Source organism: Nicotiana attenuata, chromosome 6 (assembly GCF_001879085.1).
Source record: "Nicotiana attenuata strain UT chromosome 6, NIATTr2, whole genome shotgun sequence".
In the NCBI taxonomy this organism is placed as follows: domain Eukaryota; kingdom Viridiplantae; phylum Streptophyta; class Magnoliopsida; order Solanales; family Solanaceae; genus Nicotiana; species Nicotiana attenuata.
The window spans coordinates 67936702-68008790 of NC_031994.1; the positions used below are offsets into that span (position 1 = coordinate 67936702).

Here is a 72089-nt window from a genome sequence, read left to right on the forward strand (position 1 = left end):
TATATCAATTATTTGAAAAATGGAAAACTCCTATCGGACCACAAAGAACCGAGGGCACTATGAACCAATGATGCTAGGTTCACATTAGATGAAGATGGAACGTTGTACATGAGAACGTTCGATGGACCATTAGCGGTATGTTTAGGGTCGGGGGACACCGATTATGTTCTACGAGAAATCCACAAAGTTACTTGTGGGAATCACTCCGGCGCCGAGTCTTTGATTCGCAAAATTATCAGAGCAGGGTATTACTGGGATAGCATGAAAAAGGATACTAAGGAGTTTTTTAAAAAATATGATAAGTGCCAATGGTTTGCACCGATGATCCATCAGCTGTCGCGCCACCTTTTTCCTCCCTTTTCGCATCGGGAGATTGGGTTTATGACATTTTGGGTATAGGACAACTCGTTCCTTTTGGGAATTGGGTTTTGCATTTGAAGAGTCGCCACCTAATGATTTAAGGTGCATTAGGACCCCTACAAGGTTCACTTATGAGTTTGTTTGATAACAAGAGATAGGGTAAGGGCTTGAAATTATCCCAAGGGGAAGGTGTTAGTCACCCTGCAGGATCCACTAGTGTGGTTCCCGGCCAGATAGTTCTTTGTGAATTTGGTGCAATTAACATATAAACAAATAAGGCTCAATAAGAGGGGGTTTTAATACACAAATGTTTGAAAGTAAAACAAAGTAACATAGAACAATCATTAAAAGGCTGATTTCGAAAAGAAGTTGTAATTCTGTAAAATATTTAGAGAAAAGGAAAGAGGAGGGGGGGGTCCTAGGTTTATTTGTAATATGGATCACATCAATTCAATACCTGGTAATTACTCCTCAAAAGAGGGGCTACTCGTGGTATTAGCGCACCGGTCATCATATCCATATCTACCCTTCCCACCCCGTTAAGGTACTAAAGCGCGAATTGGCTCGACCACTATTGCATGCTATTACCCATCCCATTCCTATCAGTCCCGGAGGCACTCAGGACTACTATTCCTAAAGGGGAGGGATATTAGGCTGACTTGAAGTTTCAAAGGTGAAAAAAGCTAAGGAGACACACAAAACACATAGGACTGCACATTAAAGGGGGAAGCACACAAAACACTGAAGGCCCATGTATACCTCCTCAAGCAAAGCAACCAAATAGCATGACTCAAACAACAATCAAGGTATGAATCTAAAAGTACTAAAGCAAAGGGGAGTTTAAGTTGTTGAAGCAGACCAATTTATTACGTAACTCAGATAAAAAGTCCGAATCAGGCCTGCCTGCTGGTTGTAGCAATTACTAGTTAAAAGAAGCGGGCTCAGTTTTATTTGTTGTTATTACCTAAGGTTTGCCTAAGTGTTTGGGTAAGATCCTACAAACATGGTATCTATTACTGATTCAGAGTGTGGCAGAGCAGTAACAACTTAAAAAAATGAACGGTTTGAGATCCTATAGGCATGCTTGCTAAACCGCGTTAAATAAGGAGAATAGGCTACTTAACAACTGATTCAGAATAAAACTGATTTTAAATTAGACTAGTTTCAGATTTTGCAGATGATGGTATCCACTATTGCTGATTTTAATCCCTATAGACATGTTATCTAATTGAATGATTTTAATCCCTATAGACATGATATCTAATTGAATGATTTTAACCCCTATAGGCATGATATCTAAATGCTGATTTTAACCCCTATAAACATGATATCTAAATGTTGATTTTAACCCCTGTAAACATAATATCTATTTGAACGTGGAGTGGAAACAGGCAGGATTTTACTTGGAAATTCCTATAGGCATGATTTCTATACATTATGAACATGATATCTGCTTATAGCCGTTTAGATTCTAGAGCATGGTGTCTAAGTGGTAACAAACGTGCAGAATTTTAAACAAGTCCTATAGGCAGGGTATCTAAATGTAGAGTCAAACATGCAAAATTTATAATAAATCCTATAGACTTGGTGTCTAAATGCAGAATTGAACATGCAGGATTTAAAACTAGTCCTATAGGCATGTTTTCTAAAATACAGAATTGAATCATTCAGAACACAAATCCTATAAAGCATGTTTTCTACCCTTGAGCATGCATAATTACCCATCCCTTTCCCTCTAGCCAACCCCGAGTGTTTATTACAAATTATTACAAATCATAAATAATGAATTACATCAAAATATAAAACAAAAGAAGTTACAACCAGAGGAAGCCTGATTCTTGACTTCCTCTCTGAGTTAGGGAATAAACCACCTCAAAATGCCATGTTTCAAAGCCTTTCTCAGACCTGGGTGTGTCAGAGTTCCCCAATGGTCTCAAAGGACCCCGGGCAGTGCATACACCCAAGTTTACAGAACCAGGTAGAGATGAGTGCAGTGTGGAAGGGCCAGCCCTTATGTGTCCAAGTTCAGAGGGAACTCATGGATCCCAAGGCAAGGCTCACACAAGAGGGGCAGAACCTAAGTCTATGAATATGGTGGAAGTGCAGGAATAGAGATTTAAAAAACTGAGTGGAGAATAGAGAGGGGCAAAAAGGGTGATGGGAAAACAGTAGTAGTAAAGCACAAAATTAATATTTTCATAAAAAGGGGGTCAGGGGTTTCATACAAAGGGAGTTCACAAAAGAAAAGTTTTGAAATCAATCCCAAGATTGAAGATCAATCAAAGAAGGAACCTCAGCATATAAATAGAGTGAACAACACTAGACATGCGAGGCCAAACCTATTGGCAATAGAAACAACATGCAATAGTAGCACAAAGTTCAGTAGATAGCAAACACTCGAAGCACAATAATCAAGTAGGTCAAGTCACTTTGAATCGATAGTGAAGAGAAACAGAGTATGAAAGGCATGCAAAGGGTCTCACAGTAGCAGATGAGAAAACCCTTTTGAAAAATTAGGATTTCAAGCAAAGTTGAGTTTTAAAGATAGTAAAAACCCAGAATTAGAGGACTCACATAAAGAAAAGAGGTTCTGAAACAAGGAACTTCAAATTGAGTCAGGTATTCACACGAACAGTTTCAAACCCAAAGACATAAGTTTTCTTCAACAATAGTCAAGCTTAAAAGATGATAAACAAATAAATCGAACAAATACTAGCAGACAATTTAAGAAATTGAATGATCCACAAAAGAAATTAGGGTTTTAACAACAATCGAGTTAAAAGATGATAAACAGACAAATCAAACAGCTACTAGCAAACAGTCTCAGAAACTCGAATGAACCCAAAAGAGGTTAGGGTCTTCAACATGCTACACTCAGATAGGAGAACAACATGAGCAAAACATAGCAAAATCAGAAACACGTTAAAATCAGAGAAGAGTTTTCAAATAATTTAAAAGAAGAACCCTAATCGGAAAAGATGAAGAATCATTTTGAAAGCAAAATTAAAGAAGCTTCGAGAAGATGCTTAGAAGTTCATGGCAATCATAGATCTAAGGTAGATCTGAAAGAAATCGAAAAGTCTCAAAGATTAGGGTTTCAGAAGAACCCAAAAGCAACGAGAAAGGCCTTGAAAGTTACCGATCTAACCAGGAGAGTCAAAGGTCTGACTTGAATGGCCATGGCTGGCCGGAAAAAGTTCAGGGATGACCGGAGAAAGGTCATCGAGCAAAGACTGGACGAAATCCCTTCAAAGTCTGGTCATGAGACCATAGAACCAAACACATAGAAGCCATGGAAGGCCGGTACAGGTCTCAGATGACCCTGGAAAGCCATGGATTATGGTAGATTAGGGTGGCGGCGGCTAGGTTTGGGGGTGTTGCAGAGAGTGTTTGAGAGGGAAGGGGTTCTAAGGCGGCGGATTGTGAGAAATGATAGGGTTTAGGGGGTCATTTGGGATTAATAAGGCAAGGGTGATTATTGGCCGTTGATCTGAATGATCAACGGCCTGTATTAAAACGGGCAAGTGGACGGGTTATGAAACTGGGTTTGGGTTGGTCTAATTGAAATTGGGTGGGGTCAAAATTGGGCTATAATTGAAATAAAATTGGGCTAACATTTAAATAGCCAATTTTCCCTATTTAATTTATAAAAAATAATAAATTAATTTATGGAAATAAATTAAGGGTACTAAAATGGTTTATTACACACAATTGACTATTTAAAAATACAGGACTTAACTTTTAAGAATATAAACGTAATTAATCCTAAAAGAGGCTAATGTTGCAATTATACAATTTTAGCCTTTAAAAATACTAAATAATTTTGTAAAAATATGCAAAAAATCCCTTAGCTATATTTTGGTATAAACATAAAAGTTCAACAAATGGATCACCAAAAATGATAATTTAGAAATAATTATTGGGTTTTTATGGATAAATATAGGGGAATAAATTGATTTAAAAATCTTTTAAAATTAAGAAAAAATAAGGAAACACTTGGATATACTTATATATGCATGCATATGCCATTTTGAAGGTATTTTGCATAAAAATATATATAGAAAAAAATTGGGTATCAAGATCAGCCCGGAGAACAACTCCACTCGGTCCTATCCCCGTGGCCTTTCATGAAATGGGGAATAGACATAGTCGGCCCTCTACCAACGGCCCTAGGTAAAGCTAAATTTATTTTGTTTATGACTGATTATTTTTCCAAGTGGGTGGAAGCACAAGCCTTTGAGAAGGTCAGAGAAAAGGAAGTTATTGACTTCATCAGGGACCACATCATATGTCGGTTCGGGATGGCTGCCGAGATTGTATGTGACAATGGAAAGCAATTCGTCAGCAACAAGGTGAAAGAGTTCCTCGAAGCACATAAAATAAAGAGGATCTTATCAACACTGTACCACCCAACTAGAAATGGACAGGCCGAGTCCACAAACAAAACTATCATTAAAACCCTAAAAAAAAGTTTGGACGATGCGAAGGGAAAATGGAGAGAAGTTCTACCCGAGGTCCTTTGGGCATATCGAACAACATCAAAGTCTAGCACGGGGGCTACTCCGTTTTCTTTAGTGTATTGCTCCAAGGCCCTTATCCCTGTCGAGGTCGGAGAACCCAGCGCCAGGTTTCGACATGCATTGGAGGAGTCAAATTACGAGGCTATGAATATTAGCCTCGAGCTATTAGATGAATAATGAGAGGCAACACTTGTTCGGATGGCCGCGCAGAAGCAAAGAACCGAGAGATACTACAATAGAAGGACAAACCTTCGGCACTTTGGAATGGGGGACTTGGTTCTACGGAAAGTGACCCTCAATACTCGAGTCCCAAATAAAGGGAAGCTAGGCCCAAATTGGGAAGGACCGTACCGAGTCCTCGGAGTTGTCAGTAAAGGATCTTACAAACTTAGCACAATGGAAGGTGAACAGCTGCCTAACAATTGGAACATCATTACTCAAACGATATTATTGCTAAGGTATGACTTTCTCCTTTTGTTTATTTGAATTTGAAACTAATCCATTGCAGGTGATCGATCGAAGATATCGAAGACACCTTTCTACATGAAGGCCTTAGGTTTTAAAGCACGTGTTGCACTCTTTTTCCCTCAGATCGAATTTTGTCCCAAATGGGTTTTACCTGCGAGGTTTTTAACAAGGCAGCAACTATGTGCTACCTAAGCAGAACTCGACTGTATCCAAGGCTTCTTTTCAATCAACCTCGAATACTGGGGGGCATCACCCTCGGAGGTTATATTTTCGAGGAAAATACTTCACGCCAAAGAGGGCCTCGATAGGAGAACTTAGTAATGGGCCAAACGGTCAGATGAACCATGTCCATATAGAATAGGCGAGCCCCGACGGCAGAACATGTACGCATGTATCAATTATTCAAAGCAGCTTTCTTTCTATATCAAAACACTTTGTGTCTCAAAGAAGTCTACTATTATACGTGCTTCGTACTTATAATCCTATAGGAAATGGCTCAAGAGCCAGAACACAAATGCACCCCTGAATACTCGAGGACTGTCATCGACAGTCAACACATCCGAATCATCGAGAACTCGAACTCATAAGACCTCTAAAAGTCATCCCTAGATATAAAGTCCAAGACCATCATACTCGGGGACTAACCTTTCGAACAATTTCGAAAGGTTATCGAGAAACAAGTCCAAGAGACATACCCGAAGGCTACGGCCATAATAAAGGCTACGGCCATAATAAAGGCTACGACCATATTAAAGACTACGGTCGTATAAAAAAGCTACGTCCGAAATAATGCGGCTCGGAGACATCCGACTTCCGCCATAAAATTAATGGTCTTCAAACACTTTGAAAAATCGGTTAAATAAGGCTACACTCGGCAAAAGAAAATGACAAAGGGCTTCGATAAAATCAGCCCTCGAATAATTTAAAGGCTTCGATAACATTAGCCTTCAAAAAAACCTCAAGAGGTATTCGATCATCGTTATACAAACGAGGTTCCAATCGATCGAACCTTCGAAAAACCCAACGGGTACAAAAAAACACACGCTAAGGCATAGAAAAACTTTCACCAAGTCTTTTAGCCGAAAAGAGGGAAAAATTATAGCCACTTTAGAGGCCGAATTGGCCCAACCTAAAAGAGCCTAAGGGCCAACCTAAAAGAGCCTAAGGACCAACATAAAAGAGCCTAAGGGCCGAAGCATGCGGAGTTCGAGACCTTACTCTCACTCAACTCGGGCTCAAAAGTCCCATCTTCCCGAGCTCGCGTCAAATCGACTTAAGCTTAGCTCGAGGATTAACCAAAACCTTAAGAGGTATTATATGATAAAGATTGCCCATTGATCAATAAGAAACCTAAGGGTTTATTTGTCACGACCCCAACCGCAGTCGTGATGGCGCCCAACACACTGCTAGGCAAGCCCGACCAATTTAATAACCTTAACCATTTTTATACAGTTCATGAATTAATCAACACGTATAAATTACTAAGTCATAATAATGAAATTCTAAAATAGAGTTAAAACATGCGGAATCCCAAATATAAAACAACTCACAGCCCGAAGAATCCGGTGTCACAAGTCTGAGCCTCTAATACATTAGTATCAACCTACTACATATCGTTCTCTAGAAATGCGGAAATAAAATAAATAGGTTAGATGGGAAGATCAGGACTGCGGACGTCATGCAGCTACCTTGATGCTCCCAGATATGATGCTCGGCAGAGAAATCCTCACTGAGCCTCAGTGGGTGCACCTAGATCTGCACACAAGGTGCAGGGAGTAATGTGAGTACTTCCAACCCAGAGAGTAATAAAAATAAATAAAGGTTGAGAGTACGAAATCCTGGATAGGCACAATATAAGCTATTATTACAGCAGTTTAAACCAGATAATATCAAATCAGTAAACCAATGAAGGACAATAATGCTACAACAGGTAAGTAAATGAATACCAATCAAATAAGAAATGCAACCCGTAATACGGTACTCTCTAGTACCCGTTGCGGCGTGCAACCCGCTCCATTTATTTATCGTCGACGGCGCTCACTGGGGGTGTGCAAACTCCGGGAGGGGCCCCTTACGGTCCAAGCGCAATATCAAGCCATCTCGTGGCATCCATTAGGCTCTAAGCCTATATCAATATCACTATAATACTGCTGCGGCGCGCAGACCGATCCCACACTCAGTCCCGAATCACATAAGCCCCTCGGGCACAATAGCATATAAAATATTCAGCCCAAACTTCATTAGAAATATTATTTAAGTTCCAAGTTTTGAGAAAAAGCGGTTGAGTTTGCAAAACAGTATTAACTACTAGGACTGAGTTCAATTATCTGTAAATATGGTAAGAAACCAGTAAAAACAATCCCTGAAGGATACAAGCAGTTGGCACGAAGCCCAATTATGATAATTAATCCATTTTTATAAGGATATCTACTAAGCTTCAACCAATTAGGTAGTAATTTTATTAAGCGGGACGGACCAAGTCACGATCCCCGATGGTGCTCTACCCCACGCCCGTTATTCGACGTGCAAGTCACCTCAACATAGCACTACAATGTGCAAATTCGGGGTTTCAAACCCTCAACACAGCATTTACATCTATTACTAACCTCAAGCCGGCCAAAATCCTAGCTCACTATGCCCTTGCCTCTCAAATCGACCTCCTCGCGCGTCGAATCTGACAAAAACCACAACGAATACGTCACAATATGACAATGGAACAATACCCAAGCGAAATAATCGAAAAATAGCTGAAATCTTGAAATTAGCAAAACCCGAGCCCCGGGCCCATTTCTCGAAAATCAGAAAAGTTAACATCAACGGATTCCTTACCTCGCCACGAGTCTATACATATAAAGCTTACCAAAATCGGAGTCCAAATGACCCCTCAAATCCCCATTTTAACTCTCTTAAGTTTCAAGCCCTAACCTCCATTCTAACTCCTTATTTCCTTGGTTTTTCGGTCTAAATTCACAATAAAAGCGTGTTTTTAGTTCATAGGACTTACCTCCAATCAATCCCCGTTGAAATCCTCTTCAATTCCCGTCCAAAGCTCTCAAGGTTGCTCAAAAATGGTGGAAATAAGACTTGGTTCGCGGATGAAATATTTAATAAAACCCTTCTGTCCAGCTGACCTTCCTTCTACGCGATCGCATAAACATCCCTGCGATCGCAATGACGAAACACTTTACCTTTACGCGATCGCAGACGCACCCACACGATCGCGATGAACAAAAATCCAAACTCACAAGATTCCTCTATGCGATCGCAATAGCACTCCTGCGATCGCACTGCATGAACTCATGACCCTACGCGATCGCGAACATTACCCTGCGATCGCATAGAGCAACTGACCAGCCCCCAAATCGCAATCGCATAGAGCAAAACTCTGTAGCACTGACCTGCAATTTTTTGCAGCATCCAAAGTCCCAAAAACCTTCCGTTAGCCATCCGAAATCACCCCGAGGCCCCCGGGACCTCAACCAAAAGCATCAACGCATCCTAAAACATCATTCAAACTTTCTCCAATCATCAAAACACCTCAAACAACACCAAAACCACCAAATTACATCGGATCCAAGCCTAAGTTCTTCTAAAAGTTCCGAAACACGCATTTGATCAAAAACCCAACCGAAACACCTCCGAATGACCTGAAACTTTGCACACACATCCCAAATCACCTAACGAAGCTACTGCAACTCTCGGAATTTCATTCCGACCCTCGGATCAAAATCTCACCTATCAACCGGAATTCGCCAAAATACTAACTTCGCCAATTCAAGCCTAATTCTACACCGGACCTCCAAAATTACTTCCGATCACACTCCTAAGTCACAAATCATCCCCCTAAGCTAACCGAATCATCGGAATCCATATCAGAGCCTCCTAACACATAAGTCAACATCCGGTTGACTTTTCCAAAACAAGTCTTCCTTAAAGAGACTAAGTGTCTCATTTCCTTCTAAAACCAATCCAAATCAACTCGTTCACACAAAAATCTTATAATGAAGCATAAAGAAGCAGAAAATGGGGGAAACAGGGCGGTAACTCACGAGACGACGGGTCGGGTCGTCACATCCTCCCCAACTTAAACAAACGCTCGCCCTCGAGCGTACCCAGAGTTGTCCTAGAAGCCAACCAATAGCTGAATGGCTTTACCAAGCATATACCCGGGGGTGATCCCACGTCATCCTATCTCGCATAGGTCCGATAACACAACATAGCTGAAATTTCACAATCCATCTAGTCCATAAACCATAGAACCACATTGCACTTTCCGAAATCATACACAAGATCAGAACCTCACATCTATACTCAGAATAAGCCCAAACCAGCTGTAATAACTCATACCTGCAACCTCAGGTGCAATCATATGATATACTACATAACCCAAACACTCGAAACGATAACTTCTATTCACAGCAGTTGCCCATAACACCCGAATACCGGTAGAAAATCTCTTATCAACTAAGGTCTTATTCCAACACTTTCATATACTGCCAACGATAAACGAAACACGCAATAGACCGTAACCATTTCTCAGATCAACCATTCATGAAGCCACTTCCCTTTTGACTAATACCACAGCAGATTCCGAGTCGAACCTCGATATTATCCTTCCAACAGGCTGAAATCAAATCCGTTGGTATTCATTAGTGACTCCAACGATCACCTCGAATCCAACACACCACTCTGGTGATATGACACCTCAATACAGGCCTAAGCCACAACTTGCATAATACGCGCACCAATAAGAAACGGTATGAACATACTCAAATCATGAAAAATGACTCAAACGAAAGAGCTATACCTCAAGCTCATCAGTACCATCACAACACAAGGCTGAGACTCCGTCTCACAAAATAGAAATAGAACACCTGAATCTACCCCGAAAGGTCATATCTCCACGTGGCCTCGCTACAATGCGCGATCCTATCCAAACACTGTTACACATGAAACACCTCAAGTCACTATGCTCAAAATCGACAGCCACGCACAATTTGATGTTTGGAACCAAAGCAATTCATTACACCCACGGTGAAACAAATAAAATACGCCACGCAACCCGATAGGTCATAACCAATACTCCATTTACCGAGCAACACCCAATTACTCTTCCCGCTCGACTCTCACTATAAATCCCCAATAGAACCGCACCACATGTGCCCATAACTAACAAATCATAACGTCTCACAACACCGAAAAGCAACTCATAGCTCTCCTCAGATCACTAACAAGCTCAATAACGATCGAATCAACCTATCCCTCAACAATACAATTCGGGGCCAACCAAGCCAACTCAAGCTAAACACGTATCCACATCGGCCTACCAACGAACTCATTACCAAGAAAGCCTGAAGTTGCTCCTTCCGCTACTATAACTCCTGTCGGAGCCGTACGATACGGTGCCCGGCACCAAATCAATATCGAAATCCACAACCTCGCCCGGTGACATGCCCGGCCACAAGAAACGCATCTGAAAAGTCCCTTAACACCGGAACGGAACCAATGGTAGGAACCTCTGCACTAACATCATCACGAAGGCCCAATTAAGAAAAGCAATCCTTCCCAGTTGTCCGCTGGGTCTTTGAAATATAAACCACTCTGCAAGAACATAATCCAATGCACCTCGCCACTCAACCCTTGGCATTTCCGGCATAGCCCATAGCGCAATAGTTCAGCATCACCTAACACTAAGACAACCAGTCTGAATTTCAACATCACATCCAAAATCTAACATACCAGCAAATAAAGATCCACTCGAGCCTCCAAATCCCGATTGCCGCTGAACAGTGCCGAATACACACGATCCACAACCACGACATAGCCTGTACATGAGAACTCCCAGTCTCCAACTCCATATAGCACACGAATCATCATACCTGATCCCAATTTTGCCGTCTGAACGCACACCACACCTTAAATACCCCATCACTCCACGATAGATACTTTAAAATTTTCCTGTGCCACCAAGCAAACCCGAATACCACCAGTTGATCCAACAAGAAAGTGCCGCAATACTACCGAAGTATCATCAGTTTAATCACATTACCCTTTTTCTGAGACATATACTCTTGTCAATTCGCTTCCAACTAGCAACACCATTTCCTTGATTATCTGAGGCTACCCGTTGCCTAAGAGTTTTATGAACTTCTTTTCAGAACTAAGCTGAAACCTCGTACACGCAAATCTCGATCCTCCATAACATACCGCATATATCATACCATCCAAGGATAGCAGGAAAATTTTTTCTCCCTTCCGAGCCACAGACATCTACGCACTCAACTAGTCAAGAACTTCCATTGATCCCATCTAGAAGAAAAATCATTACACATTCCATGTCTCTCATATTCGTAGAAAATGCACCTCTTCAACCACGGTAGAAATTAACAAGAACTCTCTCAATTCCGTTTGCATAAATTAAACTGCCAGGACGGAATCCTTCTAACTCGACCAAGCTAAGCAAGCCATCAAAACCCAAGAGCATTGCTGCAAAATACTTGTAAGGGCTCATTACCTCGAACACATACAAAGATTTAATTATATCCTTACCATACCGATTCGGTCTACTATCAAGCTATTCCATCTATCTAATTTCCCTTCTGATTCATCATCAACTTGATATTCCCCCTTGCTGTAGCACCATAGTTCCTCAACCCAGGCTGACTACACGAGACCCCAAGCACAAGACCACACTGTCTAAGACCTATAAGCCACTGAATCCTCTCTCAAATATTCCCAAAAACACCACATTCCCAAAATACTTTACTCTGAAGAACTTCCTGCGAATCTAAATCCGTTACCTTTACTTTCAAGATACTGATACATAGAATCCCACAATTAACATAAAAATACCACAAGTCTTGACCTTTTCCAATGAAAACACAGTCTCTAACCACATACACAACCTTAAGACACCTGATTGTTACATGTAGAATCTTGAACACATTAAAATCATTCTCGAGAGTCATTTACTTCTTATTCAAACTGCAATTCACCTGATCAAACAAACATAACCACCCGTGCCTCAATAGCACTCTGACACCGCAGGATATGACCTCATCCCAATACAAACAAACATCTTCCTGCTCCATGCACCGAGCATTCTTTACCAACAACAGCTTAAGACATCCTGTGATTCTCACATATCTACGAAGCACCATATAACCTTTGTCAAAATTTTGCTTCACTCGTGCCATCCTCGGCTCAATTTCCGCAACCAGAACTGATTCGCCAGCATGCCTCAAATCGGAACCAACATAGCACATAACCGTACAATTAGCTAATCAATAGCAAACTCCCCAACTTGGCTCGAAGCCATAGATCAAAACACTCCCAACAACTCATAACGCACATACTCCATTGCTGCCTTAATACCATAGTGAGATTAAACTCAATCCTTCATAACCTTGTGGAAACACAAATCATCTAGAATTTTTTTTAACTCTTCTGCAAATCTCGCATTCACTCACACAACAGTTAAGCCCACTCTCTAGGCGATCCAATTTAGATGTCAACACATTCTTCACTTGTAAATGAGATCTTCTAATAGATAACATAAGGATCACACAACTTTAGAACACTCCGCAGGAGATGACTCACCTGCTTTGCCTCCAACTACCATTTCTGTATACCTTCCACCGTCCTAAACTGTACGCAATCGCTTAGTCTTCCTGAGTCTGAACTCATACCGCAACATAAAATTTTTTTACTTCACTCTCAACTGGAAACATGAAAAGATTCTTCACACGCCCATAACTCGGGCTATACCTCGAATCGCAATGGAATTCAAACACCTAATAGTTCTTCTATCATCCAGTAGGCCTTCCTCATCACCTCCAAGTCACATAGATGCACCTTGCAGCACTAACATACTCACCACGTAGCTAACCAGCCGTCACTCCCACTCATAGGGGCAATGCCGAACATATAAGTTCGAAACACTTGCTCACACAATCAGCACCTCAGTGCTCAAGCCATAGGAAAAGATCCGGCCTCAAGTCCTCCAGACTGGCCCAACATAAACTCACAGAGATTACATCTCGCCCCTCGATCGGGGAATCACAAGCCATCAAGGCACATCTGATACTGAGCGCTCATGCGCGCGTACGAACATGTGGAAGGAATTTCAAGAGTTTCTTTTCAAGTTGAATCAAGGACGCACGATAAGAATTTAAGAATGTGATGTTTTCCTAAAGGTTCTGCAGCCTCTCGAGGATAAGTACAGACATCTCTGTACCGATCCACGAGACTCTACTAAACCGGCTTATGACTCGCGAGACCAAGTAACCTAGGCTCTGATACCAACTTGTCACGACCCCAACCCCAGTCGTGATGCCGCCCAACACACTGCTAGGCAAGCCCTACCAATTTAATAACCTTAACCATTTTTATACAGTTCATGAATTAATCAACACAGATAAATTACTAAGTCATAATAATGAAATTCTGAAATAGAGTTAAAACATGCTGAATCCCAAATATAAAACAACTCACAGCCCGAAGAATCCAGTGTCACAAGTCTGAGCCTCTAATACATGAGTATCAACCTACTACATATCGTTCTCTAGAAATGCGGAAATAAAATAAATAGGTTAGATGGGAAGATCAGGACTGCGGACGTCATGCAGCTACCTTGATGCTCCCAAATATGATGCTCGGTAGAGAAATCCTCACTCAGCCTCTTTGGGTGCACCTAGATCTGCACACAAGGTGCAGGGAGTAATGTGAGTACTTCCAACCCAGAGAGTAATAAACATAAATAAAGGCTAAGATTAAGAAATCCTGGATAGGCACAATATAAGCTATTATTACAGCAGTTTAAACCAGATAATATAAAATCAGTAAACCAATGAAAGACAATAATGCTACAACAGGTAAGTAAATGAATGCCAATCAAATAAGAAATGCAACCCGTAATACGGTACTCTCTAGTACCCGCTGCGGCGTGCAGCCCGCTCCATTTATTTGTCATCGACGGCGCTCACAGGGGGTGTGCAGACTCCGGGAGGGGCCCCTTACGGTCCAAGCGCAATATCAAGCCATCTCGTGGCATCCATTAGGCTCTAAGCCTATATCAATATCACAATATACTGCTTCGGCGCGCAGCCCGATCCCGCACTCAGTCCAGAATCACATAAGCCCCTCGGGCATAATAGCATATAAAATATTCAGCCCAAACTTCATTAGAAATATTATTTAAGTTCCAAGTTTTGAGAAAAAGTGGATGAGTTTGCAAAACAGTATTAACTACTAGGATTGAGTTCAATTATCAGTAAATATGGTAAAAAACAAGTAAAAACAATCCCTGAAGGATTCAAGCAGTTGGCACGAAGCCCAATTATGATAATTAATCCATTTTTATAAAGATATCTACTAAGCTTCAATCAATTAGGTAGTAATTTTATTAAGCGGGACGGACCAAGTCACGATCCCCGACGGTGCTCTACCCCACGCCCGTTATCCGGCGTGCAAGTCACCTCAACATAGCACTACAATGTGCAAATTCGGGGTTTCAAACCCTCACCACAGCATTTACATCTATTACTAACCTCAAGCCGGCCAAAATCCTAGCTCGCTATGCCCTTGCCTCTCAAATCGACCTCCTCGCACGTCGAATCTGACCAAAACCACAACGAATACGTCACAATATGCCAATGGAACAATACCCAAGCAAAAACAATCGAAAAATAGCTGAAATCTTGAAATTAGCAAAACTCAAGCCCCGGGCCCACTTCTCGAAAATTATAAAATTTAACATCAACGGACTCCTTACCTCGCCACGAGTCTATACATATAAAGATTACCAAAATCGGAGTCCAAATGACCCCTCAAATCCCCATTTTAACTCTCTTAAGTTTCAAGCCCTAACCTCCATTCTAACTCCTTATTTCCTTGGTTTTTCAGTCTAAATTCACAATAAAAACGTGTTTTTAGTTCATAGGACTTACCTTCAATCAATCTCCGTCGAAATCCTCTTCAATTCCCGTCCAAAGCTCTCAAGGTTGCTCAAAAATGGTGGAAATAAGACTTGGTTCGCGGATGAAATATTTAATAAAACCCTTCTGTCCAGCTGACCTTCCTTCTACGCAATCGCATAAACATCCCTGCGATCACAATGACCAAACACTTTACCTTACGTGATCGCAGACACACCCACGCGATCGCGATGAACAAAAATCCAAACTCACAAGATTCCTCTATGCGATCGCAATAGCATTCCTGCGATCGCACTGCATGAACTCTTGACCCTACGCGATCGCGAACACTACCCTCCGATCGCATAGAGCAACTGAACAGCCCCCAAAAATCTTTCTATGCAATCGCGAAGCCTCTCCTGCGATCGCATAGAGCAAAACTCTGCAGCACTGACCTGCAATTTTCTGCAGCATCCAAAGTCCCAAAAACCTTCCGTTGGCCATCCGAAATCACCGCGAGGCCCCCGGGACCTCAACCAACAGCATCAACGCATCCTAAAACATTATTCAAACTTGCTCCAATCATCAAAACACCTCAAACAACACCAAAACCACCAAATTACATCGGATTCAAGCCTAAGTTCTTGTAAAAGTTGCGAAATACGCATTTGATCAAAAACCCAACCGAAACACCTCCGAATGACCTGAAATTTTGCGCACACATCCCAAATCACCTAACAAAGCTATTGCAACTCTCGGAATTCCATTCCAACCCTCGGATCAAAATCTCACCTATCAACCGGAATTCGCCAAAATACTAACTTCGCCAATTCAAGCCTAATTCTACACCGGACCTCCAAAATTACTTCCGATCACACTCCTAGGTCACAAATCATCCCCTGCAGCTAACCGAATCATCAGAATCCATATTCGAGCCTCCTAAAGCATAAGTCAACGTTCGGTTGACTTTTCCAAAATAAGCCTTCCTTAAAGAGACTAAGTGTCGCATTTCCTTCTAAAACCAATCCAAATCAACTCGTTCACACAAGACTCTTATAATGAAGCATAAAGAAGCATAAAATGGGGGAAACGGGGCGGTAACTCACGAGACGACGGGTCGGGTCGTCACATTATTATATTCTGAGTCCAAGCCAATATTCGGACTGATCAATAGAGTTATAACATCGAATTTTTTCGAATAAAGACGAAACGAAATTCAACTCAAATCGATGATGAAGAAAAGAGGTTCTTTATATTTATAAGAAATATTTACAATACCCACGAGGGGCCCTTATACAAAAAAGAAACAAAAACAAAGAGGCTAAGAACCTAATCTACTTTGGGGGCCACATCCCCGGGAACCACATCTTCTAGAGCTACATCCTCAGGAGCAGCGACTTCAGGAACCTCCTCCTCGGGGACCTCATCTTCATCTCCTCCACTTTCGGAGCCACTAGTAGAATCCTCATCATCAGAGAGCAAAGTGGCAGCCTCTTCCTCCAAAGTCTTTGCTTCTTCAATATCGGCTGAGAGGTCGAAGCCACGAGCATGCACCTCCTCGAGGGTTTCTCTCCGGGACTGCCGCCTGGCATGATCGAGAGCACATGATAACTTAACTTCGGCCGTAGTAGAGATCTCCTGTGCCCGAATGTTAGCGGCTTCAGCGTCAGCTTGATACGAAGACACAAATGCCTCTGCATCAGATTTGGCCTTTACAAGCTCAGCAGCGGATTTAGCTTTGAGCTCCTCGATTTTGCGATTTCGGTCCAAGCTTTCCTCCTTTACACTTGGAAGCTAGCGTTTAATTGAAGTCAGCTGCTCCCGAAGAGTATCTTTCTCGGAGGCAAGACGGTCCATGCATTGCCTCCATCCTAGAGTTTCGGCATCTCATCTTGAGCTCCTCTCAAAGCTGTTCCACCAACTCGCCCTTCTGATAGGCCTGCAAAGTTAAAGTGTTAGCCACCTAATTGGATAAATGCATAACAAATCCTCAAAAGGTATTTTAATTTTTCGATAAGCTCGGTCTGTTCTCGATGAGCCTTCGCCAACTCAACTCGGAGATCCCTGATCTCCTCCTCTTTCTTAACATAAAGGCACTTAAGGACATCCCTCTCTTCCGCAAGCTTCTTGAGCTCGGCCTCACATCGAGCAAGCTCGGTTCAAGACTTGGAAAACACTTCACGATGGAGCGTCACAGCCTTCACAAAAGGGAAAGGTTAGACTCAAAACAACGAGGAGAAAGCGCAGGCGTAATTTTAAGGGCAGAAACCTACTTGTTTGAAGAGCCGCTGGGCCTCTTCAAAAATAAATGAAGCATCTGGGTCGGGACCATCTTCAACCCCTGCAAGGCATTCTCGAAAGATATCATTCCCTTCGTGGCTCGTTCCAACATCGGGAGTTCTCATGTTCTGGGCATCTCGGAATTGCCCCTCGGAGAACTCAAGACCAGGAGGCGATTCATCTACGTCGATTATCCCAAGTGATCCACTAGGGACATTCCCTTCTCTTTGGAGGGCCTCGGAACCAGGCTCCTCGGTCTCTCCCTCCAAATAACCTCCAAGACGGGTGTTTTTTTGTTGCCCGATGGCTCGGGGACTTTGCTCGAATTCCCCTCCGAGATTTCTTCAGTTAGAGAATGAACTGCATTAGCCACCATCGTTTCAGCGGTCTTCTAAGCGTCAGTGCTTCCTCTTTTTCGAACCACCAACAGGCAGTCGTCATCCTCCCCCCTCTTCATCCTCATCCCGAAGTCGTTGGGCAGTTTCTGGAGAGAGGACCACGGTATCGGTCGTAGGCTTCCGAGCTTTGCTTTTCTTTGGCTTCGGGGAATCTACAGGTGACCCCCTCTTTCTTTTCCTTTCCTTGGAGGGCTTCGAAATTTCTTCTTCACCGGGAGGGGGCAACCGCATAGCAACGGCGTCTCCGAGGCCTACATAAAGATGAAGTGAGTATTTCACTAAGAAACATAAGTAGACAAACAAGAGAACTCACCATGGTTTTTAGCCTCCCATCGACCCTTGGCCAGGTCACGCCAGCAGCCTTCTGCGTATGAAGAAGTAGAGGCCAGTTGCCGAACCCAACCTTCAAGTTCTGGGACCGCACCAGGAAACCAAGGAACAACTACACCATCAGGAAGGGATTAGATCGAGAAAAGGATAAGGTCAAGAAAGAGTAAGCAAAGCAAAATACAAAGCCACTTTCGATAAACCTATACTTACGTTTCATCTTCCATTCCTCGGGGAATGGCATCCTCTCAACTGGAATCAGGTCGGAGGTCCTGATTCGGACAAACCGGCTCATCCATCCTCGGTCCTTGTCCTCATCAATGTTGGAGAAAAAAGATTTCGTGGATCAGCGTTGCAGCTTTATCAGGCCACCTCGATAAAAGCGAGGGCTGTATAGCCTGATCAGGTGGTCGAGGGTGAAAGGCATCCCCTCGACCAAGCTCGAGAAATACCTAATTGGGTTGAGGATGTGCGGGAATGAAGGGTAGATCTGGCCAAGCGTCACCTGGTATCGTTGGAAAAAGTCAAGAATCACTGGGTCTATGGGACCCAGAGCTGGATATACAGGACCCAACGTGAATGGGTAGGTATACACGCTTAAGTACCCTACCTTATGAGTAGTGATATCCTCTTCAGGGGAAGGGATCACTACATCTTTGTTCTTCCACCTGTAGTCCTCTTTCACCTGCTCGAGCTCATCTTCGGTTATCAAGAAGATGTATCGGGACATGGGCTCGTATCGGCCCGGTGTCGAGGCAGGTTTATCAATTTTAAAATCGGAATTTAGTTCACACGGCGGGGGGATACACTCCTCGAGACGAGGTGGCACCACCGCTCTACCTCTGGGCGACCACGATGATGAAGAAGCTTTTTCTTGCTGAGGGACCATTTTATATGTTTTAGCCATTGCGGTTTGTAAGTTCAAGAGAGAAGAATGAGTAGATAATGTGCTAAGAGCAAATTGAGAGAAGAGTGAACTCAAAAAAGTTGAAGGAGTTAAAAGGATTTTAAGAGTGATTGGAGAAGTAAAGTTTTCAAAAACCATTAAGTTGGCCTATTTATAGAAGCCACTCAAGCGTGTTGGGGAAGCCAAACAGCCGACCATCAGCCGCCTCCAATTAATGACCTTGGGAACTATGCGGAAACAACTTCTCCATCACTTCAGCCACTGACATCACGAGATTGACATCATGATCGAGTCATCGGAACATCGAAGATCAAACAGTTTCTTATCATCTTACTCTAAGAAATGCGGGGACTATCTATATACTTGTCGAAATCAGGTATGATCGATTTTCCGGGCTCGAGGGGTCGTCTTAAACCCGAGTTCAGGCAAGGTCGAGTTCGAGCTCGACGGACCAGGCTCGAGCTTGAAGACAGAGCGTAATGCCCGAGGATCGAAGTACGATGAGTATCGAAGCCGAGTGTGCTAAACCCCAAAATAATGCCGTTATGGATTTGTAACAGAATGAGCAAGATTCTTGCCACGTCCCTAAGATCATGGCGAAAATCCCGAAGCAGATTAGTACAAATACGTATTAGACGGTTAGACAGCTGTCCCAATAAGACTCTTTACTGTGAAAGAAAATGTACCTTATTTAGGGTTCCCCTAGTATATAAAGTGGACCCCAATAATTTGTAAAGATCATCTAATCATTGGCAAAGAATATAATATCCTATGTTTCTCGCTCATTGTTCATCAGAGTTGTCCTTTAGCTTTATTGTTCTTGCTTTATTGTTCTTGCCTTATTGTTCTTAACCTATCTCGAGGTCGATACTGCTTAAGTAACGCTTGTTTGATTCATTCATATCTCTCATTTATACTTTACACTTCTTGATTATTAATTGGTATTGAACTAAATCACATATCTTCAAAACCACAAATCAAATTTAATTGTTACTCGTATTTTCGAGGTAAACAAATATATAGGGGAGTATAGTTCAGGGGGGTATTGGGGACATTAGATAGTTTAAGTAGGTAACTGACAAAAAAATAATAGTTTAGGCGGGTTTTAGAATGAGTTAAATAGCCACACGTAGTTTTACACGACACGTTTTTTAGATAATTAGGAGTGTGTACTAGACGCACCTCTAAGAATGCAATGAGGGGGTTTTAATATGAAGGACAATATATCTCAGGAGGTTTTGCGGACATCAAATAGTTTAAGTAGGAAACTGAGAAAAACATAATAACTTTAGGGGATCTTAGGGTATTGACTCATAAATAAAGCACAAATTTTTTTGTAGAATCATTTCTTCCTTAAATTATAACGGGTCAAAGAAAATCACTTCCTGTACCTTCTTAGAGATGAAAGCCAGCCAATTGAGATGACTCTTTAAATTTTTCTTTTCCAAAAAATGACTTCTCCCTAGTAAATGTGGACCATAGAAGATGTAGCGCTAAAATGAGCCAGTCTACCAGCTGAAACGGAACCTAGTTTCCAATTATCTCTCCTCCAAATTCGACCGAAAAACTTTCTCTCTGTTTTCTCCCTTTTTTTTTCCACTCTGTACTTGACAAACATTCTGATTTTCTTTTCTTTTCTTTTCTTTTCCTTTCTTCTTTGATGGAGTCTAATTTTCAGACAAAAAATTCAAGATAGCAATTAAATGCTGAACTTTCTAAATATCCAACGAACGTAGCACGTAGCCATGCATGTTCATGATGGTTGATGGTTTACGACCTAAGACATTATAATTTTGGGGATCTTTAGCTTAAGGAAAACATTATATTGGAGAGGCAAAATGGCAGGTGAGGTAGTAACAGTTGGAAACAAAACGGAGGAGAACATAGTATGCTATGCTCCAACAATGATAACGACCAATGGAATATGGCAGGGTGAAAATCCACTTGATTATTCATTGCCACTCTTCATCATGCAATTGACGTTAGTTGTTGTCATGACTCGCATTCTCGTTTTTATTTTGAAACCTTTTCGTCAACCTCGCGTTATTGCTGAGATCCTCGTAAGTTTCATTGTGTTTTCTAACATATATTGTTACCTTTTCTGTTCTCATTTGTCATGATAATTTCATATGAAAAAATCGCATGCATATTTACGTATAAGGGCTAATTAACATAGCATAAACGGAGGAGTCAAGTTAGTCTCCGTGTTACCTATAGGTCACGAGTTCGAGCTGTGAAATCAGCCACTAATTCTTGCATCAGGGTAGGCTACCTGCATCACACCCTTGGTGTACGGCCCTTCCCCGGACCCTGCGTGAACGCGGAGTACTTTGTGTACCGGGCTGCGCTATAAATGTAGGAGTCAAGATGTAGGTTAATTAAAATTTTACATGTAAGATCAAGGAAGGGATCAAATTTCTTAGATGATTAAAGATGCTTATGAAAAAAAATATAATGTTGGTTTAGGCGAAAGTTAAAGATTGTTCTTTATCATTTTTGTGTCATTTTCATTAAAAAAAATTGATGGATGTTCGTGAATGTGTAAATCTGCTTCTATGGATGGTAACAGGTTGTTGTTACATTTGTTTGATTAACTAGACTAATGTTGTTTTAAATGTTGACAGGGTGGTGTAATTTTGGGGCCATCAGTATTAGGAAGAAATAAAAAATTTGCTGAAACAATATTTCCTCTAAGAAGTGTGATGGTTCTTGAGACAATGGCAAATATAGGCCTTCTTTACTTTCTTTTTCTGGTTGGAGTAGAAATGGACATTGCTGTTATTCGTCGAACAGGCAAAAAAGCCATACCTATAGCTCTAGCAGGAATGGTAGTGCCATTTCTTATAGGAGTTTCATTCTCCTTTATGTTGCATAAGAATTCACAAGATACAAAACAAGGGACTTTCATACTCTTCCTTGGAGTTGCACTTTCTGTTACTGCATTCCCTGTTCTTGCGCGAATCCTAGCTGAGCTGAAACTTATCAACACTGAAATTGGTAGGATAGCCATGTCTGCTGCTCTTATTAATGACATTTTCGCGTGGATTCTCTTGGCTTTTGCCATTGCCTTTTCTGAGAATCATAATATGGCTTTGGCTTCTATTTGGGTGATTCTGTCAAGTGCAGCCTTTGTTGTTTTCTGCATTATCATCGTTAGGCCTTTAGTTGGATGGATGATAAGACGAACTCCAGAAGGCGAATCCATCAGCGAGTTCTCTATATGTCTCATTCTCACAGGAGTTATGATATGTGGATTTATAACAGATGCAATTGGAACACATTCTATTTTTGGGGCTTTCATATTTGGCTTGGTTATTCCTAATGGTCCACTTGGTGTAACACTTATTGAAAGGCTAGAGGATTTTGTTTCAGGGCTTTTGTTGCCTCTCTTCTTTGCCATTAGCGGCCTCAAGACAGAGATTAATGCCATTGATGGAGTTGGTACATGGGCCATTTTAGCTCTAGTCATAGTCCTAGCTTGTGCTGGCAAGATTGCTGGAACAGTTCTTGTAACTCTCTATTATAGAATGCCATTCTATGAAGGCGTTACTCTTGGTCTTCTTATGAATGCCAAAGGACTCATTGAGATGATTGTGATCAATGTTGGTAAAGACCAAAAGGTGCATTCTTATTCTTCTTAACACACCATACACAGAAATTAATTAGTACTATTTGCAACATTAACCTAAATGCATGTTTGTAGGTTCTTGATGACAAATCATTTGCAATTATGGTCATGGTAGCTGTGCTTATGACTGCATGTATCATCCCTATTGTGACTATAATTTACAAGCCGGCAAGAAAGTTTGTGCCTTATAAAAGAAGAACAGTTCAAAGTACAAAGCCAGATAGCGAATTCAGGGTACTGGTTTGCATCCACACACCAAGAAATGTTCCAACAATTATCAATCTTCTTGAAGCCTCGTATCCCACCAAGAAATCTCCGATAGGTATATACGTTCTTCACCTTGTCGAGCTCACTGGACGTTCATCCGCCATGCTTATTGTCCATAATACGCGAAAATCCGGCAGGCCAGCACTTAACAGAACTCAAGCTCAATCAGATCACATCATCAATGCATTCGAGAACTTTGAGCAGCACGTTGGGTGCGTCTCCGTGCAACCCCTCACTGCCATCTCCCCGTACTCTACTATGCACGAAGATATCTGCACCGTGGCTGAGGACAAGCGAGTGGCGCTCCTAATCGTCCCATTTCACAAGCAACAAACAGTTGATGGCGGAATGGAAGTTACAAATCCAGCTTTTCGAACTATAAACCAGAATGTATTAGCAAATGCACCTTGTTCTGTTGGTATTCTTGTTGACAGAGGACTAAGTGGATCCACAAGGCTGGCTGCAAACCAGGTATCTCACCATGTCGCCGTGTTATTCTTTGGTGGACCGGATGATCGTGAAGCATTGTCCTATGGACTGAGAATGAGGGAACATCCTGGGATCAACCTCACTGTCATGCGGTTCCTCCCTGGAGAATCTGCAATTGAAGCAACAAGATCTGATTCAAGAAAGAGTAGTATGAATGATCCAGGAGTACTAACAGTCGTAACAGATGACGACAGAGAAAAACAGCTAGACGAGGACTATGTCAGCGAGTTCAGGGCACGAACAGCTAATGATGATTCAGTTGTATACGTTGAAAGAGTAGTGAATCATGGAGAAGAGACAGTAGCAGCAATAAGGACAATAGATAACTCACATGACCTGTTCATAGTTGGTAGAGGACAAGGCACTATATCGCCGTTAACAGCAGGACTTACTGACTGGAGTGAGTGCCCGGAGCTAGGTGCAATAGGAGATCTATTGGCATCCTCAGATTCTGCATCAGCTGTTTCAGTATTGGTGGTGCAACAGTATGTAGGAATGGGGGCAGGGGATCAGCTTCTCATACCAGACAGTCCTAGCCAGCAATTACATGAGCACTTTAACTTCAGCCATATGAATCCTCGCACACAAATCAGAGGACAGCAGCCTCAATTCCATACACAACCCTGATAACATTTGTAGGATTTTTTGTTTTTGTTCTGTCAAATGTTTTCCCAAGAAAATAGTGAGATTCTTTGTTACTTTTTTCTTCATCTTTTTGAATTTTTGAAACGCCATCTTGGAATGTGGAAGGTAGTATTGGATCCTGCCTATCCATTATGTATAAAACTTAATTATAAAGTTTCAGGAAACTGATTGAATTCCTCTTCTCTGCGAAGGAGTTACCAATTACCATCTTGTTCTCAATTCTCATTCGTTGTAAAGGTATAAACATAAATCTAAGAGATGAACTTCACATTTTATCTAACTTTATTAGCCCTCTATCAGTAGTTGAGAGGTCATTAAAGTTGGTCACATGCATGCAAATGAGCCTCAATTTCTAAAGTATAGTTGTACTTGCAATCAAGTCATTGATGTTTCTACCATTAAGTGGGACACCTTTTGCTTTTGACATTCTCCAATTCAAATTGTAACTCTCTTACTGTATACATCGATTCTCATGTGGATTTTTATTCCTTACACTCCCTACAAGGAAGTTCTCTATTCCCATGGTTCAAATCCGAAACTTCTAATTATGAGCGGAGGTATCTCAACCGTCCCACCACACCTTGATAGTATTCTCACGAGGGTTAAATATTGGGCGAAGTTAAGAGAAGTATGAGTAATTATTTAAAACAGTTTTTAAAACTTTATTATTCTTTCTAGGTACAAAATTTAAAAGCGATGAAAAGAAAAAGGAAAGAACAAATTGGCAGATGAAAATGTCACATCGCTGGAAAAAAAAAAAGCAACTTAATATCAATACCTTGTCAATAATTGATTTCCCGTGATCAAACATAATATATTTTCTTAATGAGCAGATAACCATCTTATTACAAATAAATATGGGATACAACACATTGAAAATAAGCAACCATGCATAAACACACTCAGTACTTCTAAGCACTAGAATAATTCCACATATTTCCTGAGAAAATAAGCAACCGTGCATAAACACACTCAGTACTGATAGTATTTTTCACTTGAAATCTCCAACGAAAGTCTTATAAAGAAAACAAACAAGACAAACTGACAACTACGTCTCAGTCCCAAACAAGTTGGGGTCGGATGAAAATAGAGGATGGCCATTTATGCACATTGGAAGTCTTTAGGGACAGTCTTTCCACAATTGTTGAGCAATAAGCTGAGGGAAAGAGCGGCATCAAGGTTAGTTCCCAAGAGCTTAGCTTTAATGGCAGTGCAAAGGCAAACTGCAGCATCAACATCAGCAAGATTCTCAATGAGAGAGCTGCATGAACTCTTTGATGAGCTTCCAATAACAACATGCACCAAGTCATTCAATAAATTGGCACACACCTTCAATTTTAGTGTGTCCTTTGGGCACTTCTTATAACCCTTGGATGATGGGGTAGTGGGATGGGGGTGATTCTTTGTTTTTGGTGGGCATGGGATGTAAGTGGAACTAACCATTGTGAAGAAGAGAATGTTCAAAGTGAGGAGAAGGACAATGGATGATACAGTAGCCTTGGCCATTTTATTCAAACTGAAAATGTGGCAAGTGCTAATGTGTGTATTACTAGAGCTAAGAGATTACTTGGTGATGGAAATGAACAACTGAGTGAGAATTTATAGATGGAAAATGCGAGTATTTTTATTTTGTTTGCTATTTTGTGTAACAAATAAGTGATCAAGAAAATTTTGGAGAGGCCCATGTGGGCTATTGCATTAGATATATAAAGATATCAGTACAAGCTGGCATAATGCAATTCAAGATTACCCTAGCCTATAATGGTTCTTGACGTTGGGGCTCAGTGAATTCCGTTAGTTGTAACTATTCTTAGTTGTGGAAGAAAAAAAGGCTATCCCATATTTTCATATAAATATGTTGGGTCTGTATCAAGATTCAAGACCTAAAAACCATCGAGATTGATAAAAGATTTAAACTCTAAGGCACACATTTTAAAGTTACTGAGGAAAATAGATTCTTTCAAGATTAATTGAAGAACTTTGTAATTGTAGTTGATATAACGCTTGAATTGACGAAGATTTGTGTCCAAATTTTCAGCAAAAATGTATCCAATATCTTTCGCTTGAAGACAATCTAAGAGCTTAACAATTAAATCTTCTATATAAATATTTTTTGGCATTTGTCCAACGGAAAAGATATATATCATGTGCAAATCTTGAAATCTTATGTCTTATGCAAAATAGAATCTTTGTTCAATAGAAAAGATTGTGTGCATATTTTCAGAATTATTATTAGCAACCTTAAAGATTCTATATGGCTGTTATCGTTCTGGTGTGAATATGGTTGTTTCTGTTATAGGTAAAAAGCTGCTATAAAGCGGTAAATATAATTTAAAAAATCAATTCTGAGAGAAACTTGACTTTTATGGTGAATTGACCGTTATATAGAGATGCTGTTATAGAAATGTTTGACTCTGATGCAGGTCTTCCTCATTCTGAGTACATGATAGTACTTCAGGTCCAAAATGGATGCTGCACACTCCTTAAAAAAAAAACATTTAATAGTCTCAAATTAATAGAGAATTTGAGTAAACTATCTTCATATTCCTTCTTAAAAGTCTCATATATATAATTAACACCCCACTAATTGGAACAATAACAAATGACTTCTTATTTTTTAGAATGCCAACTATCTTAAACCAAATTAAACGACTTATATTTTGGAGCAGAGGGAATCCCAAATATTGTGATAATTCAGCTTCAAATCCAAAGGTCTTAAATGATATGGAAATTCCTTTTCCTATACCCTACCAATTTGTATCTTACATACCAGCCCTTGAACCCAATAGTTAATGGTCGATGGAGAAATGCATTATACGTTTATAGCAAACCTACCTAACGCAAATACACAAAGTACTGTAACAAAGATGTTGCATTATGATAGCATTCATGGCAGCTCAACATCATTAAAAGAGAAGGATGAAGCTCTGGAAGCTCCAAGAAGGCACATGACAAGGTCTCAAACAAAGAAATTTCAAGAAAAGCTTAATGGGCTTCAATTGGCAATTAAAAAGTGTCTTATAATAGAAGAAGAGCTCCGGCACAAGGAGGATCTTTGGGCCAAGTCTTACAACTATTTTGAGGCCCAAATTAAAGTCCAATAGGAGAAGGAATGAGACCCAAATATGCCCCAAAAGAGAGGAATTTTCAGCAGCCCAAATAAGCCCAAAAATAGTTTCTAGAATATATATTTAATAGTTGTTTTAATCTATGTTGACTTGCATTGGTCTATGTCTATGTTGACTACATTGGTCTTAGTGTGGGTAGTCTTCTATGCTTCTAGGGAATATAATTCTCATTTATTGAAGTTTTGACTAGCTCCTTCTTTACTACTATATAAAGGGGGCTTGTCTTCCATTGTAGAGAAGACATTGAAGATTAATATTATTATTGTGAGTTCTTTTGAACCTTTGTGAACTTTACTTTGAAGATTTATCTTGCAACCCTAACTAGTTCATAGCTTAAGGTAGTAAGATAATTTTCTTTCTTGTGATATCTTTGGTTTCTTTTGATATTCTTCGAAGACGACTAGTTTCTTTTACTAGTTGTTGTCGTAAGTTATTCAAACTAGAAGTCAAGATCCGAATCTAGTTCTTGATTAGCTTATCTCTAGTGAAGGCAATTGGTTTCATAACCAACTTGTTGTCATTAAGATTTTGTCAAAATCTAGATTAACATAATCTCGGGGTTCTTGGACCTTTCCTTGAATTTCGACATATCTAATTTATTTTTCTTGCTCCGCTTGTATTTCTTTACTACTTTCGCATTTCATCAACTTATTTTCTTCAAGTTCTTGGATCTCCCAACCTTTGTGTTATCACATTAATGGCTCCAAGAGAGGGGCAGAGAATGACACGCAGGAATAACCAAGATTATGCATTAATTAGACAATATACTATTATAAGGTGTTACTTAACAACAAAGAAACTTTTAGTAATGGTTGGTCATTATATAAATGGGAATGTAATTATGTAACTGTAGTTGACATGTGCCTATTATGAAATTATGGTATTTTCTTGGCGATCTTTTATCTTTTTGTTTCCCTGCAGTTCTTGATTTCAGTTAACTTAAAACAGAAAAGCTTCCTCTAACTTCTGCCAACATTTCAGCTTCTTTTAAACTCTCTTTAACATCTAAAGTTATCATTTTTACCAAAATTGAAAGGTCATCAGTATGGCCAACATATATCCAAGTGGCAAGGATGCTTCTGGACTTGATAAAGACGACTGCACCTCTCTAGCCCAGTACGGAAGACATTTTGGGATCTTGTGGTTTTCAGTTCTTGGGATGGAAAGTGGTTGAGATGATTTTAGTGTTGCCATTAATACCATGTGTCCAAGCCTAAATATTCTATCATCTTCTGTCACTATAGATATGTACTAGTGCATCTTACTGCATGTGTAAGGACAGGTTTTTATTTATTGATTTTCAATACCTCGACTTAAACAGAGACAAGTATTTTTTTTTTCATTTTAATTTTAATATTTGGAGTACTGAAATCCATTCTGATAATTCCAATTATAATGTTCTAATTGCAATTAAAAGATATTCTTATATTTTTTTCTAGTCATCTAAAACTGTCATAGCCCACGGACAACGTGCAATTGAACTCGAAAGGGGTTACTGTGAAGTTTCCTACATCATAATGGGTCGTTTGGTAGGGTGCATAAGAATAATGTTAAATATGATGTATTAGTAATGCTGGTATTAGTTATGCTTGCATTAGTTATGCTGGTATTAGTTATGCTGGCATATTTCTTATCCATTGTTTGGTTTGATGTATTAAAGCATTGCACAATTTCTAAAAGAATTGCTTGTTTACAAAAATACCCTCAAAACCAGTCCATCACTCTAACTTTTTAAAAGAATGAGAAATGTTTTTATATGAAAAAGTTTTAAAAAAAATTATTTGATTTGTCTACCTATATTGTAATATAGAACAAAATATTTATTTATAAAAAAAAAAATATATGCTAAGTATTTATTTATTGACTAGAGATATAATTTTATTTCTCACTATTTGGATTATTTTAAACTTGCATTAATATAATAACTAGCATATTTTAATCAAACATAGATTTTGAAGGACAATTTTGTCTTTAACTAAGCTAATGCATGGATTAAAACTCATTGCATTGCTAATACCATGGTTTTCTATGCATTAGTTATGCATAGGATAATACCAAATATGAATGTTTGTATAACCAATTGATAGGTTCAAAATATCTACCAAGCAATGTATTATTAATACACAAAGCTAATGCATGCATTATTTATCTAATGCATCCTACCAAACTACCCCTAAGAGTTTTAGAGGTGTTGACTCAATTGTTAGCGCATTGGGGTTAAGGTCCAATGGACAAAACCATAAGACCTTAAAGTGGCCAATATGGGTCAGGCCGAAGTGAATAATCCCTTGACAATTGGGCTTGGATAGTGATTAGTGACAACTACACCTGAGCTGATACCTCCCCTAATATGGTTGCGGAGGAAATCTCAATGAAAATGCAGTATTTATTTTAGTTTAACCAAGTGGTTTTTCTTTTATTTTATTTTTCTGTTATAATTTGCTGGTGCAAGAAGGATTGGTTGGCAATTTCAAATCAGTCCAAGTCTATGTTTGCTTCTCTCATCTCAATTATCTACATTTGCCAAGTCCTTCTAAGTCGTACATTTTATAGTTTGTCTGCTATCCAGTAGCTTTTCTTGAAAACAGGTTAACAGACATGTTTTCATCTTCTTGTTTCTTTTTTAAAAAAAATTTGTCAAAAGATCATTAAAAAGGCCTGAGTATGCATTCAGAGACAATTGGCGAAACATTTACACCTACAAAAAGAGAGAATAAACATATAAATTGCCTTCACTGTTCATTGCTATAGCAATCAGCTAAAAATTTTGGTTACCACTTATCTAGTCATCTTTAATGGATTACGAAATGATATTCAGCAATCAGTTTCAGAACATTGAATTTGCGTCCGTTCTTTTTAAACAAATTACTTGCATGACTTTCCAAGTTAACCATATCAAACTTTTAGATGTCAAAGATTTAGCAGAAACACGCAGACAACAAAGGTTAATGATGCATGACAAGACACATAATGTATTAGATCGCACCTTGAAGGTTAATGATGCATGACAAGACATGCAACAAGGGCATTTGTTGATCTAATTGCAGCCAGATAGTATTTGCTTAAGGTTCTCCTCCCAGTTCCACTCTTAGGTTGTCATATGGGTAGACCTTTGGTGTCTGATCAGACCGGGAAAAAAAACAGATGATAAGAGAACACAAATCAAAGCCAACTTAGTAAAGAAGACAATGAAGGTGAAAAAACTCAAAAGCAACATTTATGTGTATGATGATCACATAAGGGGTTGTGGGTTGGTTGATACTACCAGCTAGTATTAATCAGAAAGCACTCCAGCTTAATCATACAGAATATTCACATTGGTAAAACTATATGCCTTTCCCGATAGCCGACTCTTAATTGTACCATGCAGGAAAGAGGAGCCGATAAGCCCCATATTGGCTACCCGGGAAGGCGGCGATTGAAAGACCTCGAAATCACTATGATACGTACTAAAGGGGCATTGCTAATTCATAAATACCTGCAGTAATCAGAGCACTATTCTACACACCCTTCCCTCTGCAATCTTTTATAGCGTCTGGCAACCAAAAACATTCTTATCTGTTTCATCATCAGTTGTTCCAAGATAAAACCAGAATTTTCTGTACTTTTCAAACCCTCAACCGAAGATAGATGTAACTAATATCAGCAAATACAATTTGGGTGGCTTTTGAAAGTACGGGGGGGGGGGGGGGGGTGTTATGTCGAGGAAGAGGCAAATTCGAAAATAAAGAAGATAAAGAACACTAAATTTTAACGTGGAAAACCCTTCAAATCGAAGGTAAAAACCATGGGATCACAAAGATCCAAAAAGCTCCACTATAACAATAAGAGGGTTACAAAAGTTCTCCAAATTGGCTACACAACAAGGGCCAAACACGGAGCAACAATAGCAACAAGAGCAACAACTAATCAATTGAAGAAAGAGTATAATCCACAAAACGAAGCTGCTGTTCGAGGCTCGAAATCAGATGCTACAAGCCTCCAAATCCGATCTCCACCGTTCACATCTAAGACCAAGATGTTGCGAATACTCAGTCAAAATTTCAGCCCGATCCAACGGTTAACGAATCGGAAAACATGATTTGAAGTTGGCTGGTCGGAATAAAAATCTGCAGCAAAACAAATACTTTTTTTTCTCTCTTCTCTCTTGATGAAAGCTCTCTCAAAACCCACTCTTATGTGCTTAAGTCTTTCAAAGACTTGTATCAACGAGCATAGAATAATTCTCCAAGGTTGTCCTATTTATAGATCATGAGTGGTGCTTTCTCTTAAAGCCAAAACCCACTCAAAATAGGAATAAACCGAATCCAATTCCAAATAAGATTGGAAACCAAAAGAGAATAGGATTAGGCCATTGGGCCTTTCGCTGGACAACATGGGCATGTGCACAACAAACTCCCCCTCCAGCCAAGGGGCCAAATGTGTCTTCAAGTAGAGGAACTATTGACAGGCTCATGCCTGCCAATTTTCTACAAAATTCATGTTTATCTGCAACCACCGCCTTTGTTAGCATATCCGAAGAATTTTCATCAGTGTGTATCTTCTCAACCTCAAATAATTTCTCTTCCACGGCCATTCTTATCCAATGATACTTTCTATTTATATGTTTGGTCTTAGAATGAAAAGTGGAGTGCTTGGTGAGACAGATAGCACTCTGATTATCACAAAATAAGATGTACCGTGGCTGCTCAAAGCCAAGATCATTAATAAACTCCTTCATCCATAATAGTTCTCTGGCACCTTCTGTGACAGCAATATATTCGGCTTCTGTGGTGGATAGAGCTATGCACTTCTGTAGTCTAGATTGCCAAGAAACAGCTCCCCCTGCAAAAGTGATCAAATAACCGGAAGTGGATCTTGAATTATCAAGATTGCCTCCTAAATCAGAGTCTGTGTAACAAACAAGTTCAGGCTTGCCATTGCCAAAGCACAGCTTCAAATCTGCAGTACCTTTTAAATACCTTAATATCCATTTTACTGCATCCCAATGTTTTTTCCAGGATTGAAAATGAATCTGCTAACAGTGCCAACGGCATGTGCAATATCTGGTCTAGTGCAAACCATAGCATACATCAAGCTACCAACGGCAGAAGAGTAAGGAATACGAGACATCTCCTTTTTCTCTTCATCAGTAGATGGACTCTGACTAATACTCAATTTGAAGTGTTTAGCAAGAGGAGTACTAAACACTTTTGCATCTGTCATATTGAACCTCTTGAGTACCTTCTCAATGTATTGCTTTTGGGACAGAAATAACTCATTTCTATCTCTTGTCGGTGGATTTGAATGCCCAAGATTTTCTTTGCTGGCCCCAAGTCCTTCATCGCAAACGATTTGCTCAACTGCTTCTTAAGGACTGCAATTCTGGATTTATTCTTTCCAACAATAAGCATGTCATCCACATAAAGCAATAAAATAATAAAATCATCATCAGAGAACTTCTGGAAGAATACACAGTGGTCTGAAGAAGTTTTCTTGTACCCTTGTTCTTCAATGACAGATTCAAACTTCAAATACCATTGCCTTGGAGCTTGTTTCAATCCATACAGGCTCTTTTTCAATTTGCAGACATAATTTTCTTTTCCCTTAGTTACAGAACCCTCAGGTTGCTCCATATAAATCTCCTCATCTAATCACCATGAAGAAAAGCAGTCTTGACATCCATCTGCTCAACCTCTAAAGCTAGACTTGCGGCTAAGCCTAGAACCACACGAATAGAAGACATCTTCACATCAGGGGAGAAAATTTCATCAAAGTCAACTCCCTTCTTCTGGCCAAAACCTTTAACAACTAACCTCTCCTTGTATCTAGGCGTAGAGGTATGGTTATCTTGCTTTATTTTGAATATCCATTTGTTAGATAAAACTCTCTTACCTTTCGGCAATTTCACTAACTCATATGTGCCATTCTCATGGAGTGACTTCATCTCATCTTCCATCGCTTCGATCCAATGATCTTTGTGATTATCTTGCATGGCTTCATCATAATTCTCAGGTTCTCCCATGTCAGTCAAAAGTACATACTCATCAGGAGGATAGCGCATGGATTTTTGCTTCTCCCTTGTAGATCTTCTAAGAGAGGTTTCGGGAGCATTCGTAGTAGTTACCTGTGCAGGAATTGGTTGCTGATCAACCACAACTTCATCAACTGGAGCATCCATAACATCTACACCATGATGATCATTTTGATTTTGATCACTATCTCCATGCATTGTTTTGGGTTCCTTTATGTGCAATAGGTGCCTTAGCAATTGAAACTGGATCAATATCAACTAAGCTTCTCATTACTCTGAGAATCTATCTTCTCAGCTTTGTCAATATCTTCAATAGTTTGTCTTTCAAAGAATATTGCATCACGACTTCTAATAAGTTTATTATCAATTGGATCATAAAAACGATACCCAAACTCAATCTTGACCATAATCGATAAAGATGCACTGCTTAGTTTTGACAATGCAGTTTCGATCTCTCATCTTTAGGAATATGCACACAAGCTTTACACCCAAAAACTCTCAGGTGATCATAAAGAAACATTTTGGCAAACCAAACTCTGTCTGGGACATCACCATCCAAAGCAACAGCAGGGAGACATATTGATAACATAGGCAACAGTGTTAGTGCTTCCGCCCAAAATGTATTTGGAAGTTTAGCCTCTGAAAGTAAGCATCTAACTCTCTCAACTAGAGTTCTATTCATCCTCTCTGCCAAACCGTTCAATTGAGGCGTCTTGGGCGGAGTTTTCTGATGACGAATTCCTTGTTCCTTGCAATAGTTATCAAAGGGACCACAATATTCACCACCATTGTCAGTGCGAATACATTTTAATTTCTTCCCCGTCTGTCTCTCAGCTAAGGCCTGAAATTCCTTAAACACGCAAGTGCTTGATCTTTAGATTTCAAAAGATACACCCAGAGCTTACGAGATGATCATCAATAAAGGTCACAAAGTAAAGTGCACCACTTTTTTGACTTACTTTAAAAGGACCACACAAATTAGAGTGTACTAGCTCTAATAAATCGGGCTTTCTTGAGGGAGGATGGCTATGAAAGGAAACCATTTTCTGTTTGCCAGCTAAACAATGTATCCACCTTTGCACCTTTGCTTGTTTTACTCCAGAAAGCAAACTTTTCTTAGCCAAAACACGTAATCCCTCTCTCACTCATATGACTCAATCTTCGATGCCACAATTCTGACAAACTATCACTTTCCACCAGATTTATTGAGTCATTAAGAATAGAGCCTTGTGTCACATATAATTGACCAGACTTGACTCCTCGAGCCACTACTAATGAGCCCTTGGTGAGCTTCCATTGGCCGTTAAAGAGAGCATTATGGTAACCTTCATCGTCTAATCTTCCTGCGGAGATCAAATTGAAAGGAAAGTCTGGAGCATGCTTCACACCTTGAAGAACTAACGTTGAACCATTATTAGTTTTCAAACAAACTGTGCCAACACCAAACACCTTAACTTCACTGGCATTGCCCATCTTTAACATTCCAGAATCAACATGAGTATAAGATGAGAAAAAATCTTTTCTTGGTGTGACATGTGAGGTAGCTCCAGAATCTACTATCCAACTCGTCTCATGGGATACCAAATTGATGACGTTTTCATCATAAGCAAAAAGAGGTCATCTTGAACAATAACAGCAACATTGTTCTCGTTATTTTCAACTTTCTTTCCTTCTTTAGTGTCTTGATTCAACTTGCGGCAAAACCTTTTGATGTGTCCTTTCTTGCCACAGTGGTTGCATGTAACATTATAGTATTTGGACCTTGACTTACTTCTACTTTTACCTCTATTCCTTGAGCCTCTTGTTCTATCTCTCCCCTTGTCTTCTGTAACCAAGATATCTGCTTGTGAGGATGAACCCTGCGATTTTCTCCTTACTTCCTCGTTCAACACACCACTCTTGGCATATTCCATGGTCACCTTACCTCCAGGAGCTGAATTTGTCAAAGAAACACGAAGAGTTTCCTAAGAGTCTGGCAGAGTATTAAGAAGCCAAAGTCCTTGTATCTCATCATCAAAATTAACCCCCATTCCAGATAGCTGATCAAGGACGCCCTGAAAATCATTTATGTGATCAAGGATAGGGCTTCCTTCCTTGTATTTAAAGGTCATCAATTGCTTTAGCAGAAACAATTTGTTGTTCCCGGTTTTTGAAGCATAAAGAGTCTCTAGCTTTTCCCACAATGATCTCGCATGTATCTCGTTCACAATATGGTTGGGAACATTATCTTCAACCCATTGCCGTATATATCCACATACTTGTTGGTGCTCCAAATCCCAATCTTCATCGGATATACTCTCGGGTTTATGAGCTGAAAAACGGGTAGATGCATCTTCTTCACGAACAACAAGTCTTTCATTTTGCTTCTCCAAACATTATAATTTCTCCCATTTAAACATACCATCTTGCTCATATTCGCCTCCATTCCGTAATAACCCGGATAAATAACCAAGGCTCTAATACCACTGTTATGTCGAGGAAGAGGCAAATCCGAAAATAAAGAAGATAAAGAACACCAAATTTTAACGTGGAAAACCCTTCAAATCGAAGGTAAAAACCATGGGATCACAAAGATCCAAAAAACTCCACTATAACAATAAGAGGGTTACAAAAGTTCTCCAAATTGGCTACATAACAAGGGCCAAACACGGAGCAACAATAGCAACAAGAGCAACAACTAATCAATTGAAGAAAGAGTATAATCCACAAAATGAAGCTGCTGTTCGACGCTTGAAATCAGATGCTACGGGCCTCCAAATCCGATCTCCACCATTCAAATCCAAGATCAAGATGTTACGAACACTCAGTCAAAATTTCAGCCCGATCCAACGGTTAACGAATTGGAAAACGTGATTTGAAGTTGGCTGGTCGGAATAAAAATCTGCAGCAAAACAAATACTTTTTTTTTCTCTCTTCTCTCTTGATGAAAGCTCTCTCTAAACCCACTCTTATGTGCTTAAGTCTTTCAAAGACTTGTATCAATGAGCATAGAATAATTCTCCAAGGTTTTCCTATTTATAGATCATGAGTGGTGCTTTCTCTTAAAGCCAAAACCCACTCAAAATAGGAATAAACCGAATCCAATTCCAAATAGGATTGGAAACCAAAAGAGAATAGGATTAGGCCATTGGGCCTTTGGCTGGACAACATGGGCATGTGCCCAACAGGGGAGGGGGGAATTGTTTATTTTTAAATATTAATCGCTACCAGTTGACTAGTTTTCTAATTAGTCGACTAGATGTAATAACTTGATAACAGTAAGGACTGAATTTAAGATGCAGGAATTAAAGACAGTGGAATTTTATACTAGTTCGGATTCAATGTGAATCCTAGTCCAGTCCCCTTGGGTTGCAAGGGAGTTCTCTTTCGGTGAATAAGCTTCTCGAGTACATAGTGGATGGTGTGATTTACACCGATAGCTCAGTTCCTATATCACTTGTTTCTCTTTGTTACAATGTCTCACCAGTGTTGTTCTCTCTTTCTTCTCTAACTTGTTACACAACAGATCTAGTGGAGCTACAATGTTTGTTTGCAGTAGAACAAAGAGAGGGTATTTGGTTCGATCAAAGTATATGTGCTAAGGTACAGAGATGAGTTTAAATACTTTGAGAGAGGCTTGATTTTTGAAGAGATTTGCCAACCCAAGAGATTTGATCCTCAGAAAGAGATTAATTCTTTCCAAGAATAAGGTTATTCAGCAACGGCTTTGTCTTGACGAGAGGGCTTTAATAACTTCCCTTATACATGACTTGATAGTGCCGGATATCCTTCCTTGAATCTTGGTCCTTCCAGATTTAGCATACTTGATTAATTATCTTGCAAGATCTTCGATATTCTTTTTTTGATTGATTCCTTCAGTCTAGACTTAATTGATTCCATCAGTATTGGACACTATCATTGATTCCTTCAATCTTGGATGATTTCCTTGATCTTCTTTGATTGATTTCTTAAATCTTGAATGCTTTCCATGAGTTCCTATACAAATAACAAATAGATTATTTTCATCATGAAAATCAGATCTAATAATCTCTCCCCTTTTGATGATGACAAAATAATATACATACATACATATATATATATATATATATATATACATACATATATATATAATATATATATATATATATGTGTGTGTGTGTGTGTGTGTGTATAAACATCAGTTGACTTCCCTATTTTTTACTCCACCTCAATAAGAGCAGTTGACTTTCTCTGGTTATAGCTGTTGATGCTCTTGTAGTCGACTTCTTCTGTAGGATCTATGACTCCCATCAAGAGGTGCCGTGAGCTGCTACCTGCACTTACCCTTCAGTGCTGCTACCTACACTTACCCTTCAATCGACCTTGTATGTACATGTACAAATACATATATCCTTTCTCCCCCTTTATGACATCAGTAAAGAGGGAATAGTAAAGCAGACTACATACTAAAACATGATTTATAGCATGATATGCTTGCAAGGTTATAGAAAAACTAAAGAAAACAGAAAAATTATCCACGGACTGATTATCTAGTCCAAAAATAGCACAACAAAAAAAATTGTCTTAAACTTCCACATTACTGACGTAGAAAATAGGTAAGAGTATTGCAAATCGCCTCCTTCAGTTGATCAAAGCTGGCATTGGCTGAAACACTCATTCCATCAAGCTTGTCATGAACATCCTTGAATGCCTTGACATCGTTTTCCCTTACTTTGAGAACTACAACTCTTATCTTGGAAATATCAGACCCTGTTTCTTTGGAGATAGCATGAATGTCACCAATAATGGACTGAGTGGTAGTGAGCAGATCTTTGATTGCAGTAGCTGATTGTCAATGGCAGTAAGCTTTTCAGCAAGGTCAGGATCACTGTGGCTAGGATGGGAAGCAGAAGGTTTGGATTAGAATCGGTTTGAGCATGCTTGACTTCTCCTTCTTGTTTCTTAACCCATGATCCCTTCACACACATATACCCCATACTCGCAAAAGCTCTGGAATGGTAAGATTTTGAAACAGAGATAAAGGGATATTCAGAGAAGGAAATATTATTAGCTTCCAGAATGTGAGTGATGGCCATGCCATAGGGTAGTCTAGTGGGTTTATCAGCACTTTCAATCATAAAATTGATGACCCAGGAGGACAGCTTGAGAGAAGGTGGAGAAAGAGCCAGTACAAGGAAGTAGAGTGGTTGCAACAATGTGGTCCAGAATACGAGTTTCGAAACTAACATCACTAGGGCCTAACTGGTTTGGGAGAGATTTAGATGGACACTCAGCAATACACCTTTTAGCTTGAACAAAAGATTTTTCAAAATCATCGGGCCAGGAATTTTTGAAGAGCATGGGGAAACCAGAACACTTACACTGAAAGATTGAATCAAAGATGGCATAATCAAGAACAATACGCTTTCCTAACACTAAGGACTCCAACTTATCAGACTTACTAGAGCGAAGATTTGCATAAAACATTCTCACTAGGGGTTCATAGACTTTAGGCAGAGGGATTTTTGGGGTGTTTGTCCATTGAAAAGTATTTGGTTGGGGAAAGCTTCTGAGAAGGGTTTCTAGGCGATGGGGACGATGGAGATTGAAAAGAAGTTTCAGCATTAAAAAAAGGGTTTCTGACGGTTGAGTATAAAAAAGGAAAGGGTGTCAGTTGATCAGACGTGATGACTGGTTTTCCTTCTTTGAACTCTGCAACTGATGTGAAAAGAGAGGAAAAGAGTGGGAAATCGGAGGTGCAATTAAGAAAGAAATAAAACATTAGGCATATAGAAAAAAATAATAGCACATAGGTCCTAATATTAACGATTAATGCAAATAATGCCAAGTAATTCTCTTAGAGAGCAAAATCTTTCTTCTAATAAAGGCTTAGTAAAAATATCCGCTAATTGATTAGTAGTTCCAACAAAAGATAGTTATATGTTTCCTTTAAGAACATGATCTCTAATGGAATGATGCTTGATGTCTATATGCTTTGCCCTAGAATGATGCACATGATTTTTAGAGAGACATATAGCACTAGAATTATCACAAAAAATTGGTATGGGCTTAAAAGATAATTCATAGCCACCAAGTTGATGAGATATCCATAGTAATTGTGTACAACATTGTTCAATAGCGATGTATTCAGCCTCAGTCATGGATAATGCAACTGATCGTTGTTTTTTACTGTTCCAAGATATCAATCCTTTGCCAAGTAATTGACATGTTCCACTTGTGCTTTTTTTGTCTTCCTTATCACCTGCAAGATCAACATTTGAAAAACCTTCTAAATTAGACGTGTTAGAACGAGGATACCATAGTCCATGAGAGACAGTGCTAATGAGATATCGAATAATTCTTTTTACTGCAGTCAAATGTGATTCCTTAGGAGCTGACTGAATCTTGGCACATTTATAGACACTAAACATAATATCTAGTCGACTAGCAGTTAGATAAAGAAGTGAGCCAATCATTCCACGATACTTAGTTTCGTAAACAGGAATTCCCTGTTCGTCTTTGTCGAGACTTATTGAAGGACTCATTGGTGTGCCAATAGCTTTAGCATTGCTCATACCGAATTTTTGGATCAACTCCTTTGTATATTTGGTCTGACATATGAACGTTCCTTCTTCAGATTGTTGGATTTGAAGTTCAAGGAAGAACGTTCGTTCTCCCATCATACTCAAGGAAAATTCCTTGCACATAAGAGGATTAGCACTACGAAAGATAATATCATCAATATAAATTTGAATAATGAGATTACCTTCTGATGATCTTTTAATAAACAAAGTAGTGTCTACTTTACCTCTTGTAAATCCATGATCAATAAGAAATGAACTGAGTCTTTTGTACCATGCCCGTGGAGCTTGTTTCAGTCCGTACAACACTTTGGTTAGCTTATGCACATGATAGGGAAACTTTGAATCTACAAACCTAGGAGGTTGTTTCACGTATACTTTTTCTTCAATGAAACCATTCAAAAAAGCACTTTTAACATCCATCTGGAATAGCCTGAATCTCTTAAAGGATGCATATGCCAGAAGAATTCGTATAGATCCCAGTCGAGCTACTGGGGCAAAGGTTTCGTCATAGTCGACTCCTTCTTGTTGTGAATATCCTTTAGCAACTAATCAGGCTTTGTTTCTTACAACTTTTTCGTCCCTATTCAATTTATTTCTGAAGACCCACTTTGCTCCAATTACAGGAACACTTTCAGATTTGGGTATCAGTTTCCATACTTGATTTTTATCGAATTGATCTAGCTCTTCCTGCATCGCTTTGCAGCCAGCTTGAGTCTTTCAGAGCTTCCTCTATTTTCTTTGGCTCAATATGAGAAATTAGTTGCTATGTTTGCTTTCTTCTTGAGATTTCCCCTGGTTTTTATTCCCTCGCTTGGATCTCCTATGATTAATTTTTAAGGATATTCTGGTTCACTTCTCCATTCATTTGGACGAACTATATGAGTAGTTGACTCCTTCGGAGGTTCTGGTGGATTGTTGCTGGTTTCATTAGTTGACTCTATCACAACATCAGATCCATTAGTCGACTCTTGAGATTTGCTTGTCTCTTGAATTTCTTGAGCTTGATCTTCATCACCTGCAATAATTCCTTTTTCGGCCGAAGAGTTATTTTCATCAAATTTAAAATGTATTGATTCTTCCACATACAGTGTGCGTTTATTATAGACTCCAAAAGATCTACTTTTCAAAGAATAACCCGAAAAAATACCTTCATCACTTGTTGGATCAAATTTTCCAAGATTGTCCTTACCATTATTATGAATGAAACACTTACTTCCAAACGGATGAAAGTAAATAATATTAGGACGTTTACCTTTCCACAGTTCATAAGGTGTTTTCTTCAAAATAGGTTGTATGAGACATCAGTTGAGAATGTGACATGTTGTACTTACTCCTTCTACCCAGAAGTGATTTGGCAGTGAATGTTCTAGTATTATAGTTTTTTCCATATCTTGCAGGGTTCTATTTTTCCTTTCAGCGACTCCATTCTGCTGGGGTGATCTTTGGTGCAGAGAAATTGTGAGTATATCCTTGATCATTACAGAAGTCTTCAAATGCTCTGCTTTCAAATTCTCCTCCATGATCACTTTGGATTGTTGTAATCAGATACCCCTTTTCTCTTTCAACCTTCTTACAGAAAATCTCAACAAATTTCAACGCTTCATCTTTATGAGATAAGAAAATCACCCAAGTAAAACATGAGTAATCTTCAACAATAACAAAAGCATATCGTTTCCCTCATATGCTAGCAGTTCTAGTGGGCCCAAATAAATCCATATGAAGCAATTGCAAAGGCTTAGAGGTAGATACAATATCCCTGTTTTTGAAAAAGTTTCTAGTTTGTTTTCCAATTTGACAAGCATCACATATATGATTTCTAGAGAAATTTAGTTTGGGTAAGCTAATAACTAACTCATGCTTAGAAAGTTTTTCTATCAAATGCATGCTTGCATGACCAAGTTTCTTATGCCATAACCAAGGATCATCAGATATGCATGTTAAACAAATATGAACATCTATAGTTTCAAATCCATCAAGAATATAAACATTTCTATACCTTTTACTTGGGAGGGTTATTTTACGTGTCTCATCTTTAATAGCATAGCCTGTTTTCTTGAATTTTAACTCATACCCTGAGTCGCATAGCTGACTTATACTCAGAAGATTGTAGTTAAGTCCATCAACGAGATAAACCTCAGTGATATCACAGTTGTTATTGAAAGGGACTGTTCCGGTACCGACTATTTTTCCTTTTGAATCATCGCTAAACTTAACACTTCCTCCATCTATTTGTAACTTCCTTAAACAGTGTTTTGTCACCTGTCATATGACTGGAACATGCACTATCTAAGTACCATTTTCCTTTGCGAATCCTCATGTGGTGTTCCAACAAGACATAGTGATTACTTTCTTTTAGGTACCCAAGCTTGCTTGGGTCCTGGTTGGTTTGTATTACTTGACTCAGAATTGTTTTTGGGTTTCCAATCCAACCTGAAACATTTGATTTACGAAATTGACAAAAGGAATATCTATGCCCACTTCTGTTACAGTAGTGACACGTAACTCTTGATCCATTTTTGGACCTTTCATTAGTGTTAGTACTAGTGGACTCTATTCTGGCTGGTCCTTCTCTAGTTGACTTGTAAGTCGACTGGTTTGACCTGACAGAACTATGACTGGTGGATTTGCGCCTGCCATTGAGTTGCATTTGCAATTACTCAAACTCTTCTTGAAGTGCTTCTTTTTCGATTTCACCTACTTCATGCTTGAGTTTCCAGTCTTTTACTTCTTTGTTGAGACTCTTTAGTTCATTCATCATTTTTTGAGACTCTTTCAAAGTAAGATCAAGAATATCCTGCAATTCATTACACCTTTCACAGTTATAAGATCTTACCTCGCTTGTTTCCCCTCATGCCATGAAACAGTTCTCATTGTCATCTTTGCATTCTTCGTCTGAGGTGTCCTCATCTGTCCAGCATCCTGAAAGTTTGTTCATGTCATTTTCCAAAATTGTCATGAAGCAAAGATCTGCTATTTCTTCGTGTTCTGAACTGTCTTCATCACTCCAGCTTCCAAATGATTTGTTCTTGTTGAAGCCTCTGGAGATTTTTCTTTTTAGATCTGGACACTCAGCTTGAACATGTCCAAATCATCCACACTCATAGAATTTTTCATCATTTTTGTCTTGTTCATTATATTGCCTGGATCGCCTAGGTGGCATCCTTCCTCTTCTCGCATTCCTGAATCTTCTCATAAAACCATCCATGTTTCTTGACACCATGGCAATTTCTTCTTGAAGAGCTTTAGGATCATCATCGATATCATTTTCTGCTATTTCAGTTGTGGCCTTGAATGTAACTGTTTTCTTCTTTTCTTCTTGGTTTGTTTTCTTGAGATGTGTTTTCTCGAAAGCTATGAGTTCTCTTCGAAGCTCATCATATCATAGCTTATTCAGATCATGTGATTCAAGAGTGACCATTTTGGTCTACCAAGTAGTGGGTAGGCTTCTAAGAATCTTCCTAACTTGATCACCACTTGAGTATGGTTTGCCAAAACCTTTTAGATCGCTAAGTATTTTGCTGAATGTAGCACACATATCTTAAATATATTCTCCTTCTTTCATCTGAAAGAGTTCATAATCATGAACCAACATGTTGATTTGTGTTTCCTTTACCTTGCTGGTTCCTTCGTATGTAACTTCAAGTTTATCCCACATCTCTTTGGCTGTATCACAACTGGAGATTTTCTCATACTCTTCACCACTTATAGAATTGTAGAGCAAATTTCTTGCCTTATTGTTGACTTTTACAACTACCATTTGCTCATCTGTATATGAATCTATATCTTCGGGATCAGTAAGTGGTTGAGCGGCAGAAATTAAATGCAGGAATTAAAGACACCGAAATTTTATACTGGTTCGGATTCAATGTGAATCCTAGTCCAGTCCCCTTGGGTTGCAAGGGAGTTCTCTTTCTGTCACGCCCCAAAATCGTGGAACGTGACCGGCGCTCAACCGAGTAAACCCGCCTGAGAAAGCCTGTTAGATTTCATTCTACCCAAACTAGTTCATGGATAAAGAGGGAATGTTATCCCATTTTATCAAAACACTAAGCAATCTTCCATTAACGGCTTTCAGTTTATTTCCGTCAATGACTTCATTCATAGTTTTAAAAATATTACAAGTCTAAAAATTTAATGAAAAAGCATGCTTATCAAATACCAACATTCTAGTCTCGACCCCCAACATTAACCATCACCCACAAACAATCTACGGAAATACAGTAGAAGAATGGTAGGGAATTGCCGGCAATAAGGCTCCGGCTATACCTCAAAATGTGATGAGAAAACGAACAAAAGATACATGACATGACCCCGGGATGGAGTAGGGCTCACCAAGACTGCTGGGATGAGAATACCGTTATCACCGGCCAATGCCGCTCGCTGTGGAACCACCTGGATCATTAAACGATACAGCGCCCCCGGCAAAAGGGACGTTAGCGCCGTCGAATAGCACTAGTATGTAAGGCTAAAAGTCCTCTTTCAAAATAGAATGTCCAATAAGCAGAGACAACACATAGAAACAACAAGTCACAATCAACAATATCCAAATAACCAATTGAAACATAACGATNATAGTATATATATATATATATATATATATATATATATATATATATATATATATATATATATATATATATACATATATATATATATATATGTATATATATATATATTTGGGTGGGAGATCACTAGCACCGATATTACCACCGCCTTTGTTAGCACGGAGTCCGACCACGCCCGATCGGCTAGGCCATCTCCCCACGGACAATGTGGTTTGACATTATGATGCGAAAGAAAGTTGTTACAATAGTAGTACCACCATGTGCGCAACATGGAGTCTGATCTCCACCCGATCAGCTAGGTCGCCTTCCCACATATGCCGTGTGGGTTGGATTTTTCTTTTCCAATTTACAGGTATTAGTTTCATCCCACTTTGGGGGAATAATCACAATTTCACCAATATTTCAATTTTATCCCAAATCACAATCCACCCCTACACCGGCACGTGTAGTTTCATGTGTGGGCCTTATGGCCCACCCTTCCTCGGTCTTGCTAATGATACTCCCAAAAATATTTAATCAATTTGCACACAAGGTAATATAGATATAAATATATTCATCTCAGAATCTTTCACATTGTATAGATCTTTATTAGTATTTTCAACCATCCACATTAATAATATTTCCTTGGCTCTTTGGGCCTTTCATAAGATTCATTACTCATGGCACGGTGGCCGCATTCTATATTCCATACTTTCACTTCCTTTAATTTCAAGGATCATCACCAATTACCAATGTACTAAGTATTACAGAAATTGTATACCTCAAGTTCATTAGCAATGGAAACTTTAAACACAAAAGGTTTCCTTCTCAAAGATTGGGGCATACCAACCAGCAATAGATACACACATCAAAGTCATAAACAAGCAATACACCAATTACTCTTGAGTTACTCTTTCCCAATCACAACAATGTACAATTTCAAACCCGGAGTATGTAAGAACTTGAATCACAGTGAATACATTATAAGACAAGGCATTAGTTACAAACAACAACTTATGTGAGTGAATTGAGTACCAAAAGCTTTTAGGCAAATCCTATTTTCGAAGTCATTTTCAGATAGTTGAGTCGAGGCTCATTTCATAATTTGTTCCACATCTTCTCATTCGATTCATTTACAACATCTTTACAGTTTCTCAACAAATAGGCACATTCAATCAAGGCATTTAGTATACATAAGAGCAGCTAGGAGCATTAAACAGATCGAATCATTCTCACCCAATTAGTATACTAACCTTCATTTAAAATGTGACTCAAGGCTATACCACTTTGGTAGACAAACCACACTTGAACTTACAAAAACAATATGGAATTCACTTCCGAGAGAGAAAGTTTAGCCTACATACCTCGATTGAGCTTTCCTTAAGTCCTACTATAATCCGAGACTCTTAGCAACGTCAATCTCTTAGGGACATGGCAAATCGAACCACAAATTAGAGGGGTGATCATAGTTCCAGCTCATTTGAGCATATTTATCGAACACTAAGTGTGCATTATAATTTTAAAACCATTTTGTGAAAGATCCTACCATCCCTCATCCCATCCTTAGCTCAAGACCTCACCAAATACATTAAAAACTCATGCATGCAAGATATCCATCCCATCCTCATGGATTACCCTTCTAATGGTCTATCTTAGTTATATCAAGTAATTAAGAGCTTGGGTTACAGAACCTTACCTCTTAGGAAGAAGACCTAGGTGTCTTTCTTGACAAATCTTCAAGGATTTGGGGCAAGGATTGAGTGGGGACTTGATGAAGATTACTCCTTCTCTCTCTAGAACTCCCTCTCTCACTCTATATGCAGTGAAATAACAGAAAAATGGTCTAATGGGGTATTTTTAATGGGATGGGGTCGGGTTTTAAAAGTTAGAAAATAGGAGCCCCGACGAAATCTGCGATCGTATATGCGGTCGCATACCTGACATGCGGCCTGCAAAATGGACCGCAAAAATGGTCCTAAAACCTGAACACACTGTCTGGGTATGCGACAGAAATGCGGTCCGCATACCTGTTCTGCGGTCGCATAATGCACTGCAGAATTGCCCCTCGCAAAATTCCAAGGGGATTATGCGATGACTATGCGACCCGCATATTGATTATGCGATCGCATATGTAGCCGCATAGTTGACCTCAAAATTGACCAACACACTGCTTCACTATGCGGCGACTATGCCGTCTGCATAGCTTTTATGTGACCGCATACTGGACCGCAAAATCACACTTTTCTGGAAAACGTTATTCCTTGACTTTTTAATACTTATCTCAATCCAAAGGGGATTTACACCAATAGCTCAGTTCCTATATCACTCATTTCTCTTTGATACAATGCCTCACCGGTGTTGTTCTCTCTTTCTTCTCTAACTTGTTATACAGCAGATCTAGTGGAGCTACAATGTTTGTTTGCAGTAGAACAAAGAGTGTGTATTTGGTTCGATCAAAGTATATGTGCTAAGGTACAGAGACGAGTTTAAATACTTTGAGAGAGGCTTGATTTCTGAAGAGATTTGCCAACCCAAGAGATTTGATCCTCAGAAAGAGATTAATTATTTCCAAGAATAAGATTATTCAGCAACGGCTTTGTCTTGACGGATATCAGCAACGGCTTCCCTTATTCAGCAACGGCTTCCCTTATACATGACTTGATAGCGCCAGATATCCTTCCTTGAATCTTGGTCCTTCCAGATTTAGCATACTTGATTGATTATCTTGCAAGATCTTCGATACTCTTGATTGATTGATTCCTTTAGTCTAGCCTTAATTGATTCCGTCAGTATTCCCTATCATTGATTCCTTCAATCTTGGATGCTTTCCTTGATCTTCTCTGATTGATTCCTTAAATCTTGAATGCTTTCCATGAGTTCCTATACAAAGAACAAATATATTATTTTCATCATTAAAATCAGATCTAACAGCTTTGTCTTTCCAAACTCTATTGTGAACCAGAATAACTCAAATAATATTTATGGGCCAGTTATTTGGACAGAGGCTGTTGGTCCAGGGGCTAATCCGCGAAGAGGTCCAATAATTAGAAAGCCCAACAAGAGATTTGTTTGGGATCCAGGTTAAAGAAGCACATGACAAAGTGAATAAAGGGAAACTTACACAAATGTCCCAAATAAGTTTCAACTTACCAACCTCTAGACATTAGTCATAGACTTACCAAAACTAGCCAAGCACATATAAAAATTGGAAAACCAAATAAATAAGGTTCTTTATTTCAAAGAATCACATGCATAAATCTTCTTCCATATTTTAAACGTGATTAACAACATTAGATACAAAGATGGAAAGGAAATTTCATGGATAAGCTAGCAAATAAGGTGATGAAATACAAAAAATAATAATATAATTCTAAGCAAAAAAGGAATTTTTTCAATGGGCATATTTGAAATTCATTGAAAACATATAGATAAGTCAATATACAAATTTTGAGAAGGATTGGAGGTTATTTGGACTGATTTTATATCAAAATTCGTAATTAAATCGAGTTCAAAAAATTCTCTGCGACACATGTATCAAACATGTATCACGCAAGTATCTCACACACAGGTATACATGGATATACATGTGATACAAATATGATACATATGTGATACACAAATGATACACATATCATTTTTCATGTTCAGTTTTTACTTCGAATTTTCAATTCAAACCACCTCAAAACTTCAGTAAATCATCCCAAAATTGAGATTCAAGCTCCTTAAGATGTACCCAATCTATTCTAATAACACCAACTCAAAAGAAAGCAAAAATTTGACCTTTTTTGTTACAAATAGCTAATTGACTAATATTAGTAGTATTTGACTAATATTAGTAATATTTTATGAATTGACCAATTTTCGTAATGAGCTACTTATAAATGGACATAGCTGGTAGTTTCCTGTGAATAAAGGAAAACTTAAACAAATGCAACAAATAAGGTTCAACTTACCAACCTCTAGCCATTAGTCATACACTTACCAAAACTAGCCAAGCACATATAAAAATTGGAAAACCAAATAAATAAGGTTCTTTCTCTCAAAGAACCACATGCAAAATCTCCTTCCATTTTCTAAGCGTGATTAATATCATTAGATGCAAGACGAAAAGGAAATTTCATGGATGAAGTAGCAAATAAAGTGATGAAATACAAAAAGAAAAATATAAATCTAAGCAAAAAAGGAACTTTTTTAATAGGTATAATTGAAATTCATTGAAAACATATAGATAAGTCAATATACAAATTTTGAGGAAGATTGGACGTGATTTGGACTGGTTTTATATCAAAATTCGTAATTAAATCGAGTTCAAAAAATTCTTCTGCGACACATGTATCAAACATGTATCACGCATGTATCTCACACACAGGCATACATAGATTTACATGTGATACACAATTGATATAAATATGATACATAAATGATACACAATGTGATACACATATCATTTTTTTCATGTTCAGTTTTTACTTCGAATTTTCAATTCAAACCACCTCAAAACTTCACTAAACCATCCCAAAACTTAGATTCAAGCTCGTTAAGTGTACCCAATCTATTCTAATAACAGACATTCAATAGAAAGCTCTAATATTAATAATATTTGGCTAATTTTAGTAATATTTTATGAATTGGCCAATTTTCGTAATGAGCTACTTATAAATGTACATAGTGATAGTTTCCCGTGAAAAAAAGGGGTTATCGTCTGGGTTATATGATGATTACTAGATTAGACAACTGTTATGTGTAAAGCTCTGTACTTCTCATCTCTTTGTATCTAAGCTTCTCATCTCCCTCTTCTATGGTGTATACATCCCTTCCGTTATCCAGCAGCTATCCTTTTACCATTTCCAGTTGATTGTAATTCCATTCAGTGAACCAATATTAGCTAGTTGGTTTGGTGTAAAAATAGCATGGGCTAGCCAGTGTTTGGACTGGTAATTCAAAAATAGTTAGCGTTTGCAAAGTCATTGAAAAACAACCACTATTTTGCTGCAACACGGAAAGTTCAGTACAATATATTGGAGACCGGTGCGCATGTGTATGAACTTCCAACATATTATGCTGGAACATCGACAAGCAGAAAGTTCCAGTATAATATGCTGGACCAGTACATTATACTGCAGTATTTTTTCGAATTTTGAACAGTGTTTTCGTTCAGATTAATCTTTACATGAAAAGTGGCTAAATTCCTATTACTTTTGAAACTGTGACTATTTTTGAATGACCACTCATAAATCTGACTATTTTAGTATTTCTCTCTGGTTTGGTTGTTATTTGGTTTGTTTCATAGATGGTTTGCGGGGTTGTTATTCAGCACCACAAAAAAGGAAAACCCACACTTGCGGGGTTGTTTTGAACTGTCATTAAACAAAACACCTAATAAGTAGATGTGGCAATGTGGCAAAATGGTTAAAAAAAAATAGTTATCCACCCATATTATCCATCAAAAAATGAGTTGTATAATGAACCATTTAAAAACGGGTCGAATATGGATAAAGAACCATATTATCCACTTAGAAAATGGTTAACCAAATGGATAAGTGTCACGACCCAAACCCCGCTCCGGTCGTGATGGCGCCTCTCGTGAAGACAAGGCCAGCCAACCAACCCTATTTGCCTTTTTCAAAAATAAATAACATGAATAAACAATTTTAAAGATGATTCAATAATATTACTTGGCGGAAGTACAACCAAACACAGCCCAAACCGGGGTGTCACAAGTCACGAGCAACTATTAGAGTATAACTACCACTACAAGTCTGAAATATACAAATAGGACTGATAAAAACTGTCACGACCCGGATTTTTCCACCCTCGGGAGTCGTGATGACGCCTACTAATAGGAGCTAGGCAAGCCAATCATCAATTACCTCTTTTAGCGAACGTCAACAATATTAACAATAATAAAGCGTTTAACAATAAAGCGGAAGTCTCAAATAAAATTTACTAAAAGAAACGCGAAAGTTTAACAATCCTCTACCCAAGACTGGTGTCACAATACTCACGAACGTCTAGAGAATACTAAATACAAGGTTTGAATGAATCATAAAACTGTCTGCTATGGTGCAACGATAACAAACAGAATGAAATAGAAAGGACTCCGGGCCTGCGGACGTCAGCAAGGCTACCTCGAATGTCCCTGGACTGGAAACTCGCTCCCAGAATGTTACTGCTACTCAAATGCTGCTCCAACACCTGGATCTGTGCAAAAAGATGCACAAAGTGTAGTATCAGCACAACCGACCCCATGTGCTGGTAAGTGCCTGGCCTAACCCCGGTGAAGTAGTGACGAGGCTAGACCGGACTACCAAACAAACCTGTGCAGTTCAAATATATACATACGCAATAGAAGAGAATACAGAAATTTAACAAGTCAAGAGGGAGGGGAGCATGCTATGGGGGAGTAGTAGTTCAGATATAAAGTCAACAGATAGGGAAATGAAACTGTACAATAGCAACTATTAAGGAGAGCAAGATAATCAACAATTTAAAATACAAACTCAATAAATGAGGAATGAAACAGTACAACTACAAAGTCGACGAGAGTGATAATGAAAACATGGCACGGAATGTCCCTTCGTGCATTACTAATCGAAACATGGCACGGAATGTCCCTTCGTGCAATAATAATCAAAACATGGCACGGAATGTTCCTTCGTGCAATAATAATCAAAACATGGCACGGAATGTTCCTTCGTGCAATAATAATCGAAACATGGCACGGAATGTTCCTTCGCGCAATAATAATCAAAACATGGCACAGAATGTTCCTTCGTGCATTAATAATCAAAACATGGCACGGAATGTTCCTTCGTGCAATAATAATCGAAACATGGCACGGAACGTTCCTTCGTGCAATAATAATCAAAACATGGCACGGAATGTTCCTTCGTGCAATAATAATCAAAACATGGCACGGAATGTTCCTTCGTGTTCCTTCGTGCATTAATAATCAAAACATGGCACGGAATGTTCCTTCGTGCAATAATAATCGAGACATGGCACGGAATGTTCCTTCGTGCAATAAAAATCAAAACATGGCACGGAATGTTCCTTCGTGCAATAATAATCAAAACATGGCACGGAATGTTCCTTCGTGCATTAATAATCAAAACATGGCACGGAATGTTCCTTCGTGCAATAATAATCAAAACACAATTTGTGCACGGCATCAACCTTCGTGCTTTATTACTCTTCCTCACCCAAGCAACAATCACAAACAATGGGGGGAGGGGATAGACAAACAGTAATAGAAGTCCCGGCAAGGGAAAACACAAGTAAACAGCTAAATCCCGACAAGGGAACAATCACATTTCTTTGTCTTTCTTTCATTTCTTACTCAACAATTACTTTAGCATTTGAGCCAACGCTCCAAAGAGTTCACAAGTCATAATTCTTTCTCATACCCTTCACATTATATAGAAATCATCAATTACGCAAGGAAGAGTCACAACAAAATCAAGATAAGCACAACTAAGGACTCACGGTCATGCTAGACACCAGTGTATAGATACTCATCACCATGCCTATACACCGTACTCAACAATTAGCAATTAGCAAACAATACTCTAATCATATTCCCTCAAGCCAAAGTTAGATCAAACACTTACCTCGGATGCTCCAAACTCAACTCAAGCCTCTAGTATAGCTTTACCCCTCGAATTCGGCTCCAACTCAGTCAAATCTATGAAATAACGACTTTACAATATTAATAATAGCTAAACAAACTAAACCCAATACTTAAATATGAATTTCCAAGCTCTCTTCTAAAAATTCCAAAATTGCTCCCGGGCCCGCTTGGTCAAAACACGAGGTTCGAACTAATTCCATGTTACCCATCCCCCCACGAGCCCGAATATACAATTTGTTTTCAAATTCCACCCCAAAACGAGGTCTAAATTCAAGAAAATCGAAAAGCCCTAACACTACTCATTTCCCCCAATTTCAACCCTAGATTACATGTTCTAGGCCTAGGATTTTCATTGGATGATGATAGAAAATGAAGAAAATGAGTTAGGTAATACTTACCCAAGAATATTTGGTGAAGAAATGCTCCAAGGATCGTTACAAGGCTGTGGAGAAGAAAGGTTTTCGTGAAATGGGGAAAAATCCCGAAATGGGTTCTGTTTTGGGTATTTAAAATCGCTGGACAAATTTGCCTTTCGCGTTCGGGACATGGGGGTCGCGTTCGCGAAGAAGGGTGCTGGGAAGCACCGCGTTCGCGACAGGGGGAGTGCGAATGCGTAGAGTAAATGGCTGGGGTCTGGGATCTGGGCCTACGCGAACGCGTGAGGAGACACGCGAACGCGTTAAAGGAAGCAGCAAAGCTTCGCGATCGCGATGGCCAGAACGCGAACGCGAAGGAGAAAAGGGAGCAAGGCTATGCGAACGCGGGAGAGCTAGTGCGAACGCGATGAAGAAAATCCCTGTGTAAAAATTGCAGAAAATCTGCTAACTCCCTAAGTCCAAAACTACCCCGAAAACGTCTGAAAACACTCCCGAGCCCTCGGGGCTCCTAACCAATCGCACACACTAACTCGACAACATCTTACGGACTTAACCATGCGATTAAATCGCCAAAATAACATAAAAAACGAGGAATCAAACCTCAAAATCATCACTTTTTTCATCAAACTTCATGAACTTCAAATTTTAGATATTTGGGTCCGAGACACGTCAAATGATGTCCGATTTCAACCAAATTTCACAAAAAGCGCTTAAACAATATATAAGACTTGTACTGGGCGTCGGAACCAAAATACGAGCCCGATACCACAGTCTTTTAATCAATTTTCATTTCAAATTTCATATAAATTTCAGAAAAACAATTTCACAGAAAAATTCATTTCTCGGGCTCTGGACCTCGGAATTCGACTCCGGGCATATGCCTGAGTCCCATATTTTTCTACGGACCCTCCGGGACCGTCAAATCACGGGTCCGGGTCCGTTTACCAAAAATTTTGACCAAAGTCAACTTTAATCATTTTAAAGCCACATTTTGAAATTTTTCATAGAATTTAACATATAAGCTTTCCGGCTACGCGCCCGGACTACGCACGCAAATCGAGGCAAGTAAGAATGAGGTTTTCAAGGCCTCAGAAGCACGGAACGAATGAGGAAACAGGTGATGACCCTTTGGGTCGTCACAAAAACAAAGGAAGAACACGCGGCGCTGCGATTGCTGGCAGTCACCTCGCTAATCTCCATTAACTTAGCCTCTGATCCGCTCAAACCCGCTACCAGGTGACAAAATACCTGCATCTGCACGCGAGGTGCAGGGAGTAAAGTGAGTACTCCAACTCAGTGAGTAATAAAAGTAAATAATAACTGAGCAGCAAGAAATCACGTAAAGCAACCAACATGCTGTATAGAAGCCGGGTACAATTTTCTGAGAAAAACAGTGAGATCTGTGATATCTTTAGAAATACCTTGGCTCAGTTCAAACCTCTTTTGAAAATGGTCTTTTCAATAATTACGAAAACGATTTCGAAACAGTTAGTGCTGATAAGCACAGAAAAATCCACCCTCGGGCACAAATACCCCAGTATAACAGGTAAAAAGACAAGTAAATATGCAATATGAGCACATCAAAGTTCTCCCCTCGAGCAATATCTCGACAACAGTTCCGGCCCCTCGGGCATGATTCATGTTCCTAGTCAGTCATTGTTACCTAACCGGTCAGCCAGTGTTACCTGACCAACACGCGTATTACAGTGCCATTGTTACCACTGGTCAGTCATTGTTACCTGACTGGTCAGTCATTGTTACCTGACCAAAACGCGTATAACAGTGCCATTGCTACCACTGTCTAAAATTTATCCGCTCTAGATGGGTACCCGCGCTCACTGTGGGGGTGCAGACTCTGGAGGGGCTCCTACAGCGCAAGCGCTATATCATCATAAGGCCTGAAAACCTGTACATATCAACATGAGGCCTGAAAGCCTTCTCACATTACACTCGAGGCCTGAAAGCCTCCTCACATTACACTCGAGGCCTAAAAGCCTCCTCACATATCGCTCGAGGCCTGAAAGCCTCACTCAGTCCAGAAAATATCATAAGCCCCTCGGGCATCAATAAAATAATAGTTCTCAGCCCAGACAACAGTGGAAATATCATTTAAGTCTTAAGATTCAATTAAAACGGCTGAGTTTGCAAAAACAGTATAATCAACAGGACTGAGTTCAAGTAGTATATCAAATAGTGAATAAAGAGTGATAAAAATCCCCGAAGGGTTCAAATAATTGGCACGAAGCCCAAATATGGCAATCGGCCCAAATCATGATGATATCAAATAAGTTTCAGTCGAATACGCGGTAAAATCAACAACCGGGACGGACCAAGTCACAAACCCCAACGGTGCTCTACCCCACGCTCGCTATCGGCGTGCAAGTCACCTCAATATAGCACTACGGTGTGCAATCCGGGGTTTCAAACCCTCAGGATATCATTTACAATCATTACTCACCTCGAACCGGTGAAATCTCTAGCTCGCGACGCCTTTGCCCCTCAAATCGGCCTCCACGCGCGTCGAATCTAACCAAAATCAGAGCGAATACATCACAATATGCTAAGGGAACAAAACCCAATCAAAATAATCGAGAAACAACAAAATTCCCGAATTTAGCAAAACCCGAGCCCCGGGCCCACTTCTCGAAAAATTCAGGAAATTGACATCACCGGATTCCTTATCTCGCCACGAGTTCATACATACCAAGAACTCTCAAATCCGAGCTCAAATGGCCCATCAAATGCCCAAATCAAATTTCAAAATCTCAAGCCCTAGTTCTTTAATTTTAGGCTTAATTTCCATAAATTTCTAGACCAATTTCACAATATAATCGTGTTTTAAGTTCAAAAATCTTACCNATCAACCTACCTGCGATCGCACGAGCAGAAATTTAGTACCTTCCAAAATACCCTATGCGATCGCCATAGACCCCATGCGATCGCATTGCATCAGAACTTAGCACTGTGCGATCGTAACCCACAGTATGCGATCGCATTGAACAATCCAATATCCCCTCAAAAAACCTTCTATGTGATCGCAGAGATCCTCCTGCGATCGCAGAGAGCAAATGTCGGCAACACTGAATCCTGCAATTTCTGCAACATCCTAAGTCCAAAAACCATTCGTTAGCCATCCGAAATCACCCCGAGGCCCCCGGGACCTCAACCAAAAGTACCAACACACCTTAAAACATTATTCAAACTTGTTCCAATCATCAAAACACCTCAACTAACACCAAAATCATCAAATTACATCGAATTCAAGCCTAAGTTCTTCAAAAACTTCCGAAACACGCATTCGATCAAAAACCTAACCAAATCACCTCCGAATAACCTGAAATTTTGCACACACATCCAAAATCACCTAACGAAGCTACAACAACTCTCGGAATCCCATTCCGACCCTCGGATCAAAATCTCACCTATCAACCGGAATTCGCCAAAATACTAACTTCGCCAATTCAAGCCTAATTCTACACCGGACCTCCAAAATCAATTCCGATCACGCTCCTAAGTCACAAATCATCCCCCGAAGCTAACCGAATCACCGGAAACCAAATCCGAGCCTTCTAACTCATAAGTCAACATCCGGTTGACTTTGCCAAACCAAACCTTCCGTAAAGAGACTAAGTGTCTCATTCTCTACCAAAACCAATCCAAATAAACTCTAACACACCAATTATTGATAATGAAACATGAAGAAGCATAAAATGGGGGAAACGGAGCGGTAACTCATGAGACGACGGGTCGGGTCGTCACATCCTCCCCAACTTAAACAAACGCTCGTCCTCGAGCGTACCCAGAGTTGTCCTAGAAGCCAACCAATAGCTGAATAACCTTACCAAGCATATACCCGGGGGTGATCCCACGTCACCCTATCTCATATAGGTCCGATAACACATTTTAACCGAAATTACACAATCCAGTCTAGCCCATAAATCATAGAACTACCTTTTCACTTCTGAAACCATCAATACGATCAAAACCTCACACCTATACTTGGATAGTCCCGAACCAGCTGTAATAACCCATACCTGCAACCTCAGGTGAAATCATCTGATATACCACATAATCCAAGCACTCGAAACGATAACTCCTATTCACAGCAGTTGCCCACAACAACCAAATACCGATAGAAAATCCCTTATTAGCTAAAGTCTTATTCCAACACTTTCATATACTGCCAACGGTAAATGAGACACTCAGCAAACCATAACCATTTCTCAGATCAACCACTCATGAAGCCACTTCCCTTTTGACTAATACCACGATAGATTTCCGAGCTGAACCTCGATATTATCCTTCCAACAAGCTGAAATCAAATCTGTTCGTATTCATTAATGACCCCAACGATCACCTCGAATCCAACACACCACTCTGGTGATATGACACCTCAATACAGGCCTAAGATACAACTTGCATAATACGCGCACCAATAAGAAACGGTCTAAACATACTCAATCATGAAAAATGACTCAAACGAAAGAGCTGTACCTCAAGCTCATCAGTACCATCACAACACAAGGCTGAGACCCCGTCTTACATCATAGAAATAGAACACCTGAATCTACCCCGAAAGGTCATATCTCCACGTGGCGTCGCCACAATGCGCGATCCTATCCCAACACTGTTACACATGAAACACCTCAAGTCACTATGCTCAAAATCGACAACCACGCACAATTTGATGTCTAGAACCCCAGCAATTCATTACACCCACGATGAAACAGATAACATACAACACGCAACCCGATAGGTCATAACCAACATTCCATTTACCAAGCAACACCCAATTACTCTTCCCGCTCGACTTTCACAATGAATCCCCAATAGAACCGCACCACATGTGCCCATAACCAACAAATCATAACGTCTCACAACACCGAAAAGCAACGCAAGCTAAATACGTAGCCACGTCAGCCTGCCAACGAACTCATTACAAGGGAGCCTGAAGCTGCTCCTTCCACTACTACAACTCCTGCCGGAGCCGTACGATACGGTGCCCGGCACCAAATCAATATCGAAATCCACAACCTCGCCCGGCAACATGCCCGACCACAAGAAACGCATCCGAAAAGTCCCTCAACACCGGAACTGAACCAATGGTAGAAACCTCTGCACTGACGTCCATCATGAAGGCCCAATTAAGAAAAGCAGTCCCTCCCAGCCATCCGCTGGTCTTTGGAATACAAACCAATCTGCTAGAACATAATCCGATGCACCTCGCCACTCAACCCGTGGCACTTTCCGGCATAGCCCATAGCGCAATAGTCTAGAATAACCAAACAGTGAGACAGCCAGTCCACACCTCAACATCATATCCAAAATCTAACATACCAAGCAAAGAAAGATCCACTCGGGCCTCTAAATCCTAATAGCCGCTAAACGGTACCGATACACACGATCCACAACCACTACATAGTCTGTACCTGAGGAATCCCAGTCTCCAACTCTATATAGCACACAAATCACCATACCTAATCCCAAATTCCGCCGTATGAATATATATCACACCTCAAGTACCCAATCATTCCACGGAAGATATTCTAAAATTCCCCTGTGCCATCACACAAACTCGGATATCAGCAGTCGATCTAACAAGAAAGCGCCGCAATACTACCGAAGTATCATCAGTTTAATCACATTACCTCTTTCTGAGACGTATACTCTCGTCAAATCACTTCCAATTAGCATTATCATTTTCCTTGATTATCTGAGGCTACCCGTTGCCTAAGAGTTTTATGAACTTCCTTTCAGAACTGAACCAAAACCTCGAACACGCAAATCTCAATCCCCCATAACATACCGCGTATACCATACCATCCCAGGGTAGCAAGAAAAACCTTTATCTCCCTTCCGAGCCACAGACATCTACTCACTAACTAGTCAAGAACTTCCACTAATCCCATTTGGAAGAAAATCATTACCCATCCCATGCTTCGCATGCCCATAGGAAGTATATACATCTCCAAACCACGATGAAATCCAACAAGAATTCTTCCCCAATTCCATTTGCACAAGCGAAACTGTCAGGACTGAATCCTTCTAACTAGACCAGACTAAACAAGCTGTCAGCACTCAAGAGGTTTGCTGCAAAATACCTATACGAACTCATTGCCTCGAACACATGCAATGAATTAATCACATCCTTACCATACCGATTCGGTCCACTATCAAGCTACTCCATCTATCTAATTTCCCTTCTGATTCATCATCAACATGATATTTCTCCCTTACTGTAGTACCACAATGCCTCAACCCAGGCTTACCACGCGAGAACCAAGCATGAACCACACTGTCTGAAACCCGTGAGCCGCTGAACACTCTCTCGAATATTCCCAAAAACACCATATTCCCAAAATAATCTACTATGAAGAACTTCCTGCGAATCTAAATCCGTTACCTTTATTTTCCTGATACTGATGCATATAATCCCATAATTAACATAAAAATACCACAAGTCTTGACATTTTCCAATGAAAACACAGTCTCTAACCACACGCACAACCTTAAGACACCGGATTGTCACCTGTAGAATCTTGAACATGTTAGAACCATTCTCGAAAGTCATTCACTCTTATTCAAACTGCAAAAACGATCAAAACCACTCGTGCCTTATTGGCACTCCGATACCGCAAAATGAGATCCTCATCCCAATACAAACAAACATCTTCCTGCTCCATGCACCGAGCATTCTCACCAACAACAGCTTAAGACATCCTCTGATTCTTACACATCTACGAGGCACCATATAACCTTTGTCAAAATTTTTGCTTCACTCATGCCATCCTCGGCTCAATTTCCGCAACCAGAACTGATTCGCCAGCATGCCTCGAACTGGAACCAACATAGCACATGACCGAACAATTAGCTAATTAATAGCAAACTTCCCAACTTGGCTCGAAGCCATATATCAAGACACACTCAACAACTCATAACACTTTTACTCTAATGATGCCACAATACCGTAGTGAGATTAAACTCAAATCATTTACAAGTTTGTGAAAACACAGATCATCTAGTACTGCAATCCTCTGCAAATCTCGTATTCATCCGCACATCAGCTGGGTCCACTCTCTTAAGAGACCCGAGTTTTTCAAATTTCAACACGTACCCTTCAATTACACATGAGATCTTCTAACATACACATAAGGATCATACCACTTAAGAACACTCCGCAGGAGATAACCCACCTGCTTCGCCTCAATTTAGTATTTCAGCATACCTTCCACTATCATACACGTTACACAGTCATTTAATCTTCCTGGGTCCGAACTCATACTACCACATGAAATGCACTTCACTTCCCAACTAAGAGACACGAAAATATTCTTCACGTGCCCATAACTCGGGCCACACCTCAAATCACAATAGGAATAGAACATTTAATAGTTCATCTATTATCCAGCAGACTTCTTCGTCACTACCAAATCATATAAATATATCTCGCAGTACTGACATACTCATCACATGGATATCCAACCGCCATTCCGGCTAATGGGGACAATACCGAACATTTAACTTCAAATCACTTGCTCACACAATCAGCACCTCGATGCTCAAGCCATAGGCAAAGATCCGGCCTCAAGTCCTCCAGACTGGCCCAACATCAAACTCACGGAGATTACATCTCGCCCCTTGATCGGGGAATCACAAGCCATCAAGGCACATCTGATACTGAGCGCTCATGCGCGCATACGAACACGTGGAAGGAATTTCAAAAGATTCTTTTCAAGCTAATTCAAGGACGCACGATAAGAATTCAAGAAGGTGAAGTTTTCCTAAAGGTTCTGCAGCCTCTCGAGGATAAATATAGACGTCTCCGTACCGATCCGCGAGTCTCTACTAAACCTGCTCATGACTCGTGAGACCTAGTAACCTAGGCTCTGATACCAACTTGTCACGACCCAAACCCCGCTCCGGTCGTGATGGTGTCTCTCGTGAAGACAAGGCCAGCCAACCAACCCTATTTGCCTCTTTCAAAATTAGATAACATGAATAAACAATTTTAAAGATGATTCAATAATATTACTTGGCGGAAGTACAACCAAACACAGCCCAAACCGGGGTGTCACAAGTCACGAGCAACTATTAGAGTATAACTACCACTACAAGTCTGAAATATACAAATAGGACTGATAAAAACAAAGGAAGAACATGCGGCGCTGCGAACGCTGGCAGATACCTCGCTAATCTCCATTAACTTAGCCTCTGATCCGCTCAAACCCGCTACCGGGTGACAAAATACCTGCAACGGCACGCGAGGTGCAGGGAGTAAAGTGAGTACTCCAACTCAGTGAGTAATAAAAGTAAATAATAACTGAACAGCAAGAAATCACGTAAAGCAACCAACATGCTATATAGAAGCCGGGTACAATTTTCTAAGAAAAACAGTGAGATCTGTGATATCTTTAGAAATACCTTGGCTCAATTCAAACCACTTTTGAAAATGGTCTTTTCAATAATTACGAAACGGTTTCAAAACAGTTAGTGCTGATAAGCACAGAAAAATCCGCCCTCGGGCAAAAATACCCCAGTATAACAGGTAAAAACACAAGTAAATATGCAAGATGGGCACATCAAAGTTCGCCCCTCGGGCAATATCTCGACAACAGTTCCAGCCCCTCGGGCATGATTCATGTTCCTGGTTAGTCATTGTTACCTGACTGGTCAGCCATTATTACCTGACCAACACGCGTTTTACAGTGCCATTGTTACCACTGGTCAGTCATTGTTACCTGACTGGTCAGTCATTGTTACCTGACCAAAATGCGTATAACAGTGCCATTGTTACCACTGTCTAAAATTTATCCGCTCTAGATGGGTACCCGCGCTCACTGTGGGGTTGCAGACTCCGGAGGGGCTCCTACAGCCCAAGCGCTATATCATCATAAGGCTTGAAAGCCTGTACATATCAACATGAGGCCTGAAAGCCTTCTCACATTACACTCGAGGCCTGAAAGCCTCCTCACATTGCACTCGAGGCCTGAAAGCCTCCTCACATATCGCTCGAGGCCTGAAAGCCTCACTCAGTCCAGAAAATATCATAAGCCCCTCGGGCATCAATAAAATAATAGTTCTCAGCCCAGACAACAGTGGAAATATCATTTAAGTCTCAAGATTCAATTAAAACGGCTAAGTTTGCAAAAACAGTATAATCAATAGGACTGAGTTCAAGTAGTATATCAAATAGTGAGGAAAGAGTGATAAAAATCCCAGAAGGGTTCAAATAATTGGCACGAAGCCCAAATATGGCAATCAGCCCAAATCATGATGATATCAAATAAGTTTCAGTCAAATACGCGGTAAAATCAACAACCGGAACGGACCAAGTCACAAACCCCAACGGTGCTCTACCCCACGCTCGCTATCCGGCGTACAAGTCACCTCAATATAGCACTACGGTGTGCAATCCTGGGTTTCAAACCCTCAGGATATCATTTACAATCATTACTCACCTCGAACTGGTGAAATCTCTAGCTCGCGACGCCTTTGCCCCTCAAATCGGCATCCACGCGCGTCGAATCTAACCAAAACCAGAGCGAATACATCACAATATGCTAAGGGAACAAAACCTAATCAAAATAATCGAAAAATAACAAAATTCCCGAATTTAGCAAAACCCGAGCACCGGGCCCACTTCTCGAAAAATTCAGGAAATTGACATCACCGGATTCCTTATCTCGCCATGAGTTCATACATACCAAGAACTCTCAAATCCGAGCTCAAATGGCCCATCAAATGCCCAAATCAAATTTCAAAATCTCAAGCCCTAGTTCTTCAATTTTAGGCTTAATTTCCATAAATTTCTAGACCAATTTCACAATATAATCGTGTTTTAAGTTCAAAATCTTACCTCCCATCGATTCTCCTCGAATCCCTCTTAATTTTCCTTCAAAACGCTCTCAAAAAGATCAACAATGGAGTAAATGAGCCCCAAAATCGCGGATGAAATGTTTTAAAACATTCTGCCCAGGTCACTGTAGCTTACTCAATGCGATCGCATATCAACCTCTGCGATCGCAGAGCACAAAATTTTAGTTCTCCATAAATACCCTATGCGATTGCCACAGACCCCATGCGATCGCATTGCATCAGAACCTAGCACTGTGCGAGCGCAACCCACAGTATGCGATCACATTGAACAATCCAACATCCCCTCAAAAAACCTTCTATGCGATCGCAGAGACCCTCCTGCGATTGCAGAGAGCAAATGTCCGCAACACTGAATCCTGCAATTTCTGCAACATCCTAAGTCCAAAATCCATCCGTTAGCCATCCGAAATCACCCCGAGGCCCCCGGGACCTCAATCAAAAGTATCAACACACTTTAAAACATTATTCAAACTTGTTCCAATCATCAAAACACCTCAACTAACACCAAAATCATCAAATTACGTCGAATTCAAGCTTAGGTTCTTCAAAAACTTCCGAAACACGCATTCGATCAAAAACCTAACCAAATCACCTCTGAATAACCTGAAATTTTGCACAAACATCCAAAATCACCCAACGAAGCTATAGCAACTCTCGGAATAACATTCCGACCCTAGGATCAAAATCTCGCCTATCAACCGGAATTCGCCAAAATACTAACTTCGCCAATTCAAGCCTAATTCTACCTCGGACCTCCAAAAATCAATTCCGATCACGCTCATAAGTCACAAATCATCCCCCGAAGCTAACTGAATCATCGGAAACCAAATCCGAGCCTTCTAACTCGTAAGTCAACATCCGGTTGACTTTTTCAAACCAAACCTTCCGTAAAGAGACTAAGTGTCTCATTCTCTACCAAAACCAATCCAAATAAACTCTAACACACCAATTACTGATAATGAAACATGAAGAAGCATAAAATAGGGGAAACAGAGCGGTAACTCATGAGACGACGGGTCAGGTCGTCACAATAAGCCATGGATAATATGGATATCCATATTATCCGACGGATAAACCCGTTTTTGGCCGTCTCAAATACGGGTCGGGTCTGATAATTTAATCGCTTTTTTAAACTCGTTTTGACTCCCTCATATCCGATCCGACCCGCCTGTTTGCCACCCCTACTAATAAGTAATCTGACTAACAAAAAAACTAAAATTGTAAATAGTCTCTCCGTTCTATTTTCCAGAGGTGGATCCAGAATTTGAAAGTCGGTGCCACTATATGTACACAGTATACCTACCACTAGCTAGAAAGACCGAATAGGAAAAAATGAATGATTCAGTTAATTTTTAGTTAATCCATTTAGGTTTTTTATTATAAAAAGGCAAATAAGTTCGACTTTAGTTCAACTCTTTCTACACTTGATTCAATTATTTCTAGGATAAAATTATAAAATAGAAAAAAAAAATATTTCTTGAAAGTACACTTCCAATTAGAAAAATTTCTTAAAGAATATTTTAATTGCTATACAATTTTTATTTGATTTGATTAATTGATTATTATTCTAGAATTAATTTTTCCAATTTAATAGTTGAGTTATATGACAATTACTTTCAAAGCCAAATTTTTTAAATTCTCAATTTATGGAATCAACTTAAAATCTATATTAATCAGAATTTTTTTTCAAAAAAAATGATAAATAATATTGCTCAAATTATACTCCAATATATAAATTATTAATGTTGTATTATTAAAAAGAGAGAAAATATATATTACCTAGAATTTTAAAATTCTGCATCGAAAGAAATTGCTTATGAAACAAGATGTAATTTTAGGAAGCAAAATGAAGGCTTGTATAGAAATTTTGAGAAAAGAAAAGAGATAGAGGGATTTAGTAAGCATGTTACACTAATAAAAAGAAGAGAAGAAGAAGAGATGATGTCCCAAAGCCCAACAGAGAATAAAGGAAATAGAGATAGGAAATTTTTTTAAAACAAAAGATATGTAGAATATGCTGTTGCAGGGAATTGAACCCAACCCTGTGCAGTAAATGAGAGACTTCAAAAGCATCATGGAACAATGGTACCACGTGGCATTTGTGTAATCTGGGTGCCACTTTGTACATATAAATATTTTGCATGGATATCAACATATTTATTAAGATTTTTTGCAAAGCGTGCGGGTGGCGTACCACCCCGACACATATAGATAGATCCGCCCCTGCTATTTTCTATGACAAATTTGAATTAACTGAAATTTGGAATGTTTATTTGACTTTAAAAGATATTACATTTCTTACAGTGTCTGCTATACGATCGATATGAGGTTCGAAAAAAGGAGTCCCATTGTCCCACACAAGTTCATCATTCACCGGAAGCTATAATAATATCCACAAAAATAATCAGCATAAAATTAGGATTTTTGTTATTTGAATGGAATCACAGGAAAATGGAACTCAAAAAGCTACTCTACTATATGTGTAGAGATTTAGAAGGAGCATTACGGGCTTGTTAGGCACAATGTGCTTGCCGACGGGAAGGACCATGCCGACGCGTGTTCGAAGAGAGGAGACTGAAGCTCGTGCCACGATTCCATTCCCGTCGCAAAATACATGAGGCTGTGTGACTCAATCTTCCGGCCATTTTCGCCGACGTTTTCTCTTTGTGATTATTCAATTGGGCTCACAGTTATAGCTACTGTGTTTTTCACTACAATGACTCATATTTTATACTTTAATACCACACAAGAAGGGCGTGATTTGAGTGGTGTTCAATTTTCGCGTACACAAAATATAAATAGACCTGCTTTTTTTTTTATGTGTTTCCGATACTACCGTTGCTGAATAATAAATGCGGAAAGTAAAGAACACAAGTATTTTTACGTGGAAAACACCCGTCTCAAAAGGTAAAAAGACCACGACCTACTACTAGTAGGATTTTCCCCAACACTTTATTAAATCACTGAGCAAAAACATCATTTATAAAAACTCTTTGTAAATGTAAGGATTACCTCTAATCCCTTTGTGGCAACTAGCCTCTAGCTGTTGCGACAACTTCAAGTTAACTCTAACTTGAATACAACACTCAGAGTATCTAGTACAATTTCTTCTAGATAAAGCTGAAAGGTACAATTTGAAACGACTACTACAATAAAACTAGAATAAAAGACAGACACTTGGAACTGATTCTTCTATCTGGTTCATGTAGTTTCAGGTTTGCACACTTGAATCACACACGAATTGCTTGCAAAATGCCTTGCTATTTTGCTATAAACTCACGTTTAACTTCAGCATTTGTGCATGGCTGTAAAATGAGAACATACTGAAATATATAGTGTTAGTAGAATAGGAAATAACTAAAGTTCCAATGTTGTGTGGAAGAGTTCTAGTTATCTTCATCTTCTAACTCTTCCCTAATCTAGGATAGAGTTCTCTTCAAGTAAGGAGTCTTTCTCCTTATCACTTATGCAACCTTTTCGTTTAGGAGATATTAGATATAACCACTTAATCTTATCTCCTTCACTTGCATTCCTTGTGCTCGAATCTGCCAGTGTACTGTGTATGGACTTGGTTCATGTTTAAGTTCCTTTGTCAATCATCAAAATAAACTTCACTTGGGCCAATATATTCTCCCTTTTTGATGATGACAAACTCTATGCTTTTCATAAGTATAGGACCTGTTTCAACTCATCTCAACATCGACACAATGTTAGAACACTTTCCATTTTAAAGTCACAAATCATCAAGGACCAGGTTCATTAGGTTATAAACATCACAGTCCAAAGTAAAAAGCACAACCTGTTTTCTCCCTTTTGGCATCACGAAAAGTTGCATAATTATGTTAGACAACCAAATATTAATTGATATCACTCATGGACACTCGGGCTACTTCAAATGCATTAATGGAGTCAAGCATCATTTATCAATCTAATGATATTAGCCATCTAAGAAACATCAACAAACAGTTAGAGCACAAAAACAGTTGATTATCATTGATACTAGTCACCCATATAAAGATATTGGCTCATGAGCAAAAAGAACAAAAAAATCCCATCCGAGTCTTTGGTTTGTCTAACTAGGTTAGGAAGGTCTTAAGGCTAGGAAGGACCAGGTTCTTGGTTCTTGGCTTGAAGCAGTTTCAACATATCATGAAGAATGCCTTCATTCTTCTCCTCCTCCTTTGAAAGCTCAACTTTGAAAGCGTCTCTCTCAGTTTTTTACTTCTACCAACCTCTTCTTCAGCCTTTCAATTTCAGCATCCTTAGCCCCACTCTCTTATACCAAGGCTCGCACTTTTCTGTTCACATGTACCTTTTTAGATGAACCAGGTTCTTTGGGAATGGTGTAGACTTCATAGACACATGCAGTCAAAGTGTTTGCCCCAAGGTGATTCTTGCTTGTAACAACATCGCATTTCTTCAGAGGTACCTTGAAGTGAGCAAGTACAACCGTTAGAATGAAACCATATGGTATGACATGAGTTTGGTGCCAGTTAGTACCCTATCAAGAAGCTAGATGATAAACCTGGGCCAATTGATTTGCCTCTCACTATCCAGATATTCCATAAGGACCAGATCTATGAAGGTGGCAATGTGACTTCTTTCCTGCCTGGGCAACACGACCTTGTTAACAAATTCAAACAACACTTTGTGGGGTGACTTCATCTCACTTTTGTATATAGCCTTGGCCTCTAGCTCTATCTCATTGTCAGCAAACTTTCTTGTAATGGCAAGGGAGGTAGGAAGGTTCTCTAGACTTGGCCATTTGAGCTTTTTGTAATCATTGTACCATTCAGTAGGTACACCTAGAATCTCTCCCAATTCCTTGTCATCGAAGCTCATTAACATCCCCTTCACCACACTGGTAACTCTGCCTTTTTTTATCTCACAATTTGCCATGAACTCCACAATCTCACTTCTGGCAAGCTTTCCATCCATCTGAAGGACAATGTCCTTCCAACCTTGCAGTTATAGTTTTTCCAATAGCATCACCATGCCTTCCTCCTCCAAGTCCCTGAGGAATCTACCCTTCAAGATGGTTCTTTTCCCACACTTAACCAACTTGTCCTGTTCTTGATCAGTTTCTTCTCCATCTTCACTTTCTTCTTCCTACACTATTTTCACTTTCCTAGATTTTATGGCAGACTTGGTTCTTTTAGCCAAGGTAGAAGGCTCTGCAGACTTTTTCTTCGAATGAGACTTCTTTTTGGAAGTCTTGATTTTCTTTGCCTTTTGAGTCACAACCTCCACCTCCTCTTCCTCCTATTCATCATGAAGGACCAGGTCTGTCTATTCAATTACAACTGCCTCAACAGGCTCAACCACTTTCTTCTTTCCCTTTGCAGCAGCTTTTCTTTTACTCTATTCTAGGAATTTTCCAGTTCGGCCTCACTCTGCTTCTTCTGACTCCTTGTAGCTCTCCCTCTTGTATGAGGAGTCACTACAGGGATAGAAGAGGTAGCCTTTCTCTTCTTGTTTGCCCTAGCAGTACCAGGAATTTTAACTCCTGAACTCTTCTTCCTTTTTGGATTGTAGTTGTCAAACACTCTTTTCATTAGGTCTTCGAGGGGTTCCTGCATAGATGGAACATGTTCTTGGAACCTCTTCCTCAACCTAACCAACCTCTCAGCAGCTTCTCCAGAACCACTACCCTCTTTCTCTCTCAAACTTTCTTCCTCTCCAACAGATTCCTCACTCCACACTACCATAACTCTTGTTTCTTCAGTCAAACCAACAGGAGTGGGTGAAGATTCAGCCACTTCTTCCTTTCCCATTCCCCTCACATTACCTTGAGCACCCTCACTCTCTTTTTCTTTTCTCTTTTTATTTCTACCACCAATTTTTCCAGACTCACTAGTCTCAACCCCAGCCACAGTTCCCACCAGAACAAACCTGTTTTTCAGATTTGCAGCAACCTCAGAGATTATTTCAGAAGTGATTTTAGGAACAAATGTTACCTGTTCTGTTTCAGAAGAAACAATTTCTTCCCCCTCAGTAGCAGACTTAAATGAGTCGTCAGATTTTTAGGGTTCTTTTGCCTGGCTTGCTATCAATTGTTCATCTAACTTCATAGGTAATTCACTCCCTGCCACTATCTTGCGAGCAGTAACCTTCACTCGTCCTTTCTGCGTGTAGTGGTGGTTGAAGGTGTGGGTGTGGATTCTTTAGATGGTGATGAGGGTTTTTTTAGAGAGTTTAGCCATTGATGATGGTAGAAGGAATGTATGTGAGTTTAGAAGATGAAAGAAGGTTGAGAGAAGTATTTGGCGGTTGTAAATTAGAAGTGGAAAAACTACTAAGGCCAAATCAATTTAAAGAGGGAGAATTTAATTAGATAACAACAGCTTTTTCAGAAGCTCAGAAGTCTAATCAAACTGGGAGTCAGTTTGAAAAGATGTTTAGAACTCTCCCTGGAATCTTGGAACGTATTGCGTTTTGGGTCTCTCTTTGGGTTAAACTGGTTCATTTCGTAATGGGTAAGTTCAAGGAGGTTAGGATTAAATGGGACTCTCCTTTTGATCATAATTAAAATATTATTATTTCAAAATATGCAGAGTGGAGAGTACGTACCATGTAATCTTGATTAACCAGGTTCATCACTAAGAAATCTCTTGTGTAAGTCTGAATTTTCCAAGAAAATAAAGATAATATCATTAGGGATTAATGAGACATTTTAGCACATGGCACAAGAGTATACTGGTGAAAGTATGAGATGGAGCAAAATCTAATCTAATTATATACAAAATTCACAGATTTTTAACTTTTTTTTAGGTTAGAACTGGTTCCTTTTAGGTGATCTTAATCATCTAATTCTAACGTATTCCTTTCAAAGTGATCTCTACTAAGAGCTTTTGTGAAGATGTCAGCTATTTACTTGTTAGTAGCACAAAATTTGTCACGACCCAAGTTCGCCCTCCGTGAACCGTCATGACGGCACCTAGTCTCTATGACTAGGTAAGCCTAAAATTTTGCGGAAAAATAACTAAACTTGCGGAAGTAAAACAATTTACAGGAATAAAGCATTAATAGTGTTTTAAATGGCCGCTCGACACACACCATATGTAAATCTCAAAACCAATATCCCATCCAAGACCCGGAAACCCACGAATCACAAGCTAAGAAAAGAGAAATACTACATAGCTCTAACTCCGGAATTTGTCTAATAAAATCAGAAGGTACAGGAGGGCTAAATACTAAAAAGGCAGGAATAGAAAGGGACTCCTTGTTCTGCGGACGCGGCAGATGTACCTCGAAGTCTCTAAGTAGTCGCCTCTGTCAAGGATAGTAGGCCTGAGAAGAAGTACCTGGATCTGCACATGAAAAACATGCGCAGAAGAGGTATGAGTACACCACAACAATACTCAGTAAGTGCCAAGCCTAACCTCGGTCGGGTAGTGACGAGGAAGGTCAGGGCCCTACTGAGAGCAAATAATATATAAGGGTTAACAGTGTAACTAAAACAGTATAAATAAGTGCAACAGTAGGGAATGACATAGAATTGAAAGAACAGCAACAGCTAGGACAGAGACAAACAAACAACGGAAAGAAATACAATCGGGGCACCTTCCAGGATACCGTCCTGAGGTCTCAATCACAACTATCCAGTGGATCTCCCAGGGTTTCCGTCCCGTAGTCCAACTATCAATGCGCGGGGGATACACCGGAAATCTCGATCCGTAGTCCCCAATTATAAATATGCAGGGGGATCTATAGGGAATCGAACCTGCAGTCCCAAAATAAACAAAAAGGGGGAGCTACCGGAATCCCACATCCGTAGTCCCAATGTAAACACACAGCAACAACAAGAAGATATTCAGAAATGGAAATTTCATATCAAGGCAACAAGTAATCCTAGCCTAACATGCTTCACGTAATGCAATCAGGGCAATTTAAGCAAATAGGCAATTTAAGTCAACCAAACATGCTTTTCTAACTAACAACATGCTAAATTTACAAGCATAATAAACCAGGAAAAGAAATATGCTAATGAATAATTTAAGAAAGACCGGATTTCCAACAATTTTGCACAAGCACGCGCCCGTCACCTCACGCACAAGGCAATTCAGTTACAAAATATACCAATCCTAAGGGGAAGGTCCCCCACACACGAGTATCCGACTCTAAATGGCCCAAATCTATTCAATTCAATTACATATCATAAATAACATCTCAAGCAACTGATTCTACGATTTAATTCAAAGCTAAGACGCAAAATTAGGTAAAACGACCAAAACGCCCTCAGGGCAACGTCTCGAAATCAGATGAAATGAATATTTTCAGAACCCTCGTACTCTCACGAGTCTAACCATATAAAAATATCTCTAATCAGAGGTCAAACACCCACTCAAAACTCAATAATTCGGTCTATGAAGCTTTATCAATTTTTTTTCATTCAAAATCCGAAATTAAAAGAGGAATTTACGCTTAGATTAGTGGGTTACAAGTAAAAAGGAGTTTAGAATCGTTACCCAATCGTTGTCCCTGAAAAACCCTCGAAATCTCTCTCAAATCCGAGCTCTCAAGCTTGAGTTTTGGTAAAAATGGCTAAACCCTCGTTTTGAAATGTTTATATCTACCCAGGCATTTGGTTCTATGCGATCGCAAGAGGAGAAATGCGATCGCGAAGAGTAAAATTTTAAAGGCTCAGAAAATAGCCTATGCGAACGCAGCCCAAGCCATGCGATCGCGGAAGAGGAAGAAGCAGGTCTATGCGATCGCGAACACTACAATGCGATCGTGTAGAAGAACTTGGTCACTGAGTCACCGGCTCAGTTTATTCAATGCGAATGCGGGGATGGGATTGCGAATGCGAAGAAGGAAAGGGCGGCACTATGCGAATGCGATCCATATAATGCGATCGCATAGAAGGAATTGGCCCCTCTCCGAAATTACACTATGCGATCGCGGAGTGGAAGCTGCGATCGCAGAGAAGGAAAACCTGCAGCAAAACTTAAGAGAAAATCTGCAACTCTTTTCAACACAAAAATACCCCGTTGAGCATACGAAACACACCCGAGGCCCCTAGGGCCTCAACCAAACCTACAGACATATCCCATAACATCATTCAAACTTGTACCAATCCTTAAACCACCTAAAACAACGTCGGAAACTCGAATTAATCAAGGATTTAAGCCTAAGAACTTCATATTCTCTCAAAATACGCTTTCGATCAAAAACCTAACCAAAAGACGTGCGAATGACCTGAAATTTTGCACACACATCCCAGATGACATGAGGGAGCTACTGCAACTTCCGGAATTCCATTCCGACCCTCGGATCAAAATCTCACTATCGGACCGGAAACTTCAAAAATTCAAACTTCGGCATTTCAAGCCTAAATTAGCTACGGACCTCCAAAACACATTACAAACACGCTCCCAACCCTGAAATCACCTAACGAAGCTTATGGAACCATCGAATTTCTGTTCCGAGGCCGTCTTCACACTATTCCGACTATGGTCAGTTTTCCAACACTTAAGCTCTCATTTAGGGACTAAGTGTCCCAAAACTCTCCGAAACTCCAAACTGAACCTCCCGGCAAATCAAAATAGCAGAAATAGACTTGGGGAAAGCAGTTAATAGGGGATCGGGGCGTAAATTCCAAAAACGATCGGCCGGGTCGTTACATCCTCCCACACTTAAACATTTGTTCGTCCTCGAACGAGCACAAAGACATACCTGAAGTAGTGAGGTACTGGTTGCGCATATCCTACTCAGTCTCCCAGGTTGCCTCCTCGACCGGCTGACCCCGCCACTGAACCTTCACGGACGCAATG

At 39.8% G+C, this 72089-nt stretch overlaps 3 protein-coding genes across 3 annotated transcripts; 1 reads left to right on the plus strand and 2 right to left on the minus strand.

Moving 5' to 3' along the window:
- Nucleotides 20787-24381, plus strand: LOC109227145 (cation/H(+) antiporter 15-like). The gene is made up of 3 exons (XM_019392177.1): nucleotides 20787-21234; nucleotides 21799-22794; nucleotides 22878-24381. Exons 1-3 carry the CDS (start codon nucleotides 21013-21015, stop codon nucleotides 24183-24185), a joined length of 2526 nt encoding a protein of 841 aa, XP_019247722.1. The 5' UTR covers nucleotides 20787-21012; the 3' UTR covers nucleotides 24186-24381.
- On the minus strand, nucleotides 24969-25792 carry LOC109228304 (14 kDa proline-rich protein DC2.15-like). Its single transcript, XM_019393456.1, has one exon. The coding sequence runs from the start codon at nucleotides 25707-25709 to the stop codon at nucleotides 25305-25307; it is 405 nt and encodes a 134-aa protein (XP_019249001.1). The 5' UTR covers nucleotides 25710-25792; the 3' UTR covers nucleotides 24969-25304.
- On the minus strand, nucleotides 37900-39877 carry LOC109227931 (uncharacterized mitochondrial protein AtMg00810-like). The gene is made up of 2 exons (XM_019393121.1): nucleotides 39427-39877; nucleotides 37900-38147 (listed from the first exon to the last, which is right to left on the minus strand). Exons 1-2 carry the CDS (start codon nucleotides 39875-39877, stop codon nucleotides 37900-37902), a joined length of 699 nt encoding a protein of 232 aa, XP_019248666.1.

What these genes read in the sequence shown, in the direction of transcription:
- LOC109227145 (XM_019392177.1), top strand. Translation starts at nt 21,013, where the DNA reads ATGGCAGGTGAGGTAGTAACAGTTGGAAACAAAACGGAGGAGAACATA. An exon ending in GCGTTATTGCTGAGATCCTC is followed by an intron (nt 21,235 to 21,798) that starts GTAAGTTTCATT and finishes AAATGTTGACAG; the next exon opens with GGTGGTGTAATTTTGGGGCC. An exon ending in ATGTTGGTAAAGACCAAAAG is followed by an intron (nt 22,795 to 22,877) that starts GTGCATTCTTAT and finishes GCATGTTTGTAG; the next exon opens with GTTCTTGATGACAAATCATT.
- LOC109228304 (XM_019393456.1), bottom strand. Translation starts at nt 25,709, where the DNA reads ATGGCCAAGGCTACTGTATCATCCATTGTCCTTCTCCTCACTTTGAAC.
- LOC109227931 (XM_019393121.1), bottom strand. Translation starts at nt 39,877, where the DNA reads ATGAGCAATGCTAAAGCTATTGGCACACCAATGAGTCCTTCAATAAGT. An exon ending in CATCGCTATTGAACAATGTT is followed by an intron (nt 38,148 to 39,426) that starts GTACACAATTAC and finishes ATTGACAATCAG; the next exon opens with CTACTGCAATCAAAGATCTG.